The sequence below is a fragment of the Odontesthes bonariensis genome, chromosome 12 (genome assembly GCF_027942865.1).
Source record: "Odontesthes bonariensis isolate fOdoBon6 chromosome 12, fOdoBon6.hap1, whole genome shotgun sequence".
Classification (NCBI taxonomy): domain Eukaryota; kingdom Metazoa; phylum Chordata; class Actinopteri; order Atheriniformes; family Atherinopsidae; genus Odontesthes; species Odontesthes bonariensis.
The window spans coordinates 29,200,970-29,257,155 of NC_134517.1; the positions used below are offsets into that span (position 1 = coordinate 29,200,970).

At 41.8% G+C, this 56,186-nt stretch overlaps 1 protein-coding gene across 2 annotated transcripts; it reads left to right on the forward strand.

Moving 5' to 3' along the window:
- The first annotated feature begins 1,808 nt into the window (after positions 1–1,808).
- On the forward strand, positions 1,809–30,190 carry LOC142396862 (interleukin-1 receptor-like 1). 2 transcript variants are annotated; one of them, XM_075480037.1, is made up of 12 exons: positions 1,809–1,905; positions 4,312–4,378; positions 4,726–4,978; positions 5,123–5,306; positions 5,617–5,764; positions 20,193–20,258; positions 20,531–20,657; positions 23,049–23,197; positions 23,310–23,447; positions 24,245–24,409; positions 24,588–24,733; positions 26,392–30,190. In XM_075480037.1, exons 2-12 carry the CDS (start codon positions 4,315–4,317, stop codon positions 26,650–26,652), a joined length of 1,701 nt encoding a protein of 566 aa, XP_075336152.1. In that variant the 5' UTR covers positions 1,809–1,905; positions 4,312–4,314; the 3' UTR covers positions 26,653–30,190. The 2 variants fall into 2 exon arrangements, with proteins under 2 accessions (XP_075336152.1, XP_075336151.1); XM_075480036.1 differs by lacking the exon at positions 1,809–1,905 and having other exon boundaries at positions 4,187–4,378.
- The last annotated feature ends 25,996 nt before the right edge of the window (positions 30,191–56,186 follow it).

Sequence of the window (56,186 nt, forward strand, 5' to 3'; positions counted from 1 at the left end):
TTTGCAATGCTGTTCATGGAGATGTTACTTTACGGTGCGTCTTGCTGCGTGGGAAACCGCGCTCTCCCATCTTTCTCGCCAGCCCTTCCAGCAGAGGTCCATCTTTCACCGTCCCCGACATGTGGCGGTAAATAACGTCCTCTGCTCGGGGGCTGAGGAGCTCGCGGACCTCCTTGTCTCACCAGTTGGCCATATTAAAAAATGTCTCCAACTTGTTTTAGGCTAAAACAGAGTAAAACTTGTCCTCATCTGTCGCTGTTGTTCTGAATCAGCTGTCCATTCTGTCTTTTAAACTCCTCACGCCACGCCCACGTCCGACCCGCGTTGATTGCGTTCACACCAAACTCGGCTCGGCAAAAAGACTAGGGTCCGACGCGGGTCGAAAGGCGAGTCGAGTTGACGCGGCAGCCCGGGTCGGCAGTGTGAACACAAAAGCGGACACGCTAAATTCGCTAATTAAACGCGGGTTATTCGGCAGTGTGAAAGGGGCTATTGAGATAATGACTCTTGCAATAACAGCAACAAAGACGATGCCCTTACAACTGATAGCACAACTTGTAGAAACACCAGAAACTTTGATTCAATTCAATTCAATTCAATTCATTTTTATTTATATAGCGCCAAATACAACAAATGTCATCTCAAGGCACTTAGATAATAAAGTCCAATTCAAGCCAATTGGAATTCAATTCATTGTAATCATAATTATTCATAAAATAATCTAATTCGTTCATATAGAGCCAATTCAAAAACAATTTCCTAGCTAAGGAAACCAACAGATTGCACTGAAAATTTGATGCCTGCCGTTTGCTGCGAGGGTTCCTGACTCATCGGAGAGATAAATTAACAAATAATCATTGGTGTTTTTTAAAGGAAACCTTTCTGTTCAGCCACCGTTGTGAAAGGTCACAGAAAACTGGTGGAGTGAGGTGTGCACAGTCTTCTGGGAACCAAACAGATAAGATTACTGACTAAAACCCGTTGTGTAATACTCAAAAAAGTCTATTTATTTGTGGCTTTAATTATTTATTCAAGCAGTAAACAAATCACATAGTTTGCATTTTATCTTGAGGGAAAAGGATGGCAGACAATCATTCTGTTAACTGCACTGTGTTCTGCTTTAATTCTTACTGTAAGCTTGGTTGGGTTCAAGGAAACATGGCTTTCTTTAAAATCAGTCTAGTAGATGAGTTAAACTAAACATTTATTATTTATGTGAAGATGGAAGCTAACACCAGAGAAGAAACTGGGACTGGAAGGTGTGGCTTTGGGGTTTTATACAACCAGACATCCAGAAAAACCAGAAGTTCATCTTTAAAGTGACAAAACATTTTTAGAACGGCTTGGTTTGTCTTCATTTTGAAGGATTCTTAAAGGCTTTTATGTCATTATACGCTACTGTATGGATCAATAATTAGAATAATTTGTCACTAGCTATAACTGCCCTGTTAGTGCATTGGATCTGTAAACTGTGTGGTCTTTTTGGCAGGTGAACTCCTTAACTCTGCGTTTCAACACATCAACAGGAGTGTGTGTGTGTGTTTGTGTGTTTGTGTTAAAGGGAGGAAACTGAAACTTCTTTTTTTCACTCTGAGTTTTAGAGAATTTTTTTTTCGTAACATCGTCATAACTCTTCCATAAAAAGGCAAGACTTCCTTCCTGAAGAAACAGCTGAGGTTTAGGTTTAGGTTTTGGTTAAGTTAGGGTTAACCCGTCCACAATACATGGAAGTAGAAGCGACATCTTCATAAGTATAGCTGCACAGGCTTGTGTGTGCGTGCAGCAGCTTATATTGCAGCTGCTCGCTCTGACTGGACAGAAGATATAAAGCTGTGAAGAGGGGAGCAGCAAGGGAGCAATTCTTTCTCTAAGTTCACTTCAGCTGTTAACTCAGACTGTGACAAGGTAAGCATGCTTTTATATTGTTACTCTATTTGAAGCTGTTTGTGTGTGAGACCAGAGGATAAACTGAGTATGTTTACCGTCAGTTACATTGATGCCAGAATGATGACCTACTCACAGATGCGAGGAAGACTGCGTGTTATTTGATTAAAGCATTTTACCGACTGTGATTATCAGCCTTTCGTCTAAAAATGACAGTTGCAGTAACTCAGTAAATTCATTCTGACTGGACAAAGATCAGGCTGAAATACATCAAATATTTGAGTTCATCTTAAAAAGAAAATGTTGGTTTAGTGGCTTCATCTACAGCACTAATAAGCAACCAGGGTTATTGGTCAATCATTTAGTTAGTTACCGGTAATGTGAGTGAAAATAATTCACTGTTTGACCATGTCATACTAAGGTGTTATTATCTGGTAATATTGTGTGGCCAGAGGTTACTAAGATGGGATTTCATGGCAGTTAAGTCTCCTTCCCTCATGCCTGGATTTAGCTGCAAGTCACCATATTTTAAAGGCTGTTTGCAGCAAGCAGGGGCTCATCATGTAGTTCAGCTCTAATAAACATGTTAAAGCAGCACCGCTGTAATTAAGGAGGCTGTGGATGATGCAAGCTCGTGGCCTATTTCAACTTGTGGAAATAGAATTTTGTTACTCATTTCCTGGTTTATTTTCGGTTCCACTTAATTTCAGGGATGATGGTGTTATTTTATCACATTTATTTTGTTTTTATGTTGCAGATTTACATGATTAAAATGGAATATATATATAAATATATTTATTTCTCAGATAGTGGTCGGTCAGGTTGTGTAGTTTTGGGCTTCTTTTTGGCTCATTTTCATAGACTGGGTTTGTTATTTGTGTTCATTATCTGGCAACAGTGCTATTGAGAACTTTGTTTCCAGAACGCCAAAGAAACTGGATCGATAGAAAACCAATGTTTGTGTATTCTTAGGGTCTGAGCTCGTTTATTTCTACGCACAGCATGTCCTCGACACATAAACTCTCAAACTCACATAATATCATCATCTCCCTGTTCTGAGTGCTGAGACATTTTACAGATGGAAAAAGTAGAGCATGTAAAGCAAAAGCACCAGTTAATTCAGCATAATTAGAAGGCACAGTACTTACATGCACCAAATAACAATCCTAATATTTACTGAATGTTACTTTGGGTCTTTTTTGTAGTTTGTCCAAATCTACAGCCAATACAACCACACGGCTCGTTGCCTTGTTATGTTAAAAAAGGAGGAAAAACACGGTAAAAAATGTATTCCTACATAGTGAACTGATAACTTCTGCCAACGGTCCTTCAGAGGTTTTTTATCTGGCTGATGATATCTTTACGAAAATGACTGTTAAAGTTTATCAGTTTTAAGCTTGCAGGTTGTTTTCAATCATGTCACCACAGGAACTTCCTGTGCAGATTATACGATATTTCTCTTTTAGAATATTTTGCACTTCCTGTTGCTTCATAGCTGAATATTTTCTCATCTGAAGTACACGCATCTATTGAATAAATACAGTATTCAGTTGGATCCCTTTTCCTGCCAGAGCTGCCTTCATTTTTAATTGCAAAGACTCAACAAGAGGCAGCAAACACTGCTTAAAAGTTTGGGTACAACATGTAAGAAGTGCTCTGTAAGATCAATCTAAGCTTTTTTAACCATAAATCCTAGAATAAATCCTTAAATCAGCCTTCAAAGTCATTAGATTCTGAAATGTTGCATTGTCAAATCATCAAAAATAAGTAAATAAATCCCTCCGGTGGGCTTTCCGGAACATTTTTTGTGTCTCGAGTGGAAAACTAGTTGTGATGAAGGATAGATGCTGGGAGGAAATACTCATTTTGGTTCAAATCAAAGCATTTTTTTGTTAATTTGACCCACTGCCACACGTCTGGGATGGATCAAAGCTTCAAACAGTGTGAAAATATGATGCAACAGTGCATTAGCCCTTAAATATTACTTAATATTTTAGTTTTGGAACGATTTGTCTTTTGCTCGATGCATTCAAAAACTAATACAGGCCACAGAACCGGGAAAATAAATTGAGGCCTGTGTTCATTTGGACTCACTTTTGAGTCTGAACTGCGGTTGTTTATGTGTCTGTGAGACAACGAGCAGGAGCACAGGATGGGGAGCAGACTGGGCTCTTTATAGAGGACAGTCGGACAGTGATTGTAGTAAAACACTCAGCAGTAGAAAAAGTTTGTGTTTATATAACTTGTCAGTTTCCTGTTTTAAATATTCAAACAGGAAAGAAAAAGAAAACAAAGCATGAAAATGGACGATTCCAGAATTGTGTCGGATGTTTGTCGTTCGGGACAAAGAGTGGAAATGTCACGGTGAGGAAGGGGTCAATGATTCAGAACACTGTGGTCTGACTGGGAATGAACCTTTGCTTCCAGCTCATGGATCCCTTTCTGCGTCTCGTCCTCCTCACCGCGGTGATTTCCACATCTGAAAGGAGAGCAGGTAGTGTGTGCGTTGTGATGATTAATGTTTATACGGGACGTCATGGTAAAATACAGTAAAGCACTCATGCCAACCTGGAAGTTTGAATGTAAACAGTGGATACAGTTACACCAGAGAGCAAAGTTAGGGTTGATGCTTTTTTAATCTACATTGTTTAAAATAAGAATACTAACAATAAAGAGTTATACACCTCTGACCATCGTCTTTTGTGCTTTAAAGCGTTTTCTCCTTAGTATGTAATGTTAGTTCTTTAGTACCTCAGCAACACACACGTTTACACATCCAGAAACTATCAAAGTTCTTTGTCTAATGATCGCCATCTGAATCATGTTTTCCCTCATTTTCAGAGACGGACGCGTCCGAATGCGACGAGTTCAAAGTCGAGTCGTTTAAGCTTATCGAGGGCGAAGCGTTTTACCACGTGCCTCTCGAAGCAAAGGATGAATCGGAAAATTTCATTAAAGATGGGTTCTGGTGGTACAAAAATGGCCCCCAGATTGAGAATATTACCACAGACGAGAAGCACGGGACACATTTCGATGGTGGGGCCCTGTTTTTCTTAAACCTCACGGCTGCTGATTCTGGAATTTACACCGGCATGTAAGAAAAAAATCATTTTAAAAACTCTCTTTATTAATCTCCAATACCTATCATAGTAACCTCTCATCTTCCAGCATCTAAAACGCAGTCTTTTGTGTGAGATTATCCGTTAATACACCCGAACTCTTCTTCCCTCCTCTTCAGAAAGATGGACCCATCAGGGGAATGCTTCAAGTATTCTGTAAACATTGAAGTTTACAATGCAAGCTATCGATATGCGTTCCCATTCGGAGTAAACAGCAAGCCTCAGCCATTCAAAAAGGTCACATGTCCATTACATGTCGCCTATACATGCGAACAGTTTGCAGGAAACTTCAGCTGGTTCAAGGTATGACCACCTGTGGTGATAGTGACACCTGCTGGCAATTGTAGTGAATAACAGTTCATAATGTGTAACCCTGTTGCTGTGATTTCAAACATGGGTTCAAGGTAATCAATTTATATGTTGATATATGTCAGACTTGTTAATTACATCAGAATTTCCTGCTTCTATCACCATTATTTGGTTCAGTACGTTACTGTGCGCTCATTGTTTTCTTTTTTTTTAAAAATCTATTTCTATCGTGTAATTAGATGATCAGAGCATGAAGTTAATTCTTTAATTCTCTTTCTGACCTTTGTGGTCCATTTTGCTGCAGGACGGCCATCTTCTTCATGGACAGAGTAGAGCTTTGGTGTCGTTTATTGCCACCAAAGACGATGAGGGCAGCTACACTTGCGTCTGTACGTGGACACACAATCACAGGGTGTATAACTCATCAGGCACCAATAAGTTGATTGTTGAAGGTGAGCGGACAATTTAAATGGTCTATTTACAAGAAATACCAGCATGCTTCCTGCTGGATTGTTACCTTCTCTATAGATCTGGTTAAAATCTGCTATGATGTAAGTAATCAGGTTTATGGTAATACGTGATGTTGCAGTATTATACCCTGCTTCGTTTCTACAGGTCATTTATATGCTTTTCATTGCAAAGTGCACATTGACCTCGTTGATCTCTCTCAAGTCCTTCAGGTATTTTAAGACCGGCTCCCATACTGTATCAAAAAGTTTCTCCATACGTATGGTTTCACTAAGTTCCCTCATCCACATCTCAATTGAAGGTACATTATCCGACTTCTACTTTGTTTTGTTGTTGAATTTGGCGCTAAAGTAACACGTCGCTGTCGCAGACGGTTGAGTCCCATCAGTCCCTATCAAGGTCCAGACTCATGTGCGAATGCAAACTGAAACAGTTCCCCTGGAGAAGGGCAGCTATCAGAACGGAATTCGAGGTGGACCGAGTCGAGTCACCCGCCGATCCCAGAATGGCCACCAGGGGGCAGGGGGCAGGGGGCAGGGGAGGGGGGGGGGGCTGGAGCCTATCCCAGCGGTCATTGGGCCATAGGTCCTATCAAATGCCTTTGAGTAAAAATCAAAAAAAAAATTTTTTAAATCTCTTTTTAGTTTAAAGCTGCAGTCTGCAGGATTTGTTGTTGTCATACGTAAAGTCCTACTTTTTGGCATTTTAAGAGTTTACATGATCTATCAGAACGCTTGAAGTTGAAAACGGTGACCTCCGTAGTCGCAAAATGCAAGAAATGCTTATTTTTTAACCGAAAAATAAAAAGTTATTCAACTTCCTGTCCCGCCCCTTCAAAACACATGAGAACTCGTGCACGTCTACGTGCACGCCAGATGTGCCTACACGACTCCTCATTCATCAACTCACCTGTCATTTGCGATCATGGAAGACACAGTAAGTAGACTAGCCCGCAATGAAGTTCAATAGTCTAGATAAATAAGCGTGGGGACGAGCCTACCTTGTATCGCGCGTGCACAATCGGTGATTGACAGGCAGCAGAGCCGAGCTCGTAACCTGATTGGTTACCTTTTACCGGTCCGGTCTGCAATTTTGTAAACAAACCTGCTGGCTTTGGAGGGACCTAGCGGGACATATAGGGGACCTAGAGAACTCTTTTTTTTTTTTGTATTGGGGTATTTAATGTACTACTTTCAGAATCCCCGGACAGTTCCAGGCATTATGCTTGAAAAAGAGTTGCAGACTGCAGCTTTAAGCACAAAACAGAGTTACATTCTTGGGTTAAGATACAGATTTTTGTTCTTTATACATTTCGAATGACACCCCGCCCACCCCCCACCCCTTAGAACCTCTGTGCGTCACCCCACATGGTCAATCAGCAAATAAAACGTTACTGAGTCATTAATATACACATATGCATCTTGCACCAGAAAAGTGGAAACAAAAAAAAAATAATTTTCATGACAAATAAAAAAAAAATACAACCATCAGAGAGTAACATAACAACAATAACAATGTATATGCATATATGTTCACACATTCCTACCATACAAAAAAAAAAAAAAAAATCTGTAGGTCTTGGCCATCAAATCTCAATGCTTTACTCTTAAGGGCTGTCAGGAAGTGTCTTGAGCTTTTCAAAATATTTTATTAATGGGTTCCAAATACCATAAAAACAGTCATTGGGCCCTCTTAATGTGTATTTTATCTTTTCTAATTTTAGATACAACATTAAATCAGACATCCATACAGATAATTTTGGTGGGCAGGAAGATTTCCAGTATAAAAGAATTTGTCTCCTAGCTATCAACGTTGAAAATGCTATTATATCTTTGAACCTAGAGATACTTATACTATCAAGTGGCATGGTTCCGAAAATTTAGGTATACATATTAGGCTGACATTCTATTCCTATTACTTCAGATATTGTTTTATAGACTCCAAACCAAAATGAGCTCAAAGATGGACATGACCAAAACATATGTGTTAAAGTTCCAGGAGCACTATGGCATCTACTACAGTTTTCATCCACATTGTCAAATGTCTTTGCCAGTCTAGCTTTAGAGTAGTGCATCCTGTGTAAGATTTTAAACTGGATTAAGGCTAAACGTGCACAGGACGCAGCCTCCTCCCATATACTATCTGGAATTGCCTCTCCCATTTCGTTATCCCACTTAACTTTCAACTTATCATGAATATTCTCCCCTAGCGAGGTGATTATAGAGTGAATTCTAGAAATGAGGTCCTTTAGATCAGGAGAAAGTGCAAACATATCATCCAAAACAGTAGACTCTGGTTCATTTGGAAAGTTTGGTGTATTAGTTGAAATAAAGTGGCGAACTTGTAAATACCTAAAGTAGTCTGAATTGTTAAGATTAAATATTACACAAAGGTCATTGAAACTTGCAAAAACCCCTTCCTTATAAAAATCTTTAAACCTGACAAGGCCTTGTCTTTTCCATCTCAAGAAAGTTGCATCTATGTTAGCTGGAATAAATGCCTGATTATGGCAAATGGGCGCCTGCATGGAAAACTGAGATAGACCCATATATTTTCTGAATTGATGCCAAATACGTAAAGTATGAGTCACTACAGGATTTGAAGAATATGATGAAATGGATAGTGGTACTCTGGAGGTTATTAATGCTGGGAGCGATGTTGAAAGGCATGAATTATTTTCAGCTTCACACCAGACATAATCTGATGACTGAGACCAGTATAGTATTTTCTGGACATAAGCTGCCCAATAATATATTTGCAAATTTGGCAATCCCAAGCCTCCATCAGAGCGATGTTTTTGAAGAAATGTTTTCTGTATTCTGGGAATTTTACCTGCCCATATAAATGATGTAAAACACTTATCAATAGACTGAAAAAAAGATTTCGGCAAACAAATTGGAAGACATTGGAAAAGATGAAGAAATCTAGGAAGAACATTCATTTTTATACAGTTAATTCTACCAACCAATGTCAAATTAATGGCATTCCATCTCTGAAAATCAGACTTTAGCCTATCCATCAATGGGGTGAAATTTTTACCAAATAGTTCCAAAAAAGTTGGAGTCAGGTAAATCCCTAAATACTTAAACCCATCTCTGGACATAGAAAATGGAATGTCAGAATCCTGAAAGAAAACGAGCCTTGGCATTTATAGGAAAACACTCACTTTTAGTAAAATTCAACTTATAGCCAGAAAAAACACCAAACGTTTGTAAAGTTTTCAACACATGTGGTAGACTATGAATAGGGTCTGAGATGTATAATAATAAATCGTCTGCATATAAGGACAAGTTGTGGGTCAACCTGCCTCTTTGAATCCCACTTATTTCTGACTTTGACTTCAGCACAATAGAAAGAGGTTCTATAACCAAAGCAAACAGAAGAGGACTGATTGGTGATCCCTGTCGTGTTCCTCTTGTTCCTGAGTGATTTCTATTGGTAACTACAGATGCCTTAGGATTGAAATACAAGAGCTCAATCCACTCTCTCAAATTAGGGCCAAAACCAAATCTCCTCAAACAATCAAACAGATAACCGCATTCTACCATGTCAAACGCCATTTTTGCATCCAAAGAAATAACCACCTCAGGTATAGTATTGGATGATGGTGTGTATAAAATATTTAAAAGACGTTGCACATTAGAAAAGGACTGATGTCCCAAAATAAAACCTGTTTGGTCCGGGGAAATTACCTCTGCCATTACTTTCTCCATACGTCGTGCTAGCACTTTTGCCAAAATCTTCACATCACAATTAAGAAGTGAAATAGGGCGATATGACCCACATTCCTTTTCGTCTTTCCCTGGTTTTAAAAGTAAACTTATAGAGGCCTCTGTTAATGTTCTTGGCAAAGTTTTTGTATCTTTTGATTCATGAAACATATCCTGTAACAGTGGAATTAATTGCCTGGAAAAATGTTTAAAGAATTCAACTGGGTAACCATCTGGGCCTGGCGCCTTCCCATTCTGCATTGCCTGAATAGCATCCTCAATTTCAGTTGATGCAATAGGGAATTCTAATTCTGCTCTACTGACCTCATTTATTTTAGGTATATTCAACTGACTAAAAAAATCTGACATTTTTGTATTGTCTAAAGGCGCTTCAGATGAATACAGGTTTGAATAAAATGTCTGAAAAGTATGGTTAATTTCCACAGGATCAGCTGTGAGTTCGCCATTGTTCTTCTTAATACTTGAAATATGTTGCTCAGATGATTTACGTTTTAACTGGTGAGATAACAGGCGGCCTGACTTTTCCCCATGTTCATACATAAAGCCCTGTAATTTCAATAGCATCCTCTCAGTTTTTTCAGATACCAATAACTCATATTTAGCTTGGAGTTCTACTTTTTCCTTATAGAGTTCTGGACAAGGATACTCTGCATATTTGCTTTCTATTTCCTGAATATTTTTGATCAACCTTTCTAACTCTTTACGTCTGTTTTTATTCACCATTGATTTGTAAGAGATAATTTCCCCCCTGATAACCACTTTAAGTGTCTCCCATAACACAGAAGAAGATACCTCATCACTTTCATTAAACTCAAGAAATTCTTCAATGGCTGATGATATCATTTGGCAAAACTGCTTATCTTTTAATAAATAAGGATCCAACCTCCAGGGAGAGTTTTCCTGGCTTATGTGAATTAAAGAAAGGTCCAGAAGTACTGGGGCATGATCGGATTCAACTATGGATGAATATTCAATTTTTTTAACCAATGGTAGCAATGTACTATCAATAAAGAAATAATCAATTCTACTATACGTATGATGTACATGAGAAAAATAAGAGTAAGTCTTACTCAGGGGAAAGCAAAAGCGCCATGGATCAGTACAGCCTATCTGAGCCATGAACAGTGACAGTTTTTTTGCCATTTTGGAGGGAGAATTAGATCTTGGATTAGAGCGATCCAAAGAGGGGTTAATAGTGCAGTTCAAATCTCCTCCAAAAATTAGGTGGTGGGAATTGAGATTTGGAATGGATGCTATCAATCTGTCCATAAATCTCTCATCATCCCAATTAGGCGCATATACATTCACCAGTACAACAGGTTGAAAATATAAAGTTCCCACTATGACCACATATCGTCCTTGTGAGTCTTCTATTACCTTCGTTGGATTAAAAGGAAGTTTTTTATGTACCAAGACAGCCACCCCTCTAGACTTATGATCAAACTTTGAGTGAAATGACTGACCTACCCATGCTTTTCTTAATCTGAGATGATCTTTCCCCAGTAAATGAGTTTCTTGTAAAAAAGCAATTTCACATTTTAACAATTTCAAATGCGCAAATATTCTTGCCCGCTTCACAGGACCTGTTATGGCAGCAGATCCAATATCTGTGTCATTCAGGATTTAGGTAGCACTTTTGAAAAGAATGGACGCGAGCAAGCTGGGTTCTTCATGAAACAAAAATCTTTATCCAATAAAAAAGGTTAACAAAAAAGGTATTCCAATACAATGTCCTTGTTTCTTAATTACACAGCGAGCACGGTCAAAAAACTATATACATCCGTGCTTCACTAAATCCGTCTGGCTCTTTCCACCGTTGCATCAGTTCTGAGGATGCGTCTTCCTTTACGCACGCAATCAAATTAAAAGTCCCGAATCTAAAATGACTTACATTTCTCTGAACTTAAAATAAACATTTCTTTCAGTAAATAAATAACCTAGAAATGACAAAAACTAAATATATAAATTCTTACACTCTAAATTATATCCCTAAATATTATCATGGCTCTAACACTCCGGCCCCTAATTGTATAGGCAGGATGCATAACAATTAAAAACTACAAAAATAGAGCCATAAACACATTAGCAAGGCTACATTTACTGTACTGTAAATGTCAATTACTCGCTCAATCAAACTCAGAATATAACGTCCATAGTCGCCGGTCGTCCTGGACTCATTCAGCTTCCTGCAAAAGACAAAGCTTGTTAGTAGGCCTATCTAATAAGCTGGACTTGGTTTGGACTTGAACTCTTCGGACGACGCCTCTTGCGTCTGGGTAAGTCTGCCGGATTCTTCCAGTCAGCCAGGTATTTCTGGGGGCGGAATTGTCCACGATGAGCACAAGATCTCCTGGGGTGAAGTTTCTCTTCCTGTTGTGCCACTTCTGTCGCTCCTGTAGCAACGGGAGGTATTCCTGGGTCCACCTTGACCAAAATAAGTTGGCCATGTATTGTACTTGACGCCATCTTCTACGGGAGTAGACATCATCCGTGTTGAAGACACCTGGTGGAAGGGCTGGTTGTTTCTTCAATAGCAGAAGATGATTTGGTGTCAAAACCTCTACGTCGCCTGGAACATCAGAAGCTGCAGTCAAGGGACGGTCATTGATAATTGCTTCAACTTCGCATAGCAGAGTGTGAAGGCCATCATCGTCTAACACCTTCTGTTTCAACACAGAATTCAACACCTTTCTGACAGTACGAATCTGTCGCTCCCATATTCCACCTTGGTGGGAGGCAGTTGGCGTGTTAAAAATCCAGGTGATACCTTTCTGCATCAGGTCATCTCTGATCTGAGAGTGATCAAGCTCTTCTAGAGCCTCTCTGAGTTCTCGCTCGGCACCTATAAAATTTGTGCCATTATCAGAGCGCATCGTAGTCACTTGACCCCTTCGACTGATAAATCGTCTGATGGCGTTGATACATGATGAGGTATCTAAAGAGTGAGCCACCTCTATGTGGACTGCTCTTAGAGCGAGGCATGTGAACAGGACACCATAGCGTTTCACTGTGCTGCGTGCTCTTCTGACCTCAAACGGTCCAAAATAGTCTACGCCAACATGTGTAAAGGGAGGCTGGTCTGGCAGTACACGTTCCTCAAGTAAGTCTGCCATCTTCTGTTCTGCTGGCCTTGCGTGCAGTTTTCGGCATGCGATGCATTGGGACATCACTGTGCGGGTCGCTCTGTTCAGTCCAGGAATCCAGTAATGCTGCCTGACCTTTGCAATTAACTGATTTCTTCCACAGTGACCATTTTGTTGGTGGACGTGCCGTAGAATCAGCTTTGCAAGGTGGTGATCTTTGTGTAGCACAGCCGGGTTTCTGGATTCCTCTGGCATGGCGGACTTGTTCAACCGGCCACCCACTCTGATGACACCATCGAGCAGAACAGGATCCAACCTGTAGAGTACACTCGTCTTCATAACTTGTGAATCTCTCTGTTGGAGTGAGGCCAACTCCTTTGGAAACATCTCCCTTTGACTGAAGCCTATCAGCACAGTTTCTGCATCTTCCAAATCTTGTACTGACAATGCTTTCTTGTCCACTGTCTGTCTCAATCTCCTCATCTCCTCTTCCACGTTTAGGTCTTGCTTTTCTTTATCCATCTCCTTCAGAGCAACATCAGCCACATATTTCTTTCTCTTCTTTACCAAGAAGTGAAGCAAGTCTTTCAATCGTAGCATCCATGCAACAGCCTTTTTCAGCCTATGCCAGGCCGAGTAGTATTCCACCAACGTTGTCAGGCCTGTGCCTTTGGTCATACTGACGAGACTGACCAGGGTTGACTTGAGCTCGCTATCGTCTTCCATGGTGCTGCGAATGTCAGGTCTTGTAGGCCACTCACTTTCTCTTTGGCAAAGGAACTGTGGTCCATGTATCCAATGGTCATTGTTAATGAGTGAGGTGAACCTCATCCCTCTTGAAGCTACGTCTGCGGGATTGAGTGAGGTATTCACATATCTCCACTGTGATGGTGAAGTAGCTTCTCGAATGAACGAAACTCTATTGGCCACGAATGTCTTGAAGCGTGACGCATCATTTTCGATGTACTTAAGTACAGTGAGGCTGTCTGTCCAGAAAAGAGACTCTTCAAGCTTGGTCTCCATTTCCTGTCTTAACAGCTTGTCCACCTTCACTGCTATGACTGCGGCAGTCAATTCCATTCTGGGGATTGTTACTTTCTTAAGAGGTGCCACCCTTGATTTGGCCATAAGCATTGAGCAGACCCTCTGTCCATCCTCACTGGTCAGCAGAATGTATGAAGCTGTACCGTAACCGCTCTCACTTGCATCTGAGAAATTGTGTATCTGGGCCTTGAGAGTGGGACCAAAATCAGCTGGCTTGATACATCTGTCCACATGGAAGTTAGATAGCTCCTGCAGCTCCTCAAGCCACTGGTGCCACCTTTGCGATTGCTTCTCACCAATTTCCTCATCCCAGCTCAACTTCTTTTGGCAAAGTTCTCTCAAAATCAGCTTGGCTGGGAGGATGCATGGAGCAACGAGACCAAGAGGGTCATAGACTGAACTGACTATTGAGAGTATCCCTCTTCTCGTGGTTGGTCTCTCTGGCACGTTCACTCTGAACCTGAAGGTGTCTGTGTCTGTACACCAATGAACCCCTAAGGCTCTTTCTGTTGGCAGGGTGTCTTTGCTCAAATCAAGGTCTTTCACTTCTGCGGCTCTCTCATTGGCTGGGATGCATGACAGAACGTGTCTGCTGTTGCTAACCCATTTCGTCAGGTTAAATCCACCACTTAGGCATAAAGCCTTCAGAGACTGTGGAAGTGCTATGGCTTGTTGCTCAGAGGCCACCGAGGCTAAACAGTCGTCCATGTAAAAATTCCTTTCAACTGTTTTCACTGCTTCAGCTGAGGCCTTGTCTCTTCCGTCTTCTGCTGTCTTTCTTAGCGCAAAACAAGCGCAGCTTGGGGATGAAGTAGCCCCAAAAATGTGTACAGTCATTCTGTACTCCTCCAGAGGTCCATTCAAGTTTCCATCCGGCCACCAGAAGAAACGCAGGAAGTCAGAGTCCTTGGGAGGAACCCTGACCTGGTAAAACATTGCCTCTATGTCGGCCATCATCGCAATTGAATCCTCTCTGAACCTTGTCAACACTCCAATTAAGGTACTCGTGAGGTCAGGCCCTTGGAGTAGTTGGTTGTTCAAAGAGACGCCTTGATACGTAGCTGTGCAGTCGAAGACGACTCTAATCTTCTTCTTTTTGGGATGGTACACCCCATGGTGTGGGATGTACCAAACCTCTCCTTCCTTGACCTCCTGACCTTCTTCAGGCACCTTTTCCGCATAGCCCTTAGCTATAATATCTTCCATGAAGCCCTTGTAGTCGTTGCAGAACTCTGGGTTCCTGTTGAGCTTCCTCTTGAGGTTGATGGCTCTTTGTTCTGCATGATTGCGATTAGTGGGCATCTTCATAGACTTGTCCTTGAAGGGAAGACTGATGCTGTAATGTCCCTCAACAAGCTGGCATGACTGTTCCACTTTCTTCATAAACCGTCGATCCTCCTGAGACATCTCAGTTTTGTCTTCACAGCTGCGCTCTGAGAAGTCAGAGTTGAATTGCTGGATTAACAACTCTTCGATGTTTTCCACAGAAATCCTGTTTGCGGCAACTCTCAGCAGTTCATCATCAGTGTCATGAAGTTGATCTCGGGTGATGGGGCCATTGACAATCCATCCAATTGCGGTTCTCACGGCGTATGGACCGTCATCTCGACTATTTATTACTTGCCATGGCTCTATGGCTTTGTAAGCATTGGCGCCAATCAATAGACCAATCTCAGCTTCGATACTTGGAAGGCGTACTTCCTTCAGGTAAGACCACATCTGAATGTCTCTCTGACAAGGTATATCGTCTCTTTTCACAGGAATTTCAGGTTGTGTGAACACTGAAGGTAAGTCCATGTACCTGTTCTCCTCAAGTCCACAGATTTCCAGGTCTGGCAGGATGTGGCTAGGGACAAGCTTCTCCTGCCCCATAGTTCGGAGTATGATCTCCGTCTTCCTGCCTCTAAGATTCAGCGCTGACATTACTGCCTCTGTACAAAACGTCGCCGAACTGCCTGGGTCAATGAAGGCATAAGTCACCATCGTCTTCGTACCGTTCTTGGACTTGAGTCGTACCGGCACAATGGCCAAAATTCCTTGGCTGTTTCCGGCCCCAGTGTACCCACAGGTTTCCTGTCCTACAGCACTTGTGGCTTGTGACTCCGAAATGCTGTTCTTGTTGCTCTTATACGTTGTCGTTTCATCCTTGTGCACCACATGTAGAGCACTTGGGTGTCTCTTAGAACATATCTGGCAAGACAACTTCCTGGTGCAATCCTTGCTCATGTGACCTGGCACAAGGCATCCAAAACAGAGACCTTTAGACTTCAAGAACTCAATCTTGTCGGTGTGAGCTTGTTTCTTGAACTTTTCACAGTTTTCCAATATGTGGCTCCTTTCACAGAACACACACGTCTCTGTTTTCAGTTTGGCCTGGTCCGGTTTTGCACTCTGGTTTGTCTGTACTGGTTTCTGTTTCTGTGTGTCAATGCTTGTAACAAAACTGCTACTCTTTGTGGTGTTTCCTTTGGGTTTCTTAACAGGTGTGCCTTTTTCTTTTAGTCCGGTTGCTGCTCTGGTTCCTGGAAGATCACCAAATAAAGGATGGGTTACTATTTTGGCTTGTTTGTCTATGAAACTCACTAAGTCTCCAAACCTCGGTCTTTTTCCTTTGTTTTCCAGCATATCATAAGCCACGTGTCTCCACGTCTCCCTCAGTCTGTAAGGCAGTTTTGACAGTATAGCTCTCATGTTGGTCGGGTTATCCATTTCCTCCATGTAATCAACATCCTTCATGGTGTTTTTGCAGCCAATCAAAAAGAGAGCATATTCATTCAAGCCCTTTGCATCATCTGTTTTAAGCTGTGGCCACTCCAAGGCTTTCTCAATGTAGGCCATTGCAATCTTCAGCTCATTTCCATATTGCTGATCAAGTAATAGCCTGGCTTCTTCGTAGCCTTTATCTGGGGTCATGTGTTCACAGCTTCTCACTAGATCTTGTGGCTCTCCACTTGTATATTGTTCCAGAAAGAAGAGTTTGTCTCTAGCATTTTGTGTCTTACTGTCAATGGCATTATCAAACGCTCTGAGAAAAGATCTGTAGGTGAGCGGATCACCAGAGAAGACAGGAATGTCCCTTTTGGGTAATAGAGACAGATCTTGCTGCTTAACCAACAGCTCGGTTATTATGTTTTGACGCTGCATCACATCATACATTCTGTCACTTGAAGTCATGGGATCCTGAAGCTTGCCTATTGAGGCTCTGGCTGTAGGCACATGGTGACGGTAATGTGCAGGAGGTGCATGTCCCACATTTTTCACAGCAGTGTGAGGAATATTATCTTCCTCCTCTTCCTCCCCAGCCATTGGCGCATGAGCTTCAGACACAGGTGGACTTCTAAAGACACGTGCAACAGATCCAGTCAGAGAAACATACGACCCTGCACGGCTGCCTGCATCAGCACCTGGCAACCTGGCTGCCACATAGTCATTCATGGCGTCACGAGGGCCCTCATGTTCCGCAAATACTTTCAGCTTAGCTGTAGAGGCTGCTATAGCAGTTTCCAAATCCAACTGCTCCATATCAACCTTTAACTGCTCCATCTGTAACTGTATGGCTCTCTTCTTTTTCAGTGACTCTGCTTGGGCTAAAAGCCCTGCTCTTTTGCCTTCCTCTTTCATGCGCACCACTGAGCTAGTACAAGATGCAACTGAAGACGGCCTATTGGAGCCAGCTCTACTCTTGTTGCTTCTGTTGCGCAGTGATACCACTGAGACACTGTCATCTGGTGTAACGCCATCATCCATTTTTTTGCTCCTTTGTTCATTAATCCATCTTTCTGTGTCTATGACAAATCCCCTTATGGCAGTTGCCTTTGGCTCATACCATGATAACTGATTTGAAGTTGCTTCCTCAGTTGGTAACATCTGCATAACACTCTCATTGAGCAAGATTAACTCTTCATACAGCGTTATAAAGTGTGGCAGTACTTCTGCTTCAACTCGGTTAAAATGCTCTTCATTAATTTTCATGTTTTCTATTTCTTTCATTTTGGCTGTAATCTGAGCCATTTTCGCTTTTCTGTGACTGATAAGCCTGTGGAGTCTTTCTTCCAGAGCCTTTTGTGTGTACTTGGGCTCCCTCTTCTGGCGGGATGCAGGTATTGCACCTTCTGCCGCATTTAACAAATTTTCATCCGCCATCTTGGAAACGTGTGCAGTAAAGACTCAGCAATAATTCCAAACGAACTTTTGTTGTCTTCTTCTATATCTTCACACATACACCAAACTTGAATGAAGTTCAAAACCGATCCATTTAGGCATCTTAGAAATGAATCACTTTGGCACTCCTTTTCCTTTCCAGCTCCGTTTGCATGGCTAGCTTCTATAGGCAATTTCGCCAGAAAAACTGTACTTACAAAGCACCAGCAATCTTGAAAATGGCTCCTTACTTCCCCATCAATCAGCTTCGTCCAATTTCCAGTCCTTTTCCACAGCTGACTGTCCGTTCCTTCCACTTGGAGAAGTTTTTTGACTAATGTTATGGCAGCAGATCCAATATCTGTGTCATTCAGGATTTAGGTAGCACTTTTGAAAAGAATGGACGCGAGCAAGCTGGGTTCTTCATGAAACAAAAATCTTTATCCAATAAAAAAGGTTAACAAAAAAGGTATTCCAATACAATGTCCTTGTTTCTTAATTACACAGCGAGCACGGTCAAAAAACTATATACATCCGTGCTTCACTAAATCCGTCTGGCTCTTTCCACCGTTGCATCAGTTCTGAGGATGCGTCTTCCTTTACGCACGCAATCAAATTAAAAGTCCCGAATCTAAAATGACTTACATTTCTCTGAACTTAAAATAAACATTTCTTTCAGTAAATAAATAACCTAGAAATGACAAAAACTAAATATATAAATTCTTACACTCTAAATTATATCCCTAAATATTATCATGGCTCTAACAGGACCATTCATCCCTTTCACGTTCCAGCTTATAAACCTGACAGCCTCACCTACATTAGAATTGAGGCCACTCATAAAGAAATAAATAAAATTGGTAGGCTACATATACAAACAAGCATGAAAAGACTCACAATGGCAAACGTGAAAACCCATGACGCACATCCAACCCTCCCCTTGAACACCAAACCCCAAAACCCCATAACATGTTTAAATCCCTATGGATAAACTGCAGGCTCGCTAATGATGTCCTGCCGGTGAACATCGTTAAGAGTTGTGACCCGTGTTATCTACAGGAGTCCCAGCCTCTGTCTATTTGCGTAAGTGTGATAGTGTCATACATTTAGCAAGCATACACAACTTATTTTTGTACCTGTAAACACCATAAAGAAAATACCGCTTTCCAGGATTACTCTGAGTGTCCGTTGTGTTTGCTGCGACCGTTTCCAGCCTTCTGGATCTAATGCGTGTATTGTAAAATTCTTGCGCGTCATCTGCTGTGTCAAAGAAGTATTCCTCCCCGCCCAACATCACTTTCAAGCGGGCTGGGTAGAGCAGACGAAACTTCACCTTGCTCGCATACAAAGCTTTTTTAACTTTGCTGAAAGCCTTGCGTTTCTTCGCCAGTGAAGGGCTCAGGTCGGGAAAAATTCGAAGGCTTGTGTCTTGGAACATAACCTCATGGTTTCGTGCCCAGTGCAGCGCATCTTCCTTCTGTGAATATTTCCAAAAGCACACCACGAATGCTCTTGCGGGATCCTCAGGTTTCGGTTTCATGTAAATGGAGCGGTGTGCTCTCTCCAACTCAGGCGGCTCCGTGAAAACCGACCCCATGGACTCCATCAACAGCTCTTCCATGAATATGACAGAGTCTTTGCCATCCTCGCTGCCCTCTGGAATGTTCAGAATTCGCAGATTCGACCTGCGCGATCTGTTTTCAAGATCCTCCACTCGATCTAATAAGTCCTGGTTATCTGCTGTCAGAGCTTTAATCGTTGCCTCGGCCGCGTTCAAGCGCTCGAAGTTCTCACCAGCTGTCGCTTCAGTCGACACCAGTCTAGCTTGAAACGAATTGACAGTCTCTTTAATACCATCCACTGCATTTTGAAGAGGTTTAAGTGAGTCGTGAATCAAAGTGGAGATATCATCTTTAAGAACAGATCTCTGTTTAGCCAGTTCAGTCACTAGTTGAACCATGGAGATATTTTCTTCACCGCCAGCTTTCTCCTCCGCCGCCATAGCCAAAAGTTTACTAGCCAACCTCGTGGTGGACGTTTGTTGCGAGGGTTTCTGCTTCCCACTCATTTTAGTCACACCAAGCACGCCAGCTCTGTAGAACGTGTCCTACTCCCACAGTCCTCCAAAAATCAAAAATTAAAGTCCAAAATGAGTGAAGACTGGGACACGTCCAAAGTTGATGAGTGAGTGTTCCAGCCCGATTCCTGCATTTGTTACGCAAGGCTGATAAATTTGGATAAATCTCGTTAACTTGTAGCTTTGAGTAGTGTATGTAATCTATGTACTATTTTGATGCCTAACTTCTACATGTCATCACTTGGAAAATCAGCATCAGAATATGCACTGAACGCACGATGCAGACTGTGTTTATCAATAAGAAACTCATCACAGTTTTCTTCTTGCTTTTCAACAGAGCCTTATTTCAATACGGAGGTAGAAATCCTCTCTCCGGTCAACAAGGAACAGTTTGCTGATGAAGGTAGCAAAACTTATTCCCTTGTGTTGTCTTATCAACTCACTCTTAGAAATTCTGCCCTTAATTTTTCACTGAGATGTATGAAAAGTGTTAAATACATGGTTCAGCACTGTTGCAGACTCTTGGTTTCTGCCAGATTGTTTTTTCCCGATCTGGTAGCCCTCTTCATGACAAAAACTGCTCAAATGAATGATAAATAAAGCAGTGTATAACTGAGGCAACGCACTCACGGTGCAGATTAAATGTTTTCTTTTATGCCTTGCTCTGCCCTACAGGCTCCAGTATCAAACTGAATTGCTCAGTTCTTTGTGGCCGTAATTTGAAAAGTGGCTGTGAAAGTAGATGGAGGATTAACGGAAAGGATTTCATGCGGATGGATGGATACAGTCAAACCACAAAAACGTGAGCCCAGTGAAAAAATATGCAGATATTTTGCATATTTTATCTAATAAGTGAGACATTCAACAGAGTAACCTGTTTAGAAATAGAAAGATTTATTGCCATTGCAGAGAAGTACAACAAAATTAAGGTGCATCTCCAAATTGTGCTTTTGGCATACACTACATTGCCAAAAGTATTCTCTCATCTGCCTTTACACGCATATGAATTTAAGTGACATTCCATTCTTAATCCAGAGGGTTTAATATGATGTCGGCCCACCTTTTGCAGCTATAACAGCTTCAACTCTTCTGGGCAAGTATTCTGCAAGATTTAGGAGTGTTTATTGGAGTTTTTGACCATTCTTCCAGAAGGTCTGCCTCTCAGTCTCCACTCTAATTCATCCCAAAGGTGTTCTATCGGGTTGATGGACTCTGTGCGGGCCGGTCAAGTTCTTCCACACCAAACTGGCTCACCCATGTCTTCATGGACCTTGCTTTGTGCTCTGGTGCGCAGTCATGTAGGAACAGGAAGGGGCCATCCTTAAACCGTTTCCCCAAAGTTGGGAGCATGAAATGGTCCAAAATCTCTTGGTATGCTGAAGCATTCAGAGTTCCTTTCACTGGATCTAAGGGGCCAAGCCCAGCTCCTGAAGAACAACCCCACACCATAATCCCCCTTCCACCAAACTTTACAACCTGGCACAATGCAGTCAGACAAGTACCGTTCCCCTGGCAACCGCCAAACCCAGACTCCTCCATCAGATTGCCAGATGGAGAAGCGTGATTCACTTTGAGAACGCGTCTCCACTGCTCTAGAGTCCAGCGGTGCCGTGGAGTGCTTTACACCACTGCATCCGACGCTTTGCATTGCCCATGGCGATGTTTGGCTTGGATGCAGTTGCCATGGAAACCCATTCCATAACCTGAAGGCCACATGAAGTTTGGAGGTCTGTATCGATTGACTCTGCAGAGTCATTTTACGTGGCCGACCCCTTCGTGGCTGACGTTCCCAATCGCTTCCACTTTGTTATAACACCACTGACCAGTGAGGCAAGTGAAAAGTGAGGAAATTTCACGACTGGACTTATTGCACAGGCGGCATCCTGTCACGGTACCACGCTGGAATTCAGCTCCTGAGAGCGAGCCATTCTTTCAGAGATGTTTGTAGAAGAAGTCTGCATGCTTAGGTGCTCGAATTCATACACCTGTGACCACGGACAGGGTCTCTGTAGGTTTCAACAAGTCAAATTTAAGACTTTTTAAGATCATAATTAATACAATTTAAGACCCATTTCACATCCATACTGGCAAAAAAAGAGGCTCGGAATTACTTGCAAAACAAAAGTTTTCCACACTTAGATGTTTTCGCCATCTCAGAATCCGGTCTGGAACAGCTCATCTATGTTTTCATTGCCAGTATCTGACTGGTGCTTCGCTGCCGTGTGAAGAGTCCAGAGCATCACTGCTCTCAATGTGGCCGTAGACCCAAACGCTGTCCGGAGGTCAGCTGGAGTTGTAGCAGGCTGGGTCGCGCTGGACCTCGATGCTCCAGATCCTGATGTGGAATAATGCTGACTGATGGAAAGCGTTTGCTGCTGGCATTTTAAGACCGCTTTATGCCTTTCCGATTTGGCGTTGGACTCCAACGCCTTGATACCCAATGGGCCAAGTTTCAAACTTTTCTTGCACAAGGTGCAGTGTGCTTCATGAATATTTCCATCAACTGACTTCAACCATGAAGTAAATTGTTCGTTCTGAAGCCACAAATGTTCAAATTTGCATTTACCCATCTTAACTGAAGCGTTAACTGATTAGCCGCTCCTCAGTCACGACGCTGCTAGCAGCCACGAACAGCACAGCAGGTTGTGCTCGATAACAGCAGGTTGTGCTCGATAAACTCTGTCCGGGCTGCACAGGTACTTTAGTTCCGTTTGAGCGTCCTCAAAAATCGAAACAATTAAAAGCGAGACTGTTTATACAGTTTATACATTTGTTTTAAATAAAAGTCATGTCAATACATTTTTAAGACCTTTCAAAATCGTATTCAAGACATTTTATGAGATTTCAAGAGAATTTTAGACATTTTTAGGCCTTGAATTCAAATGATTGGATTTTAGACTTTTTAAGATCCCATGGATACCCTGCATGGAAGTGATTGGAACACCTGAATTTAGTTATTTGGATGGGAGAGTGGATACTTTTGGCAATATAGTGTATAGGGCTGAAGTGCTGTTCCATATTGCAAGAAACCTGCACAGATGTGGCCCAAAAAGAAGGGGAAACTTATTTAAATTCATATCTCATCAAATCATGGTAACTTAAAAATATACAATTTAGATTCTATTTTTGTGGAATTTCGTGCACCATTCGTCTTTTTTTTCTTCAATAAACCAAACTTTTTGTTCTTTGTTAGAGTAATTGAACAATTTCGGAAGGATACCGTCTCCACTGCGATCCTGACCATTGAAAATTTATCGGCTGAAGATTTCGAGCACGAGTTTGTCTGCAAGGGGAAGAACTTCTACTACTCCAAAAATTTCACCTTAGTTCTCAAACGAAAAGGTTCGTGACCAGATTGTTTGACTGTTTACTACAATAATGGCGTCGTTGGCACAACCAGTCGTTGGTTTTTGGATGTTGTTTGGGATTTAGACTAATTGTATTTTTCCTCCAGAGTCAGTTGTTCCACTGGTCATTGGAGGAGTGTGTGTGTTGTTCATCTTTGTGTTTGCTGCCGTGATGATCAAGTGTTTTGCCATCGACCTCGCCCTGTTCGTCAGACCCTACTTGCCACTAGGCGGCCATGACAACGGTAATGAAGGCTTCCTTTTTCAAATGATCACAGTTTAGTCATCAGGTTAACTGGTTCTCGACCCTTCAAGCCCTCAGTCTCCCTTTTCTTGTGTTTCCTGCACTTATCGCTGACCCGTCCCCACATAGATGCTCCTTCCTTTTCACTCTTCTCTGCCAGATCTTTCTGGTAGCTTTTCCATGCGAGCCAGTCATGTGTTTTCCTCTCGGCTCCAATTTCATGTTTATTTTCTGATTAAGTTCTTTGGAATTTCAGTTTGATTAAACATTCTCTCTATGTTTGCATGTTCTTACCATGCATGTATGCACTCATTCACAAGTTGATGTTCTCTACCGACCACGTTGTCTCATTTAATGATTTAGTTTTTCCTCATTTAATCTTTCTTCCATGGAAATAAGTAGTAAACAGGAGTGGCTTCAAATGGAACTGGAATGTGAGCACAATAATTCATTGACATTTAACCAGTGAGATTTTCCGGTTATTTGGGAAAATGACTCATGTTTTCGAAGCAGTTTAAGCTGTCAGCCACAGGAGTCTTTGACATGATGTGACCAAAATTAATTTAGTATTTCTCTGCAGTTACAAACCGTCAAACTCAAAAGAAAGCTAACACTTATGAGACTTAATCAGAGCCAGATCACACCAGATTATTTGTTCTGCAGCTCACATTCCTCATTTACAAGTGTGTGTGGTGGCAGTGTTGTTTCACATCCAAGAAGAGAACCGAGTTGGAAACTCAGAGCACAACAGCAAAAGAAATGGCCTTTTCACACAATCCACTTTTTTGGGTGTTCCAGATGACAGGATGTATGATGCTTACGTGGTCTACCAGACGCAGAGGGTGGACAAGGCCACCGAGGAAAAACTCTCCTGGTTCGTCACAAAGATTTTGCCCAAAGTTCTTGAGGATCAGTGCAGATATCGACTCTACATCCAGGGGAGAGATGACATACCGGGGGACGGTGAGCAATTTATCCCTCTACTTTAGTGACTTTGGACATACAGTATCTAATACCTGACTAGTAAAACACGTCAACCAGTGGGAAAAACCCCGGGTAATTCTGTTTTACTTTGTTTTTTACGTCGTCCAGGAATTAAATGTTAAATGCACATAATAAAAAAAACACTCTCACCCAACAGATCGTCTTGAACTGGTGGAGGAATGCATCAGGAACAGCAGGAGGCTGATGGTCATCCTCACCCCGAGCTCAGGCTCAGGGTCCGAGTTCAGAGACAAACATCCCGCCTCACCCCAAACCTCCGTCATAGGCGGGTTTGACTGGCAGGTACGTTTTTAAGCTTTCTTTCCATAAATAAAAGTGTTCTGAAGTCGTACCCAAGTCAAGATAACCATGAAGCGTTAATTCAGGAGGAGTTCATTTTCCTTCTCTTTGGAGAAAAGAGGAGCTGATTATTTTGGTTTCTATAGTTTGCTTTTGGCTCATTTCATTTCATTTTTTTTGGCAGTTAATACATTGATTTAAATAGGCGACCGTACGAGTTTATTATAGTGTGACAACCTGACAACCGAAATAGTGGAAAATTCTGGTATTTTCTAAACCTTGGCCCTAATTTTTCCACCTTTTAGGGTCTAAACGATTCATAGGGAGGGAAAATAAACCCAACACAACGTATGGCTGCGATGTAACACAAGAGACAGTTTTCACCATCAGTGAGCACACAGACTGGTATTTAACAAATGTAAGACACAATCGCTGAGTGTTGCACTACTAGAAGCAGCTGGTAGATGTTTGGAAAGTTAATAAGAATACTCAGGAACACCGTGTGAATTTCCAAAAGCATTTCCCATTTAAATACCTTGCAGCAGGTGAGCAGTTAACACACAAGAGGCTGTGATCTAAATGTTTTTGACTGGAGAGTAGATTGGACTAGAAGCCTGCAAACCTACTGATATGAGTCACTTCTTTAAACAAAGAAACAGTTATTTGTTCATATCATAGTAGGAGAGAAGTTGTGACCTCTGGGCCAAGGCTGTGGAATATTCCCTTCTGGCATCTCCTCCCTTCTCCCAGTGCAGCTGTTATTCTCACGCGGTGGTTACACAGGAACAATATTTGCAACGTAAGCAGTTACACAGAAATACAAATGATCACGTTGGCATAAGGGATACAAATTTTTATGACAGTATCTTAGGAAAACGTTAGCAAGGCCGACTTGCCTTTAAGCATCTGATAACATTGTTATTGTGGGGGCAGATTCATGTAAATGTGAGCAGAGAAAGCTGTTAGGAGAGGATTAGAGTAACACTGTTGAGTTGGGGCACAGAAATTTTAGCCTGTTAATAACTAAAATAAAAGAAGTGATTCATGTTTGCACAAATCAAAACGTGAAACAAACTGAATTAAGGGGCCACAGCTTCTCAAACTCACTTCAGAAGACAGAGACTGAAGTTGAGGCTTGTGTAGATAGATAAAAACACACATTTTTCTTTGCTGTGTATCACAAACATACACACACAAACCTGGCAGGAAAACAGCATAAGTAAACAGCTTTTCTGGAATAAAGACAGCTGCCTCTCAGATTTTGCATTACATGACTACAAGTTCTCGAGTTCTTGCTCTGTAACATTTGTTGTTACTCATTCTTAGACCCAAAAAGATTGGAGAATAGAGCCCAGTTCATAGCTACTGTATCTAAATCCATTAAATCCTTTGAGTTTATTGTGAGATGCGAGGTAGGCAAGTACTTAATCTGACTGCTGTTTACATCATGTGTAATCAACGATATTGAGAATTCGCCACTGATGCGTCAGAAAATTAGGCATAATTCTTGAAAATGATGAGATGATCGAGGGTTAATCGTCACAGAGCTGCTTATTACGTTGACATGGGATGATTAAGTTGTCTGGGAAACACTGAGAGTAACTCTGATCACTATCCAGTTTCAAACTTTAAACAACAGGATGATGCTAACTGTTCTCCAGGTTGGGCTCCACCAGGCACTGATCCAGAGGAAGATGAATGTGATTCTGATCCAGCTGGGCGACACTGGACCACAGGGGTACACGCACCTCCCCCCCGGCCTGCAGCACCTGATGCGTGAGAGCGCCCCCATTAGGTGGCCGGAGTCCTCACGCAGCGCTGCCTCAAAAAACCTGCACTTCTGGAAGAGAGTGCGATACCTGATGCCCGTCACACCTGCCACAAAGACGGCATCATCTCCTCATGTCGCCTTTCAACTTTGACATCCATCCATCCATTTTCTATACCGGCTTAATCCAACTCAGGGTTGTGGGGAGGCTGCAGCCTATCCCAGCTGCCGTTGGGCAGGAGGCAGGGTGCAGCCTGGGCAGGTTACCAGTCCATCGCAGGGCCACTCAGAGACAAACCAGACGGTTTAGAACCACCAGTTGAACGGGTCGCAGGAATGGCGGTCTTTCATTAATGATATTATTATATTATATATATATATACTGTTGTTATTACTAACTGCTCTGCTCAGACTTGTGGGAGACTTGGTTGTTTCCAGATAAATTTCTATTATCATTTTTTTCAGCGTGAGAAATACAATGTGTGGCGGGAGTGCGTGACAAAAGACCGAAAAGCGTGAAGGCCTCGGTATCCTTCTCTGTCGCTATCCGTCAATCCGACTCCGTGGTCACGCAGAGGCTGTTAAACCTTTCGAAGTTCTCCGTCGGGATGTCGGATACGCAAGGCAATTCACCTCCCAATCAGTAGGCGTCGCTACGCTAGACGACCCAATCTCGCGACGTCTATGGTGAAAGTTGTTGATTGATTGTTCACCTTCCGGCTCCGTTCCACTCCTCACAGTGAACGATGGCGACCGAGAGAGAAAGACTTGCTGGAGTTGGAGCTTGTTGAAATTGAAATGCAAATAACTTTGACCAAATGTTGACCGGCACACAGTAAACTCTTTCAAAAATGGCGGTGTTGTTGATCTGAGAGGAAGGGGCTAAACCGGAAAAGTGATTCCGGAAAAGATGTTGTTAGCCGACCAATCACAACCCTTGTGGTCTCCGCGAGTCTCCGTCGCCTCGACGGATAGATAGATAGGAATGTTGGCCGACGTACGCAAGCGACGGAGAGCGTCTCCGGGAGGGTGTCCGACGACAGAGAGGGCTCTCCGTAGCCTTTCCCGGACGACTATAAAACAGGCTTGACTGTCACGCTCAATGCGTGAGACTTGAGAGCCCTGCGTCACCTGGGACTTTTTAGATGGAAGACGGTGTGCCACAAGCTTCCCCATGAGTTGACACCATCGCCTAGCAGCGTGTCAAAGACTTAACATTCGTGCAAAGTAACTGCATGCCAGTAGCGGCTCGTGGTCTGGAAAATCGGCGGGGCAGATGATCTGCGTTATCAAAATGCAAGCTTTTATGGAGCATACGCAATAGGGCCAGGCCAATACTCTATGCAACCATACGCAGGGGGGGATGTGCGCACTCGTATAAAAGTCTGCCATACAACAAACAAAAAAGCCCCATGAAAATGAGCGAAGAGAAAGTTTGTGAAAGGAATTAATACTATATTAATATCAGGTTTATGGGGGCCGAGGTTTTTAATAGCCAATTTTGTTCCCAAATCTAGTCTTTCAAATGAGTTCTCCAAGAGAAACTCAACGCTATTGAGTACAGGTTCGATGCTAGCAGCCATGGTTAAAACTTCACCGGCGGATAACTGCTTTCACTCACTGTAGCCTACTATCAGACTGATTCGCTCCTGAGGTTGTGCAGAGTAATATAGCAGTAGGCAGGACAGTGTGTAGCAAAGATTCTCGGAGGAGATCCTTACAACGTTTTTAGCTAGTCTTGGGGAGACCTAAGCTAGTAGACAAGTAACCTACTGTACATGTACGAAGCTGTCAACACATTGTTTACTGTCTCAACATTGCTTTGCTCATCAAGCTAAGATATTTCATTAAATCACTCCCAGTTTCCCATTTTGCAAAGAGTTCGTTCACAATCACTTAACTTTGTAAGATAGCAACTATAAAGTAAAATCTTAACCTACCACAAACGTGAATCCGGATTAAACAGCCAGTATCCTTCATCAAATCCGACATAGTTATCCGTTTTATCCAGCAAGTTTGTAGGGGAATTTGGCGGCACTGAAGTTCCCACTGGCTAGATGGGCGGAGTAATATTTCTTAAACCCTTTGAGTCCTTTCCATGTCCAGGGCAGATCATACATCTGCCCCAATAGCATCTATACAGGCGCGCTAAATGTAACATGATATTATGCTACGTAGGGGCCTACAGTGATTCTGATTGGTAGATTGTGCTCGAGAGTTCTAAGAAGGGGCGGCGGGGCCGGGCTTAGCTGAGGGCAGCCAGGCATCTGCCCTGGCCAGTGGCCATAGATCTAACGTTAAGCAGCCACACTGGAGGTAGGCTATATTTCAGCAAAAATAAAAACAGATTCCACTCGCAAAGTCCGTCACAAGCCACAATATGGTGTAATACGATTCCCACTGTGATTGAAGTTGAAATAAATATTTTATCTATAATTTCGGAAAGGTTGGGGGTGTGGCAGGCGGGGCTCTGCCCATCCTGCCCAAATACAGCGGCCGCGGCTGCTGTATGCTGTGTGGTCAAATGTTTCAGCATGTTGGAGGTATTTCCCCCTTTGATGTGATCACAGCTCTGCACGTGTTGCACCTGGCCCTAGTTTTGTCCTTTTTGGTGAAATATAACCAAACTTAGGAGCGCTTCTGCCTCGACGCCATGTTGGAAACATTCTGAGCCAAAATACGAAGCGTGCACATGACGTCATCGCTCAATTGCGTCAGACGTTAGCAGCACCTCTAAACGGGATCGTCAGGCAGGCGGATTCTCTTCGAGAACCGGTTCTCGATTCTCATCCCTAACGGAGAGAACGTGCAGCACAGCCAGATAATTGATTAAAAAAAAACAATATTTCAGGACAGTTCTTGTCATTTGTGGTAAATGAGGGCATTAAACCACCTTCTCACCTGGTCTGTCCTGCTTTCCCTCCCTTTCTGTTGTCTTTTTCTTTCTCTACCCCTGTGTGCTGTCAACCAAAAGGCAAACATAAAAAAAAAAAACAGATCATGTATAATCTAACGTGTATAAATGGATCCATATCAATTAATAACATCACTCTAAGTTAATACAAGGTTGTCATCGTGCACTTTTCTGTACAGAACCGAACAAGACAACTTGTTTGTGGGTCTGTGAATAAAAAGTGTAAGAAAGATGCTGTAGTTCTGATCTATCTCTTTCACATCCTCAACATATATAGCATACACATTTCTACAGCTAAAATGAAGTATTTAGGGATTTCATTTCCATTACATGCACAGTTTCATGTTGGTTAAAAAGTATTAAATGGCCAACTGAAGCCTTGTTAAGTGTCACGGCTGTTTTCAGACGCCATAGAAAACCTTTGAGTTTGCTCTCGGATCATTTTTAATGCTGGCTACGTGAGCAGATTCATGTAAAGTGTTTACATACAGAAGAAATGCTTCGACTGATCAGTGCAGTCTCTTCCAGCATAGCTGAATATTTTGTACAATCGTTCTTAAAGATGTGGACATGCGAATCGGCCTTAAACCAGTATTGTTGTCAAGGATGCTCAGGTATTTCACATAAGATGTTTGTCATTTGTCAGGTAGCTGTTGTGTCCAGCAGATGGAGACAAATCCCTGTTTACTGTATTCACTATAAGGCGAATGTTTCCGATTTGTTGATGCAAATATGATAAAACATGACTCATAAATAAACTAAGCTATGGAGACATGAACACTGGAGTGGTGGTTTCTGACATAAAGGTGTGCTGTGTATGTTAAAATGTGTTGTGAATGTGTTTCTAACTGTATTTAAGCATGAAAAAGAGAAAAATACCTGTAAATAAACGAATAAATAAACAAAAGTTGAATGTGTCTTTGATTGTGCAGCATGTTTTTGTCAAACAACACTTCGATGGGAACTTTATCCAAAAAATGTGTTTAGTTATAAAGAAAGAAAGAAGCAAGTAACATTGTAATATTATATAATAATAAGTTTTTTTTTTATTGACGAGAAAATGTACCTAAATTTAGACGTATGTAAAATAAATTCAAACCTCTTTGTACATCTAATAAACCAGAGTCACAGTGAATACAACATGTGCTCCCTACTGCACCGAAAACAGATCTATGCTGCTAATAAAACTCGTGATCTTCTTGAATTTACCCATTTAAATAAAAATCTTAGTTCCACATAATGTAAAACATACAAAAAGTAGTGAAGAAAAGGGACCAGTGCAGACACTACAATAAAATTAAAGCTTATGTTGGAGTTGCACCAAGGAACAAGGAGCTCATTGCGTCGCAGTTACAGACTGTGGCCGCTAGGTGGAGACATTTAGGCAGAAACACGGAAACTGCGGGTGTTTTACACCACAACACACTCCGCTTCTACAGTGATGAAAGGAGCAGTTGATTCTGGGAACAGCAAGTTGTGTTGGCATGTAATTTTGTTCGTTTAAGAAACGCGTCCATTGAAGGAGTTATAAAACAAGACGGACTGGATGTCACATCAAAGTAGGTGCTGATATTTCATCCCTATTTGATACTTCTGTCATTAAAAACCTAAATACTGAAAGTTTTTTAAGTGACCAAAACTCTTTGAAAGCCTAAATATGAATGCAGCAGGATATTTATCTCCATCTGAAATCATTTTTTATTCTACAACATAAAAGTTCACTCAGCTATGAGTCAGAGCCAAAGAAACGATTGCTTATGTCATGACATCAATCATCTCATTTGTTGCTTTGAATGAGTTACATAGTTGGACTTTAAGAGAAAACGTGTTGCAATAAAGACTCTTAGACACACAGGACAGTTTTAAATGAAAAACAAAACAAGTTTTCTTGTTCATAACATATGATTAAGTGAAACTATGACCTTATTTGTTCAATGAAAGTCTGAACAAGTGTGTGAAATTACCATCATTTACCGGTCCTCTCTGCCTGCACACTTATGCAAACTAGATGACTCGCTGAACAACATTTTCAGTGCTCACGCTGAGGCGACAGCTGGATGATTTATGAATTTGTAGCTTTTCTTCTGCTGCAGAACTGTGAAAAAGTCTTGAGCCACCCCTCGTTTCTTCTGGGGAAAAGGAAAATGTGTGCAGAAATTTACTGAAACATGAATGTAAATACAGTATTTATAAGGTTTGTACAGCTCTGAGCAGCTTTAAGGTGAATATCTGCTCTGAGCTCCTTTCTCCTCCAACACAGCCTGAACCCTCTCAGACGAGCTTTCTGTCATTTCTTTAAGGAGTCTTCAGGAATAGTTCTCCAGGCTTCTTGAAGGACATCCCAAAGCTCTTCTTTGGATGTGGGCTGCCTTTTGTTGCGTTCTCTGCCAACATGATCCCACACTGCTTCAGTAATGTTGAGCTCCGGGCTCTGGGGAGGATTCATCCCTCCATCAGACCTGCTGCCACTGATTTTCAGCCCACTTCTTGTGTCCTTTGGCACAGCTCAGCCTTTTCTCCCTGTTTCCCTTCCTTAAGAACGGCTTCTTGACAGCCACCCTTCCATGGAGCCCATTTCTGATGAGGCTTGGGCCAACAGCAGATGGATCAGCTGAAGGTCCAGATGCATCTCTCAGCTCCTGTGTCAGGTCTTTGCTGGATTTTTTCCTCTTTCTTAAGGACATCACTTTCAGATCCTGTTCATCTGCTGTAGATAGTTCTTTAGGCCTGACACTTCTTCTTTTGTCCTCCACATGTCCAGTTTCCTCAAATGTTTTAAGGACACACTGCACACCATGCTGAGATATGCCATGTTTTCAGCTAACAGCTCTTTGGGAATCAGCTTGTTGCTGCAGAAATCCTGTTTTCTGTCTGTCAGACTGTGTTATCTTTGCTGTTTTTCATAGATGCAACCAAATGATGCGTCTTTGAAACGTGTAATCGTACAATTTATAAATAGTCATTTGCAAAGTTGTTCGTCACACATAACTGGTCAATCATTTGAATTTGGTGCCTCTTTCAGTACTTGAATGACTTAAATGTCAACTGGACTAAATCTGAGTGACAAAGCAATCAAACCTTGAAAGACCTTCAGAACTATTGTTCAAGACCACTTTAAAAGATTACAAAAAAAAAGAGGTGCTACTGTCCATTAAACTTGAAAAGCTCAGATTTCCCCTCAATGGTTCCTTAGGTCCTTTTGAAAAGACTTGGAGACCTCTCTTAAACTATATTGAAACTTTGCCTGACTGCGACGACTGAGCCCACCATATATTTATTTATTTATATTTTATTAATTTTTTATTTAAATTTACTAGTTTACTTTGTCATTTTCCGTATTCATGTGTCTGTAGTATACGTCTTGTACTGTTTATATGTTGATATAGAATTCTTAGAACTGTTCTCGGTTGCGTGGGGTGGGAAAAATGATAGAATGGAAGGCTTCTCTGTTGCGCTGTACTGCTACATTGCTTCCTGTGAAATTGCTTCCAATAAAGAAAGACTATAAAAAAATAAATTTAAAAAAAAGATTACAAAAAAGATCTGGCTGCTTTGAAGCAATTTAACCACACACGCTGTACGTTAAAGTTTGGAAGTTATTGTGGCGCCGGGGTTGTCGTCGTCGTGTGAGCTCGGCCTGTGTTCTGCATGTGTCCTCGTGTGCCCTTTTACCTCCTTTCTCCCGGCTGCAGCGGGCCGCAGGTCGAGTGAGGACGTTTGTGCATGTGTCAGTGAGTGTGTGAGCGCGTCAGCAGGAGCAGGGCTGTGGCACGCTCCCACAGAAAAGACGGGGGGTGGAGGATGGGACGGACAGGGGGAGGCTGGGTGACGTTTGGCCCGGCAGCTGGGAGCTGCTCTGGGTCTTTGTTCCTCTGTGACCCCGCTGACCCGGCACTCGCCCCGATGTCACACACACACTTTCACACACCTGCACACAGTCAGACACACGCACACACACACACACACACACACACACACACACACACACACGCATGCAGGGATGAACAAGAATGAACAAGCATATATGTAAATGTTGAAGTTTGCCAAAGTAAACTGGGCGCACACACACACACACACACACACACACACACACACACACACACCAACTGTTTTCAATAGGAAAGGCCCTGTGGGAGCGATCTATCATGACTTAATCAGAAAGCTGTGGATTTAAGTGTGTTTGAGAGTGTGTGGGAGCCTAATTATACGGAAAACAAAGAAAACCCTGCAGCAGAACTATGTTTCTGTGACTTTCCATGTTACAAAATATATTCCCCTTCCTGGTTTTTAAATAAATCCATGCACATAAGCTGTGCTGAAATGGCTCGGCTCCTCTTGCGAGGTTTTTTTTTCTGACCACGACCACGAGTTGTTTTGTCGCCTCGACCCAACCGAGCAAAAAGAAGGAATGACAACAACAACAACAAAAAAAGACTCATTCTGCACTTACAAAGACTGGAAATCAGTTTCAGGGGCAGCTCAGTGAATGGAGGTAGAATAAATCATCCATCTGAAGATATTCTGGTTAGATTGTATGGACTCCGCCCTGAAACCGACGAGATTTATCTTTTGTTTTGTTGAGTCATGGAAGCATCGAATGGTGCAACACTCTAAAAAGGATCTCATCTTTTTTATTTGGGATACATTTATGCTGACTGACTTCTGCTCATGCAATGATAGCGTGAGGAAATGCTGACACACTCTTCTTACTTTTTAAATGATACAAAATAAACTGTATAAGCTTTAAAACATTGGTCAATTGATTATTTTTAGCATTCATTTTGTCACAGAATTCAACACTCGGTGTGTTTTTAGTTCTGGTGATATTCACACAAACAGGTCGCGTCACACTGATGAAAATACCTTTTATGTATTTAGTATCGTCTTCACTTGGGAGATGGTGATGTGCGATTACTTGGCTCACTTCTTGGCAACGTGTCAGACGTTTAATAACTTACTGGAATCACGATCTTATCGGGATTCAGAAATCCAGCGAAACAAAACAAAAAGCTGGAGCGAGTGTCTTCTTCTGGCTCAGACTTTCTCCTGGGTTAAACCACTGTTAAGGTTCCCTAAATGAGACCAAAATTTTCACATCAAATACAAGAGACTTTTTTTGCATATTCACCCGACAGATCCTCTCTAATATAAAGTGGAATGGAGCAGGTGCTTGCAAGGGGAATTTATTCCTTATCAGCCGTGTGTGCCAGCTGCTTCCTGCTAGCCTCTACATGGGTTTTCCACTCATTCAGTGGGGTTAATTCCAATATACCTTGAATCAGTGAAGAAACCGGCATCATTATTGGTTCATAAGTTGTTAATTTGTTATCTTGCAAATCCTGACTATTTAGATGCTTCCCAGTTTCCCAGCCTCACGCTGAAGTCGAGCCAGGGTTACTCCAGCAGACAACAACCCACACAGTCAGATCATTTCCACCCCTTCCACCTCCACATGCATGTTTAATTACAGCTTGATAAGGGACATGCTTGTGCTTGCTGAGAAAAGTCGATATGATATGTGTTTGTGGTGGCTAGATAATAAGATATTAATGTTCTAAGCTGGCAACTGGGCTTCGATAGCCAAAGATTTACCCCCCCCCCCCAGGAAACACTAAACGTCAAGTGGTTCTGCTTTTTATCGGTTTATATATCACTGAGCTGAAACACATGTGTGAGAATAAACCCATAAGTGCATGTTGGAAACCAAGCAAAAAGCACACACTTTGATGTGTATGTAGCTGTGCTGCTTTTTATGTGTTATATCATTCTGAAATACTGTAATTTAACTGGTAGAATAAGACCCAAGCTGCATTTTTTGAGTCTGTGAGCTAGGATTCGACTCGACTGTTTTCTGACTCAACTCAAATCCAAAGTTTCTTGACAAAGTTACCATGGAGTCTTAATTGGCCTGAGTTATGTGGTAAATCGCAGCAATGCGTCTTGTTTTGTGTAGCTCTTGAATCACTCCATCTCCATTACACCAAAGACAAGCCTGCAGGAAACAGCAGGTGGTGTGTGTGTGTGTGTGTTTGCATGTGTGGGCTAACATGTTTTCATTCTGCCTCTTTGCCTCCTTAAGTGACCCGGAGGGCACCGGCCCTAAGGCCAACCTTTTGTGCCTTCAAAGTCCGCAGTGACCCCCGCACCATCCCCCTCTACTCGCACACCATCCTGTGGCCTGGTGTGGCGTGTTTGGCTTCCTTCTCCGTAGCATGTGTAGAGGCTGTTGGTCGGTATTATGCCTGTAAAGTTTGTGTGTGTGTGGTTAATACCAGCTGGACTGGCTCTTCCTCTCCCTGTATCCTCCCCTCAGGCCTTGTTAAGGGACTGCAGTAATCCTTGCTGCCTGGGTCAGTGTTTATCCAGCGGGCTGATTGAAGGTCTGCAGCAGCTTCTGCTGTTTCACTCATCCACACCTCTGGATTATCTCTGCACCTCCTCTCTCTTCTGTCTCAATCAGTGTAGAGCAGAGATACTCACTGTGCGGCTCCTCAAGCTTTAATTGGTGGCTCGCATAGTAGCTTATAACAATATGGTAACAATAACAATAATTTTTTTCAAATCACATACAGCGAATACTGCACAGTATTAAGTATTTTTATTAAGTTTGCGTTTTTGTAGTATTAAGTAATTTTATTAAGTATTAATTAAGGCTTAATGGTGTTTCATAAACCTGGCAACGCAGCCCAATTAAACCACCTCACACTTGACCGCAGTGCACGCTAGCTCCTTTAGCCAGCGCGAGATGCAGGCACAATGGATCGGTTTTTAATTAAAAAGGACAAAAACCAGCGCAAAAAACAAACGAAAATCAGCATGAAGACGCCAGAGAGGGGACGAGCAGGCAAACGTCGGGTGTACCGCGAGATGCAGGTGCAATGGATCAGTTTTTAATTAAAAAAAACTACAAATACAACATGAAGAAAGTCGAGGACATGCATGCCAGCTTCCGCTCATCCCAGTATTAAGGCAAATATGGTCTTAATTGAAAATGTATTGGCTGTGTTGTTTTTTTTTTGTGGGATGTTTTATATGTAGAAATGCATATTTGCAAAAGGGGACTTTAGTATGTTGGCGTAAAAGTGGCTCTTCTCTTGATTTTGCTCTGCCAATGTGGCTTTTGTGAAAAAAATTGTGAGTATCACTGGTGTAGACGATGCTACAAACCCTTCAAACACCGCGGGTACTCAAGATTTAAGAGGACATATCACAAGTGAACAGGCTACAAACCTAATAGCTTTTCCTACTTTTACTCTAGGTCTAAGAGTTGTTGGTGAAACTTTGTCACAGTTCAACCTAGTCTCTCAATAAAATGTGAAATAGGCAGAAAATGAAAGTCACTGCATACATGGTGATGGACACCAATGGTTCATTTATTTACACCTCACACAGCTTTTAATGCGAGGCATTTCTTTGCTTTTGTCATGATTTTGTCCTAACCCTGACCAATTCCCACTTAATGCCTAAGCCTAACCTATGTAAATACATCTGCTGATGTTCCTGATGGATCATTGGGTGTTTTGGGTCTTTCAACATCATACACCCTCATCCATGTGACCCAGCCGGGGTTGATCAGACCTCAGCTTGTGGCCAGATGTGGCCTCTTAGGCTCTGCCTCGATGCCTAAACTGCTTAAGGCTCTGGCCAGGCAACGGGTTGCAAAACCTCTGCATCCGAGGCACCTCGCTCTCTATCCAGCCTGCTGACAGTGGCTGACCAGCCCTGCGTACTTGGAGAGTTTCCTCTCAAATGCTTCTTCCAAGTGGTCACGACTCGCTTGGTCGACTCAGACACGAGGACGATGTCTGGTCGAAGGGTTGTGACAGCAATGTGGCTGGAGAACAGTGACTGAATGCAAAAATTACTTTTTGAATTAAATTACATGAGAAGTTAGGGGTTTGACACTCATGTTTGTCATATTTTCAGCAAGCAAATACAGACTTTGTTGCTTGTTGACGCTAAAAATCACTCTTTTTGTGACTTATTTTTGTGTCCCAGGACGTGAATCTTTAAATGTAAAAGTAATGTTTCCTGACATTGTCACAAAAAGAGACACAACTGTAAGGCCAAACTGAAGATGACTGGTCCCCATGGATATAAAACATGGATAAAAAGTGTCCAACAAGTGTAAAACAAACAACCAAATACAACCAGATCCAGCACAGATGAAGCAAAAGGTTAATTACGCAGTTCACGCAGTTGGTAACTGTCCTCGTCTTTTATTCATGCAGCCAGAAGCAACCTATGATTACGTGTGAAAAACACATCCTCTAGCGTTAATGAGAGCAACTGCATGAGAAGTGTAAAAATGGTGCCCATAAGGGTGGTGGTCACTTTGTAAAAATAACGTGTTTGAGCCTTAACTATGTTTGTTTCGTAACTTTTATCCATGTAGTTTTGTTCCCTAAACCTAAACGAGTGATGCTGTTCTCTGAAACCAACCAGGAAGTTTCGCCATAACACCTCTAATGAAGGCGAATGGCGGCCATGACAGTACGATCATGTTGGAAAAAAGAATGTATTTTGGCCCAAATTATGATGAGTTTCTAACCAAGTTTTGATTAATTTAAATTAAAGCAAGAGTGATTTAGTAAAATGTAGCCGTAGGTGTCATGTGCTGGGCTTAACAGCACCATCCAACCCACTCCAACATTTTTCTTTATTTGGAGTTTGGGCCTCTTAAATGAAAGACTTGAGAATGATCGCTGTATAGCCCTCCTTCAGCTTGTCGGGGTGGTACTGTACTGGGTCATATCATCATGCAGATGAGCTATTATCTCCAAAAATCTGTGTTCATTAGGATTTATTCCTGAAATAGAAATATGAACACTTGATAGAAGAAGACATGAGATGTTTGTAATAAAAACTGAAATATTACATTTGAATACAGAAATGTGGCATTATCGATTTAAAGATGCAATTTTCACGAGATTTCCAGAACAGAAATGTTAAATTCTTTGACATATATTTAGTTATTAAGGCTCTTAAACCCCAAACTCTAAGGCTTTTACACAGGTGATACTGTGCATCAAGCAAAATTAGTTTAAAAGTATTTTATAGTTAATTTTATACATGTGATTTGGGGCTGTATTGGTTGGAGACCAAAGAAAACTTGTGTTTCCTCTTGTTTAAAGCATGTTATCAGCAGATATCTGCACAATATCTTTTAATTTATCTGGACTGTTGCTTGTTTTTAAATTCATTTAAATAATTTTATTTGTTTCTCTTTATATTCTTTTATGTATTTTTAATGCTTCTTCCACTCCCTGCTGCAATGCTTTTATTTTATGTAAAGCACTTTGAATTGGTTTGTACATGAAATGTGCTATACAAATAAATTTGATTTGATTTTTGATTAGTGTGTAGCACAAAAAAACCATCCAGTTATTTTCTTAATACAAAGCAAACTTACGATACGTTACGATAGACAAAATAAAACCCAAAACCTGGCTGGAAACGACCTGATAAAGATCAATTCTGTGGGAACTTATTGGATTTAATAAAGATTAAAAAAAAAACAACTGCGGTTTTCCAGGGTTACAGATGCAAATATATGTTTCAGAAAATGTTTCAAGAGCAGATGCATCAGACAAATGAGGGATTAAGCTGATCTGTGATCATTCTGTCTGATTAGGTGGAACTTCCATATGCTTCCTCTTGTGTTTGAAGTAGAGATTGTGCTGAGGCCAAAGAAACCTGCTCAGACTGATCCTGTGTAAACAGCAGCCACGCTGTGCAGCCCTGCGCAGCCCTGCGCCGCGCTGCGTTCGACAGGCTCGGTGAGGTGCAGGCAGGCGGCCGGGAGCAGGACACCTGTTCATCCGGGAACTGGAAGCAGATGGTCCACATGGCTCCTGCTCCCCGAGGGGAAAACCTGTCAGCTGAGCCCCAATTAGGGAGTCACCGCAAGTCAGGCTGGAGCTGGGGGGGTGGGATGGATGATAGCGGCTCGGGAGGAAAATTAGTTTGCAAGTGAAATCACTGTAATGTGATGAACCAACAAAACAAATTCTGTTTGTGTAGTTTGCATCTTTATTTTACAGTTAGTTTCTTTATTGGTAATTTCCCTCCACGACATGTGCACAGCCCACATAGATAAAAGATGGATCTCGGTCAGCACTCGCTCTCTAAACTAAGCTTAAATATTTGACATTTCCTTTGCTTGACAATGATTCAGTTCATCTACACTTGTGTTGCCTTATCGCCACGAACAATCTAAGAAGATTTTACGAGTTAAAAATGTAGAGACTTGAAGTCTGAGTAGAGCAGAAATAACTACGTTCGTGAGGAGTTTGTCTCATCACAGAAACATTTGTTGTAAATCTCAAGTGAAATTAAGTCTCAGGTCTGAGGAGGGCCTGCTGGCACAAAAGTCTGATTGACGGATCTTAGATCAGCATAAATGAGACAAAGCAAAGTGCTGAGAAGCGTGTCATGATGTCATTTTGTTCATGTTTAAGCAGCATGATTTAGTACAAAACCTTTGACATGAGGTAAGCTCTTTCTATAGAAAAGTACGCATCAAGATGCTCAGAGCAGGGGCTTATGAGGACAACTCACTCTACTGTGTTCGTCAGTAAGTCTTTGACATGAAGTGATTGTGGCAGTCATGCATCCCTGCGGTCTCAACCTGAGCTGCTTGCTTTTATCAACGTAAATCATCCATAATTATCCCCCCCGAGATAGATAAAGATGACTTTTCTTTTCAGGGTTAAATCCCATATTTATATACATTGTAGATATTAGATGTTTTGGCGACCTTCCAGGTGTGTAACAAGTTATGAACATTGTCATGACATGAAACTTCGTGCTCACGGCAGGTATGTTGTAGCTGCTGAGGATTCAGCTGTCATGGAAACGCCAGCGGGGAGCGAGACTCAATCTGACGGTCACATCTGTTGAACTCGCTTTACATGCCGCGCTGCACAAAATGTCCACTGACTGAAGTTAGTCCCAAAACTTTGCTCCTCTGAGTCAGTGCGCAGCTCTGAAAGCTCCACAGTGCAGTGTTGGATCCTTATGAAATTACTCAGTGGGCCAAAACAACAACAACAACAACAGCTGTGAGATGCTTAACTTGACCCTTCTCTCCACCTTACGTAAATCTGATTCTCTGGGCTTTATGACACTGAAGTTGGCTTCTGATCTGGTGTGTTTCCAGGCCTGAAGCGGTGCCATATGTTGGCTTTCAACAAAATTAATCCAGTTTCTCTTGTTCTCACCGTTTCTCTGCAATTAAGTTAGACAAGTTATGCAAATCATGGCATTGAGGGAAGATGCATTTCCGTAAACAAGGCAAAACAGTTTGACATCTAATTGCTATTCCAAGGCTAATGCATCGATTTCTAACGTTTTACATTTGTAGCGAAATGTGACATTAGACCTGCCCTAAAAATGCTTTTATTAAGTGAAATAAAGTTCTCAGTCTTTTAGCATGTTTTAAGCAACTATTGTCTAACACGTAAGAATAACTTGTAAGTTACTTCACTCTGACTTTAAATAAAAAATGTAATGATTTGTGCAACTTTACATCAAGTCAACTAACTGTCGCGCTTGCTTTATTCAAAGGGGCTTTGTAAAATGCTGGGGAATCAGCACAGCTAATGGATATTACAGTGCAGTTGGATGTTTTTTTTCCTATCCAAAGGTTGTGTGTAAAGCCTGATTTATGGTCGTCCGGGAAAGGCAACGAAAAGGCAATCGCTTGCGTGCGTCGGCCAACATTCCTATCTATCTATCCGTCGAGGCCACGGAGACTCGTGGAGACCGCAAGGGCTAACAACATCATTTCTGGAATCACTTTTCCGGTTTAGCTCCTTCCTCTCAGAACAACAACACCGCCATTTTTGGTCAAAATTATTTACATTTCAAAATCAACAAGCTCCAACTCCAACAACAGTCTTTCTCTCTTGGTCGCCATCGTTCACTGTGAGGAGTGGAACGGAGCCGGAAGGTGAACAATCAATCAACCACTTTCACCATAGACGTCGCGAGATTGGGTCGTCTAGCATAGCGACGCCTACTGATCGGGAGGTGAACTGCCTTGCGTATCCGACATCCCGACGGAGAACTTCGAAAGGTTTAACAGCCTCTGCGTGACCACGGAGTCGGATTGACGGATAGTGACAGAGTACCGAGGCCTTTAAGTTATGCTGGCTCAAACCAACTTGAATATGGACTAAATTGGTTATACAGAGGGCTGGGCGATAATTCGATCTCGAATCGGGATCGCGATAAAATTTTGATCGATCTCGATAATCTGCTCGTGATCTACATTCGATAGGCTATCACATGGCAAAAGTAAACACAGCAACAGTATGGCTGCAGTGCAGAGAGAGACTGAGAGGGAGAAGAGAAAGAAAAAAGTTGGAAAAATGAGTGAAACTGGGGTCGAAGAAGGCGAGAATAATGCAGAGTAGGAAGGCGACGACGTATCCACACCTGAATTCGACGAAATTGTCTATTAAAAAAAGGAAATGCAGAACCATATTCCCCAGAGCCTTTCCGTGGCCTGGACCGCGCAGCGTTGGACACGGAGACGCAGGTCGTGATTACCGGAATCCTTCCACGTAGCTGGGTCCTGAGTTTGCATAAAATCCTCACATAATTCAGCCTACTGAGCCGTGAGTCCGACACGAAACAGAGTAGTGCGTTACGTCGAGCGCATGTTCCGACAAAGACGGGGAACACCGCTAATCTTTTTCATCACCTGAAGCAGCGCCACCCGTTTGAGCACAAAGAAGGCAAACTTTTTTTGATTAGTTGATGTTAGAGTGCGATGTCTGTCACTATAGACAATCTTTACATGCACATATGCGTCGTAGTTGTGTTCCCGGTCCATGTTTAATAAAGAGAGCGGCACCTCCTCACTGAAGCAAGCGAGCGAGTTCAGAGCAACATGTTTCCTGTGTGTTTCTTATACAAGTAGCTGAGTGACGACCACACGGTCTCAGCACGAATCTCAAACCGTCTCTCTGACATATCGACATGGATGAAAGCCCATCACCTCCAACTGAACCTCTCTAAAACGGAACTGCTCGTCTTTCCAGCCAAACCAACCACACACCACAGCATCTGCATCCAAACTGAATCCCTGTCTCTTGCTCCATCAAAGGTAGAAGCTTGGGTGTCATGATTGATGACCGACTAACCTTCAAAGATCATGCTACCTCCGTTGCTCGATCGTGCCGCTTTGCATTGCTAAACATAAGAAAGATCAGGCCGTAGCTAACCCAACACGCCACCCAGCTCCTGGTGCAGGCCATGGTCATCTCCCGCCTTGATTACTGCAACGCTCTCCTAACTGGTCTCCCAGCCTGTGCTGTGAAACCTCTGCAGATGGTCACTGATGTTAGCCTACAGAGTGCTTAATGGAACGGCTCCCATCTACTTGAATGCTCTCACAAAAGGCTTACGTCACGACTCGGTCACTCCGGTCGTCTAGCAGTGCCTGCACCACGCTTAAGACAACGTAGACTCTTCTCATGTGTCGTTCCACGATGGTGGAATGACCTGCCGAGCGCTACCAGAACAGAATATCTGAATATCTTCAAGAAACTCTTGAAGACCCAGCTCTTCAGAGAGCATCTCCTATCCTAGCACTTACCCAGTACCTCCCTACCCCCTCTACTGCACTTTATCCTTCTGTACTTCCTTCTATATCTGCACTCCATCTATACACTGTCACCTCTGACAGAGGCCAACTTGTGGTTTCCTTCTATGTAGCTTATTGTTAGCTTTGATATTAGCTGTAATGTTACATATTTTTGGATAAAAAGTGTCTGCTAAATACATAAACATAAACCGAGTGAGTTTACTGCGTTTGTGAGGGATGTGTAAGATAACCGCTGCTGGAGAGCAAACAGTCGACCGGTCAGATATAGGATTTTAATTTAAAATACCTTTTCTGTATTTATCTGAAACAGTTGTATAGTGTCACATGTCATGCTCCACTTTGACAGAAAATTCATATTTAATTCAAAATTAACCTTCTGATTGCCTATCTTCAAATCTCATTTAAGAGTAACAGGGAGCATTTAAAATTCACAAAATAGTTATTTGTTTTATATCGTGATATATATTGATATCGACTGATATCAATATATATATATATCGTGATATGACTTTTTCCCACATCGCCCAGCCCTAGTTATACAGTGTAAATGTAGAGAAATCATGATAATATTCACTGAGACTCTTTGTGATTTTACAAGCAGACTTATCAGTGGTTGCTACTATGGATGTGGGAAAACGTTATTCAATGCTGGTTATAACTTTCACAAACCGACAGATATTTCCCTTCATTGAATGTCTCCTTGTTGTAAACTATCTGTTGTGTTGCAGCTGTGTTTGGTTACCAAGAAGATGTTTTGACTGCTCCTGTGGTTTAGATTTGCATAATGAAATGAATGACACCTACTGTGAAAACTTTGAGCAAGCATTTGACCCAGAGCGATAAATTTCAAAGACAAAAATAGGAACCATGCAAGACGCACGGATTTGCATAGCCTGGGCTTTCCAGTTGGGAACGTCCTGGCTGCTTTTCAAGTTAAATAAAGACCTCAGTTTGTTTAGCAACGTTTGTACAGCAAATTCCTTTTGTTTTTCATTGCAAAGCAGAAGATTAATAAAGGAATGTTAAAAGCAAATAAACAGGTCAATGAGGTACAAGAAAGAAAAATCTATCCGAAGAGTCTTGGGGAAACAGGGATATAGAAATAAATAGATATACTATAAGGCTAATATTACAGTGCCACTCGAGATAATAAAATATCTGTGATATCACACAGTGATTATAAAGACATGAGGCTTTACAACTACATAAAATCACAAGAAGGCCAATAAAATCCTTCCATAAAACATAAAAATAATCATTAATTAATTAAATTAAAAGCGAAGAGTGCAGATAAAACACTTTCAGGTGTCATATGCACAGCCGAAAATAACTGTTTTCAGCCTGGATCTAAACATTGTCAGAGTTGAGGCCTGTCTTACATCTTCTGGAAGACTGTTCCAGATTTTAGGAGCATAAAACTGAAACGCAGCCTTACCTTGTTGCCCTCGAGCAAGGCACCATACCCCCCCTCCGACATCTGCTCCCCGGGCGCTGTGAATGGCTGCCCACCGCTCCAATGAATATGGCATCTGTCTCTACGAGTGTGTGACCCTGTGCCTGTGTGTGTTCAACAGGTGCCAACCTGGATGGGTTAAACGCAGAGGAGTAATTTCGTGTGTCTCTACATGACAATAAAGTTTCAACTAAACTTGTTTAGTCCCGACTCTGGGCACCAGCAGCAGACCCCTCCCTGAGGTTCTCAGAGCCAGAGTTGGTTCATGTGGCTCTAACATGTCAGAGATGTACTTTGGCGCTAGACCATGAAGGGACTTGTACACGAGCCGAGCTGTTTTAAAGTCTATTCTCCGAGCGACGTGGTCGTAATTCCTGGTTCTAGTCGGGACTCGAGCAGCAGCGTTCTGGATGTTCTGCAGCCGAGAGATGGATGAGAGCATTTCTGCCTCAGGCTATTCACTGTAAATAAGCGAGTCAGCAGACTCAGAAACCTGAACACTGGTGTCTGAGTTAGATTCAGACTTTCTGAAGATAATCCCTTACATGCAAAACATTTGCTAAAGACTGTTTACAATTTAACAAATGTTAGAAATTAGGAATGGGCGAGTTCACTCGTTATTATCACGTTAACTCAATTATTTAATGCCGTCACATATTTTATCGTGCATTAGCGCATGTTTTATTATTTATTTTATTATTGTAAAAGTCTTTTGCTCACAGGCTTTTATTTTGTAAAAGTCTGTTGCTCACAGGCTTTTATTTTGTAAAAGTCTGTTGCTGTCTGCTGCGGAACAGGAAAAGAAAGTAATCGGCGGATCCACCAAACATGGAGAAGGGTACGGAACTTTTACTCGGCCATTTTCATTTTAAAGTTCTTCCAGACGGCGGAGTCGACAGAACCAAAGTCATCTGTAAACACTGCCAAGTTGAATTGTCTTCTCAGCGTAGTAGTTCCAGTCTAAAATATCAAAATCAAGGCAAAACACACAACTGATAGCAGCAAGTCATTCAAGGAAACAGACAGTGGAGCGAGGCTTCTACATAAAAACTACAGAAAGATGCTGATGTTAAAAGTGTGTTTGCACAACAAATGTTATGGCACTTTCATTCATATGGCAGCACATTTAAAATAAAGCTAAATGCTAAAAGCTATACACTACATTTGGATTCATTTTGGGATTTTGCGTACAAATGCGATTAATCGTGATTAATCAGGGAAATCATGTGATTAATTAGATCAAAAATTTTAATCGTTGCCCAGCCCTATTAAAAATATCAGATCGAAAAAGGAAGAAAAAAAAAAAGAGGGAAGGAAGAATTAAGGGAAATCCTGCGAAGTTCAGTGGATTTTCTTCTATTGTGTAGGCGGTGTGAGACGTTTTGCGAGATGTCACATTTCTTAAGTCTCAGCTGTCTGTGTGGCACTTCCCACACTGGAGCTTTGTGGGGTCAGCTTCCTGTCTGTAATGTGATGACTATTTCAAAATGGAAACATGACACATCTGCTGTTGAATTAGGACGAGGCGTCATTAGATACCTTATCATCAAAGACTGTAAAGTAATTTCAACTAAAGCAGCGGCAGGACATTTTTGTTCAGAGTGGATGTCTGCACGATGATAAGAAACAACTTATCTTAAATGTCCAATCTGTAGAATGCAGTGGCATGTAACAGCCTTAATGGATTGTACAGTTGTATTACAATGTGCGGTCAAAGAGTGCTGGAAATCTATAGTCGACTTATAATGGATGAAGCAAAGAAGAAAGAAAACCAAGGAGCTTATGTTTACCCGGAGGGGAGATTAGATAAACAGGAGCAGGTGAGTGAATATGAGCAACAGGTTGTAACATGGTGATCAAGAGACAAGATGAAGGTAACTGAGGAAACCCTAATCCTAGATACAATAGCAGGTAAAAACAGAGTCAACAGAGCTAAAGACAAGGATACACACAAAATAACCCTAACAAAGCAACTTAAACTGAGCACGTGAAGTCAAACTGAAATACACAATGAAGAGCCACGTCCAAGAAGAGTAAGACCAAAAGTAAAAGTGATAAAAAAATCTATTGAGATGGCAATCAATAACAAAAAAAGTCCAAGCAAAACCACAACCAAAAACTAGACCAGATCACAGGTTTGTGTTTCCTTTACAGGAAGTGAGAGTCGAGTGATCACTTTAAACAGTGGCGGCTGGTAAGAGATTTTTTAGGTCACATCCAGTGATTGTCAAACGTTTTAAAATGAGTAAAGGAAGATATTTCCACTTAAAAGGTTACGTTACGTTATTCCATCATGAAATAACACTATAACACCGACCAATACCAGAACAAATTAATTTAGTAACTCACAAATGACAAGTCTGTATATCAATAATAACAGTATTGTATTTTAAATGAAAATATTTAAATATAAATAAAGCGTTAGCATGGCTGCAGCCAGCTAGCCAAGCATTTCTGGTGTAGCAGTTAGGAGAGAAGCCTCTCACGTACCGTTTCCTTTCTCGCTTGCCGGCAGTTTGCGACGTCAGGTGGATCCGGGCACAACTCTTTTACCCGAAGCTTCTCCATCAAAGTTCTCCTCTCAAATGGGTCTTGAAGGAGAGATCTTTCGGAGTTAGGACTCAGTCTCATCGGGGTTGCCATTTTGCTTGCTGTCACGTAGAAAGATGGCGCCTGTTGAGAGTCCAACTGCCAATTTTCGTGGAATTGTTTCGACAGCGCTGATTGGATTAATTTGTATCATACGTTTGACAATGCGATTATGCTATTGGCTAATCTGCTACAAAACCCCGCCTCCTCTGGGCGAGTTTTCCATCGCCCCAGAGCTGAGTTTGAGACATGCAGATAGTGGATTTGTAGGGGAAAAGAACATTTTACACACTAGTTTTATATATTTTACACATGCTACTGGCTATATCAATATTTTAAACACAAAAATCTCATTAAAATTCTTCCGAATGATGCTTTCTGTTGGGAGGGCGACGACCTAGCGCCCTCTATTGGCCAGCCGCTGCTGAAGTTAAATATGTGCAAATATTTTTCGTAAACAATTACCTTTTAACACCAAAGCCAAACCAAAAACGTCTGTTTTATCTGCATTTAGATCTTGTTTTATGTTCATTTCTTCATCAAATTAGCCGGTTTCAGGCAACCGAATGATGACTTAGTAAGACTTGTCCTGCCTTTTTTCTCTCTGCATGAAGTAAAAAACCTCGTAATAATGGAAACTCTTAACGTGTTTAGTGCTGATCGGCAGGATAAGGTCTAACGGTGAAGTTGCAAAACGCAACTACACTGAATCTCCTCTGCCTCATCTTTGTGTAGGAGAAACTATGATGGCAGAAAACATCATGAAAGGCCTGCTCTCGAGCCAATGTGTGTCCCTTCTGGGCTACTGTAGTATACCGTGCAATTCTACGCTAAAGACAAAAATAACCATTTGAGTGTTAAAAGATCCCCCTAAATGTTCCACACTGGCACTTTAACAAACTAAATATAGATGGTGAAACTGTTGAATCATCCGTTTTTTTTTTTATGAACACGTTTTATGTTGACATCAGCATTTAGTGGAAGGAAATTCTAATCTGATCTGAAATGTTAGGTTACGATCCCGTTTCTGGCTGCAGTGACACACAGTTTGAGAAGGATTTATGTTTTTGGCTGGTTCACAGGTTGATTTGAAGTGTATTCACCCTTATTCAGTACTATTCTGAAGGGATAAATCACCAGTTTGGGGTAAAAACGTACAAACAACTCCTCCCTGAAGGTGAAATATCCTGATAAGTGGAACTGTTTTAAGTCCAGCTTGACGAGCGTAGTCATTGTTTGTTTGTGACCTCCTTTGATTCTAAAACTAATACCCCTCCTCAGAAGCCCGGGCCTTTGAAAGCGTTCCAGCATTTTGTGTCAAAGCTCTGTCGGAACAATGAAGGGCCGGCTTTTGCTTTTTTCCGCCCGTTCTCTCATCCTGCTCTTTTCCCCCTTTTTGCCTGGTTAGTTTCAACACTTTCTCATTTCCCAGCTTCCTTCTCCACCTGCTAGTTTTTTCCACCAGGCCCGCGCGCACACATACATCCTCAAACGCATTTTGGGAGCACACACCACTACCTTTAACATAATTCGTCTCATTGTCTGAGTCAGGCCGGTCCCCCCACCCCGTGACACAAAGGGGTTGAAGGCAGCAGCCGTCTCCAGTGGGCCAGGTGCACCACAGAGCTCAGTCCTGGGTTTCCACTCACTTCCCCTCATGTATCTGTATGTGTGTGTGTGTTTGTAATAGCCCTAAGCATGGTGTATCTGTGTGCAGCTGCCCGCTGAGGGCCCTCCTTTGTGTCCCCCTCCCCACCATTGTCAACTCACACCCCTCTCGTCCATTCACAGCTCGGGCTGGCGGATGGCCTCCTGATGTGTGTTTGCGTGTATGTGTTTGTGAGGTTTAAGTGGGGGGGGGGAGAGCTATTTCTGCATATTTTAATGAGCCTTCTTTTTTTATTGGTGGAGAGCAGAGTGATTAAAGTGTGTATAGAAGCAGCTTTGGCGAGGACAGGAAAGTGAGACGTGTGTGTTTGTTGTCAGATTTCTGCCTTCGTATTGGTCAGAGGGGGCACAATCTGTGTGGGGAGGGGATAGAAGTTACGCTCCATCTGTTGTCAGTCACACTGATAAACCTGCAGCTTCGGGACACGTCACGCTGCTCGCTTTGACCTCTTAGGATTGCTGCTAATCTCAAACAGGACTCTTATTTTGTGCGGCCCCATTTGGACGGGTTTACTTTCTCCAGCTCTTCAGTGGATACTAAAAAAATTCCCCTTTTTTTTCCTTTAAGAAGGAATCTTACCAAAAACCGGGGGGGCTTGCTGGATTTTAATTTTCCACCTCCGTTACAGGGAATTTCCGCCGTTAGTTTTTCTAACTTTGAGCTTTGTTAATGAAATGACCGAAGGTTACGTTTCAGGGGAGCGTTCGTAGGAGCTGTTGCCTTTCCTCTGCGTGGCCGCCTCTGTTGGAACTGTGTGGTAAGGGATTTTTCTTTTCTTTAACTTGGGTTAGCATTCGCTGTTACATCATATTACTAAAGGAATATTTTCTATGTCTAGTTTAGAAAATGGTTGATTGTTGTGACTTGTCTTTTCTGTTTCTTTGAAGTTGTAATTTCTTTATTATTTATATCAGAATCAGAATCAGCTTTATTGGCCAGGTTTGACTAAACAAACAAGGAATTTGACTCCGGTACAACTTCACTCGCAAAGTACAACACTCAACAATAACATAAAAGAATAAAAATTAGAAATGCAGAATAGTAAGAATGGTATTCTTACAAAAATATTCTTACAAAAAGTAAGAATATGACTGAAGTAGTTTGTATTTCACACACTGAGTGTGACCTGTGAGTGTGGCCTTAGGGAATTTTTAATTTTTTTGTCTAGATATACTCTATAATTAGTGTGTTCACAAGTGAAAATAAAATGAATAGAAAAGCTTTGGGGGGGTTATTAACTGGGGCTTCTTAGGGGGATCCCTTGGAGTTCCCCCTTACAATCTGAGGAATAGAACAATTTCACTCCAGTTCAATGTATCCAAAATGATTAGAATAGAACAAGTGATGATTAGTGATTCATATCTCAAGGTAACAACCTTTCTGATCTTGGTTTTAGTTTGCATCTTGGAGCGACTCAGTTTCCAAATGTGACTACTACCCACTGCCCCCCCCGAGCTCAAAGGCCACAGCGCAGACAGGCAGTGGTGATATGTATCACTGAGGATGAATCTGGGCACCACCAGTTGCAGGAGAGACGTAGGGGAGGGTAGAGGAGGAGGATGCTTTCATGGAGGTCCCCTGTGGCTTCAGCAGGCATCTGTTGCCCCCCTCCTCTGCCCCTGTATACCCCACCCCCCCACACACCCATTCTCTGCACCCTCTTTGTCCCCCTCCCAGCCGGTCGCTGGCGTGGCAGACTGGCTCACCGTCGGGCTCAGCCAGCAAATGGCAGCCGTGTGGCGGCCCGCCCTGAGGGACAAGTCAGGGTCTGACCTCAGGGGAGCTCATCCTTCCACGCACCCCCAAGGGGGCTAACCCTGGATCATGACACGTACAGAGAAACACGCAGCGCAGAGGCAGCGCGGGCAGGGTGGGTCACCGAGGTGGAGGCTGCAGCATCTGCTCACTGCGGACGGACCGCAGCCGACCTCCAGTGCAACACACACACTTAAAGGATGCGGTAAAACAAGCTGTTCTGTCAAAAATAATATCATGTTAGAGACTTATAAGCTGAAGTATTAAAGTTTTAATAATAAGTTTGTAAATCAATAATCAAATGAAATGAAATGAAAGCACATTTCATGTACAAAACAATTCAAAGTGCTTCACATAAAATAAAAGCATTGCAGCAGGGAGTGGAAGAAGCATTAGAAATACATAAAAGAATATAAAGAGAACAAATAAAATAATTTAAATTAATTTAAAAACAAGCAACAGTCCAGATAAGTTAAAAAATATCGTGCAGATTTCATGCATAGACACATGAGAAAAGAAATGTTTTTAACCTGGATTTAAAAATGTCTAAATTTGGTGAAATGTACGCAAAATGTAAACTGAGAAAAAGTTTCAATACAATCATGATGCAGTCGATTCAGATTTTTTAATATTTTGCGTTGCTTAGGAAACCAACAGACTGCACCTGAACTTCTCTTTGATCCAAGGTTTGAAATCACAAATCAGCTGCAAATGAATGGAGACGATTAAAAAGGGACAAAAACTGCATCTCATACCAGACTTCTGTATATACTTTAAAAAGAAATAAAATCATTGTCACAAAAAAGGTTAATTCAGGCTGAAAAAGATCATAACTCAATATTATGTCTGTAAGAGACGACATAACAGTCATCTGAGGGGCTTTTTAAAAATTCTTTCTAAAGTCTAAATAGATTAAAACATCATCAAGTCTCTCCTTTTTTAAAGAATGTGGTTGATTTTGTGATCTCCTCTAAGAAAAAGTTGAATTCTCTGCAGATTCTACAGCTTCAATAATCATTAAATATTCATCATAAGGTGCATGTGAAACTCTAAATATGCTGCTTCACTATTGTCGAGGTCCAGCTTGATGTTGAAAGCCAGTTGAAAGGTTTCGGGTCATATTTGGATTATTTGAATATTTACACTGTGTAATGACTTCTACTTTTCTGTATAGGTCTAAAAAAAAGAAGCTTTTAAAGCACTTTGTAACTGTGTCCTGAGGGTGTTTCTCTGCTCAAACCTTTTGAAGACTTACTGACATTTAGGATGGCATTTCTTGGCTGCCTCGGAGTGTTTGTTAAGCTGCGCTGTGTCACTGTAATTTCTGCTGACTCCTCAAAGATTCCATCTGCGACTGATGCTGGTGTGTTTGCTGCATTACCAGGCGTGTGTGTGTATGTATGTGTGTGTGTGTTTTGGGGGTGAACGGGTTTAAAAGCCCCCACGGTTCGTCTGTGCATGCTGCTTGGGCCTGAGAGAACAATACTCCCGTCACAGGGGGACAGATTGGGTGGCAGCTGCATTGTTGGAGGACGGCAAGCCAGACACACTTCTTCACCCCACCCCCTCAATCCACACAAACTCACTCTCGCTCCTTCCTTTTGTACTCCTTTTGTTCTAGGTGGACTAAATTATTCCAGCTCTCTTGTGGCATTCAAGATGACAAACAGCAGCGCGGCAGATTAGACGTCGGGGGTCAGGACATTAGGAGGCCCCTGCTTTCCGGTGCTTTAGCTTGCAATCGGAGAGATTCCTCATTAGAACTGGGGCTAAAACATTACCACATATGCACACGCATACAGCCTTTTTGCTCAGTTTGTAGAGGACTCTGGACATGAATTATCATTCAAATGACATATTCGTCAGAACTTATTGTCTTCAGAAGTTTTGATAGCAAACAACCGCTTGCTATGGGAAGAAATAGCTGCGTATAGATGTCTGTCTGTCTCATATTTCCTGCTCATAACCTTCTCATCTTCTTTGTTCCGGATGCTCATGCATGCGTTCATACACTCAAGTTTCATCTAGAAAGAATAATTTGTTTGGCTAACTTTTATTTGGGGCTCGGTTTAGAGTTTTTGCTGCTCTAGTGTGACACCTACCGATGTTCTGAGGTCACGCTTTACACTTTTGAAGCTATTTTGCCTTTCCTCATTTAAAAATAAAAGGTACTCAGACTTTTAAATAAAAGGGAGGAAGGGAACTAATTTCTCTAGTCCAGTAAATCAAAAGGTTTGGATGCTTCTATCCTGCACGTCTTGATTCATATACTTTGGCATCCGTACCCTAAAATACGACCCTTTGCGTGCTCCTCTAAACTGACACCCCCTATAGGTGACAGACGGTATTGCACAACTTAAAAATAAGCAACTATAAAGGAAATTTGTTACTTCCACAGACATCGGCGGAAACATCTTTCTCAAGCCCCCAAAAAGGCCTGTTGTAATCAGCAAATTTTAGTATAATCACAGTAATTTGAGATCATCTTGAATATGTCTGCATCATCATCATCATATTTGGGTTGATTTTAATAGCCACAAAGTCATCTCAAAGAGGTAGGTGGCGCCATTACAAGTCTGAAATGTGACACCACAACTTATTTTGTATTAACACTTCTCAGTTGAGGTTGTAAATGCTGAGATATATCCACTCTAACAACGCCACCGTCCTGTTTATACATCAAGATAATGCAGATTGTGACAGTTCCTTCAATTCCTCTTCATGTTTTTATTCCATTAAATGCGCCATTTTGACCACGCTGTTGCTCATGCGTTCTTCAAATGCAATCATTCGTGCGTTGCGGCCCGTTTCTGTTTGCTCAGAGGTATGTGAGATCTGTGTTGCTTTTGGGCTCCATGTAGGCTTCATAGATTCTGGCTGAACTCGAGCTCGATCCGGGACGGGGCCAAAAACAACAGATTTAATCACAAAGATAAAAAGGACGAATTTCCCAGAAACATAAACAAAGAAGCACAGGTGAAGAGCACGGAAAACAGCCTCTGACCCACATTCCCTGCACAAATAAACGGTCCTGGGGTTGCTTTAAAGGGGAGGATAGTCTCCTAATTTGAGTTTTAAACTGAGTTTTAGTTTTATTAACCTTCTCTAAGGATGTTTGGTGTTTTGGAAAACATCCCAAAGCAAAGGTATAGTCTCTTTGCATGTTGTGCAGCATGTAGTTTTTGCCTAAATTCTGGCCTTTTGTTCCGGCCCCTCAGAAACCTTCCTCTTTGACACCCCAACATCAGTCTGTAAAATCTAAAGAACTTGCACCGAAGCTGTGACACGCAGAAAAATTTCTCACAAAGCCTGGAGCCGTTTGATGGTGTGGAAGTACCCTATAAGGAGGGGTATTTCCACAGATAAACAACCCTCCACACAAACAGACTGATGCTAATTGTTTGTGGCCTGAACTGATGTCGAAAGTAACTGAAACAGGCCCACGGCTGCCCTGTCCACATCATACCAGACATCATTACAGGTGCCGGCTCGAAACGCAGTTATCGTATGACTAGTTTTTAACCGTCAGCTCTTTTGTGTGCAAAGATTATTTATGTTTTGTGTTGAGCAAAAAGACTAAATGAACGACGCTGGCCGCTGTGCATATTTTTTGGTAATCTGCAACACAATTAACAAAAGGTCTGATGCTGCAAAGGAGGATTTCTATGCGTCAAACCAGCAAATCTGACCCAAATCCGATGATAGAGAACTATTTCAGGAGCCTAAAGTATCCTAAAGTATAACGTTTAATGCATGCAAATGTGTGCCCTCGATATACTGGAAAAGACACGTTTTTTTTTCTTTTTTCTTTCAAGGGGTCACTAAGCAGTTTACCATCACAACAGACCGCTCTTTGTTTCCACACCCCCCCTTTAACCCCAGAGCCAGCACGCTATATTTAAAAGAGAGACAGAAGATCCATTATAGGTGTCTTTCACTGGAAAGCCTCCTGGCTCAGTAAATACCTCGGTGTTCGGCGTATCAGCTCATTCTGATTTATAGCACATTTCATAATATCCCATTGCGATGTGTCATGCTGCATTTTACCATGGTAAGATAGAAGCTTTTTGCTCTGCTTGTAATTTGAACTTCAGTGATTTATGTCTAAAAACATCTTATATTTAAAACAAACCCTTTAAGGTTTAAGAAGTGGAAAATACCTCCGCTGAGCTGCTTCAAACCAAAGGAAGAAGCACAGAATCACAACGTATACAATACCTTCCCCGTTTAGTTTGTCACACCAGGCCAATAACCACCAACCATTAAAATAAATCTCATTCATGCACAAACCGACTAAACTTAGTGGATCAATTAAAAATAAATAATAAAACATATTTACATAATTGGTAGCTGGGTGCATGAATGACTTTGGGATGTGTGTGTTAGCATTGAGCCCCTCATATTGTGTTATATTGTGCCCCATTTTTCTGCATCTGCCACATGCTTTATTTCAAGGATCTTGCCGTCACATTTGCACTTTTGTCATTAATTTAGTTGCAAAGCAACAATCTTTGCAAGTTTAAAAATGTACGTCTCTGTGTGTCTGCAAAAGATTCAAATGAGGCTCAAGTGCCGTCGTGTTCAACATGTCACGCAGTGCAGTTGCCTGCGCGTTGCTTTTTAATTACACACATTTCATTCGTGGTAGTTTTATACTTATAGGTTGCACATGAGGCTTTCTGTGTGTGATATCAGCTAAGATCAGTTACACTTTATGTCTCTATTCTTAATAAAGTTCTATCATCATGAATATTTGCTTTGGAAAGACTTCAAGACCAGAGATTAAAGCATTTACCTTTAAAAAAATCGTTATAAAAAACGTCATAAATCGCTGTGCCTCTAGTGCTAGTAAAAAGAACGAGTTATTACTCAGTTATTACTCAGTTATTACTCAGCGTTGGACTGCGATCAGACGAATTAGTCATTTTGATAATACTCGTTTCATAAATGCGAGTATATTTCATGGTGAAGGCATTCGTTTTTAATGTGGGTAACACATTAAAGCACAGGGAGTTTGCATACTGAGCCGAAGTCAGTCGCACAAGTTGCAAAGATTTCACTTGGATTTCTGTTATTTTTTTGCAGCTTGCACATAATTTTTCCCTTTGCAGAAGGCAATAATATCATGTTAGTCTCATGGAATTGTAATTAAACATGCATGGCTATCAGAAAATGCAAAATTGTGCAATTTATTGAAGAATAGAAAAGACATTGTTTAAACTTTTTACTGGTTTTTACTTGTTTTGGTTTCCTTAACTTTTTTAGATTGCTCGACATGGCATTGATGGAGAAGCTGCATGTTTGTATCTCTTTGTCCTGCACATGCAATGACAATAAAGGAATTCAGTTCAGATAATAACGAAAAAAACAATCCATATTCTGAGATTTTAAAAGAATGTGATCAAAGTATACAATCCATGGGTAAACTTTATATTTCTTAGCATGACTCAGTTGCTGGTCCAGCGTGTCTGCATCCCAGAAATGACCGTGCTGTACAATAATTACACTCGTTCTTGGCTCGCGTGTCTGCTTTTAACAGTCTAACTGATGTTTGTGTTACAACTGTGCTGCTAAAATGCAAATCAGCTGGAGCGGAGCCGCAGTTGGAGGAGGTTTCACACTTTTTTTTTGCCCTTTAAAACATTCAATTCCACAAAGTGTGGCTTGAGTTTTGCATTTAGAATCTGTTATCA

What these genes read in the sequence shown, in the direction of transcription:
- LOC142396862 (XM_075480036.1), top strand. Translation starts at nt 4,294, where the DNA reads ATGAACCTTTGCTTCCAGCTCATGGATCCCTTTCTGCGTCTCGTCCTC. An exon ending in CACATCTGAAAGGAGAGCAG is followed by an intron (nt 4,379 to 4,725) that starts GTAGTGTGTGCG and finishes CCTCATTTTCAG; the next exon opens with AGACGGACGCGTCCGAATGC. An exon ending in TACAGTCAAACCACAAAAAC is followed by an intron (nt 20,658 to 23,048) that starts GTGAGCCCAGTG and finishes GTTCTTTGTTAG; the next exon opens with AGTAATTGAACAATTTCGGA.